Here is a 71,429-nt window from a genome sequence, read left to right on the forward strand (position 1 = left end):
GGGCAAGTGAGCAGCTGTCCCTTTGCTAAAACTCTGTATTCCCTAATGAACCCTGGCTCTTTAGTATGGAGGAATGTGTATTAAAACAAAGTTGTTTCTTACCAAAAAGCCTGTAAAAATGTTAAATATGCCCTTTAGGCTAAATTCAGCCACTGACTCCTGCAACTTTGCACAGAGTCAGTGAGGCAAAATAACACAGCTTACACCGCCAGCTCATATGGGTTTACAGCTATATTACATCACTGCAGTGGTACAGGACAGCAAAACCAGACAGTGAACTGGACCATATGCATTTAAAAGGCTTAACTTTTTTCCAAATATGTTCACCATGATCTTATAAAATACAAAAGATACAATATAAGAAAGAAAAGCAGAGAAAAGGGGGAAGGAAGTAGACTAAATTCACAAGGGGAATGTAGGTACTGTTACCCTCAGAATTGAAGAGCCATTTTTGACACCCTCCTCCCTAAGCAAAAGCTGCAGTCCTAAGCTAGATGTCCAGGCTCCACATACAGACACAGGGAGAACTGGGCACCTAAAACTGGACTCCACAACAGCCAGTATGCTGAGCAGGGAGCTGCCAAAATTAACCAATAAGAGGTGCATCTACACATGCAATTACAGTGCCTGAATAAACTGCGGAGCTTATTGCTCCAGAGTTAATTGCTCCTGAGTGTGCCATTTGAACATGCATCCAGGAACAAGCAACTCTAAAACAATAAGCTCTATAGCTTGGACACAGTGGAGTGGGGGGTGGAGAAGCCCTGGCTGGCAGAGGGTCCCAGGGATCAGCCTTCCAAGCCCAGATCGACCCAGTGCTGCTCCCCCAAGCTCATTGTGCTGGCTGGGGCATGAGGGAGCTTCAGTACAGGGCGAGTCAGCAGGCAATGTCTACACATGCACTACTGCAGAGTAAAATACTCCACAGCAGGATAGTGCTTGTGTTTACTATCCTGCTGTGAAGTAAATTAGTTTACTCCAGCCTGATAAGGGTACATGTGTAGACACTAAGACATTTACTGGACGTGTCTATACATTCACTAATGCACCTTTGCTACGGTGCATTAAGCTTCATGTTTAGTACCTCTAATATGAGGCACTAAAGGTGCAGTAGCTGTGCTAAAGCACAGTAACGATGGCATTTTTTTCTGTGACACTTAATGTGCAGTGAGTCACCCACCTCACTGCACCCGACCACCTTCCAGGCTCCGAGTGAAAGTTTCCTAGATTCTGGGTGAATATTCTAATACCTGACCTGCCCATTCCCTGCCCAAGTGACCAGCACAAGGTAAATCATAAGCCATAGAAAGCAATTGTTGTCTGAACTTAAGAGGTACTACAAGCTGGTGACAGGGCTACCAGGTCTCAGCATGGGTCTTCAGTACCCACAACCTATAGAAGAGTCCCTTATCCCAGACCACCTGTTCCCTCTTATCTGGGGTGAACTCTGGCTCCGGCTTCTGAGCCATCTGCCAGAGTCCCTCCAAGCTGTGGTCCTCTAGAACCTCCTGCTTGAATGCCTGCATGCACTTTCACTGATGTATAGGATTTAAATTAATTTAATAGAATCTTAGAATCATAGAAAATTAGGGTTGGAAGAGACTCAGGAGGTCATATATTCCAACACCTTGCTCAAAGCAGGATCACCCCCCAACTATTTCATCCCAGCCACAGTCATGCCTCAGCCACCAGGCTGTTGAAGATTCCCTCCTCTTGAAGCTGTTCTCATTTGAATAGAATAAATATTCAGTAAGTGAGAAAGATGAGATGTGGGGGCAGGGGCATGAGAAGGACTCCTTAGGATCATGGTTAAGACCTTCACTTTGAAGAGGGGAGGCCTGGGTAGAAGCTCCTACTCCAATTTAAGTTTAAGATAAATTATTTAAACTATAGAGTTAGATGGCAGTTGAATGATTATTTTAATAAATCAATTTTGAATTTATGGGCCCAAAATTAAACTTAAGCACCTAAGATGTTTTGTACATTGCACCTCTTCTAGCCGAATTCATGGTTTGACTTTTATTTCTTAAACTTAAAATGTACTGAACTGTGTCCTTACAATCTATGTGACTGTACTTCAAAGCATACAGACCTAAAATAAACATTTAGCATCTGTCACTTTTTTTATTTCTAGCATGTTGTGGCAGTTGGTTCAAATGGTGAGCTTGAGTTTCACTCTGAATTCTTGACAAATACATGCCACACTTAAGGTAGGTGTAAATGGGTACCAGGTCATTCAGGCTGAGAGGTCAAAGGCAACCAGATGTGGTAAACCAGATATCACTCCCTTGTGGGCTGTTGGCTACATGACTTAATCACACTAGTCCCATAGGACATCTAGGCTTGAATACATCTTTGACCTTTTAACTGTCCATGCTGCTTCTACTTTGATTGTATCTGGTGTATACTAGCAGAGCCTGAAATGAGAGTTTCTTCACTTGTGATTCTAGAAGGCATATTTTCAACAGTAGTTCACTTTTGTTTTGCTTAGTCCTTAGCTCTGCTTCTATCTTCTGGTCTCCATCTGTAAAGTGCAAGGTAAATGAACATGTATTGAAACTTAGCCATCTTCCATATCAGTCCTTCCAGACCAAAAGAAAAGGGAGACTTGCAGTAAAAGACTGGTCTCTAAGGCATGTGTACAGGCACAGACATGCACACGCAAGCTTATGCACACACCCCAAAAAATACTAAGAGAAAGCTTTCTGGGTATGTAATGGAAAAAAAACATTCAGGGGGGAAAAAGCACATTAAAAAAACTGATCAAGCCAAAAAAGTCAATCTTTCAATCTTTCTTGTACTAACCGACCTTTATGGGCACATCCACACATGCAGGCATGTGCACTCGCAACAGCTCAAATAGGAGTGGCACAAATTTGTTCCAGAGATTTTTGCCTCATCACACGTGCCTGGACATACACTTTGGTATGGGGCAAGTTGTGCTACTTGGGGCAAAAAGACCCTGCCCAGCTCCTCCCGGATCTGCAGCCAGGAGGAGCTAGAGCCTGGGGCCAACACCTGTGCTGGCTTCAGTAGTATAAAAAGCTGCCCTGCAGAGCAGCTCTGGGAGCTTCTGAAGCCCAGCCAGTCAGTATCTGGGAACACTAGCCCCTTGTCCCAGCTGAACTGCTGAAGCAGTCCTAATCTAGAGTGGCCCCTGTACCCTCTACCCATTGCAGCAGTCTGGCAGTGGGGGCTGCTGCCTGGCTGTGACCTGCTGCCACCTGTGACAGCATCCACCCCTTGGGACTGGCAGCCCCATGCCTGCCAGACTCAGATGGGGTGTCCCCGCTCTCCCATCTTGGCAGCTATCACCCAGAAGATGTACTTCTTGTGGTGGTCCACTTTGTCAAAGCATGTCCATTTGGCCCCAAATGGCCAAGAGGTCAGCCACCTCATCTGCCCTCCAGCTGTGTCCCCAGTGCTGGCCCTGGACAGGCTTCTATGCCCAGGTCTCACCACTTGTCTCACCAGCAGAGATCCAGGTATTCCCTATTTAAAAATTGCAAATTCTCTAATAAGAAACCCAAATTTTCTCATTAAAATACCCAAAATAGTGTTCTTCCGCTGTTAAAATGAAATGTCACTATATAGACAGGGATCAGTTGGGCAATGTTTTACTGATATATTTACAAGTTTAAAGCAATTTGGAAGCCTACCATCATCATAATAAAATACATTCTAAATATCTATACACTTTGGCATTTACTTTTGGGGTTTTTTTGTCCTAGGAAAATCAGAGCTGCCCTTACTCCCTTCACTCACAGACTGCCTCCCCCTGCTTCAGGGTCTACAGCCCCCCCCCCCCGCCCCAGGGCCACAGCTTCCCCCCACAAGACCCACAGCTCAGGGTCCACTCAGGGTGCTCAGGGTCCGCTGTAGCCAGAGCCCCCCACACTGTGGCATGGCCCTGGCCACCTCAAACCCAGCACAGCCTATGCTGCTTGTCACAGCTCCAGCCCAGCTCAGCACAGCACAGTGCGGGGCCATATACCTTCAGGCAGCCTCAGGCCATTCGGGCTGTCACCCAGGTGGCGGTGCCGCTTGCAGGGACTATGTGTCGCACCGGGTCAGGTCCTACCTCAATGGAACCGCCCACCCCCATACAACCCCCCCCTCCCCCATACACACACACACACAATCCCCGACACATCCAGAGCCCCCCCCACAATTTCCCCCACCCTCAGTCCCTACTTACCAGGGACAGCACCTGGGTCACAGCCTCATACCACTCCTATTTACCCCACATGCGTACACAGCATGCTGGAGCAGCAGGGGGCACCATAGAGACACTGGCCAGATGCCAGAACATCTCTGAAGCTCCGAGCCCCAGCTTGTCTCAGGGCACGGTGAGGAACTGTGCCCTGCACCACTTTTCTCCAGAGTGTTTTTATCTGATACCTGGACCTCCAGGTATCAGATTTTGAGCCCGCACTGCAAATACAGCACGGGGAACATTTTTTCATTCTCAGCGTGCCTCTTGCAGTCTCTCAAACTGGTTTGACACGCCACAAGAGGCAGGTGCATGCTCATCGGGATGTGTGCTATGAGGCACATAGACATCTATTAATGTGAAGGAAAACTGAATTCACCTTCACAATTCTAGTCACTATATAAAACTATTTTAAAAAGCAGTTCATCCAATGCATCCACTTAACTGTGCCAACTTATCCTTATTATTGCTGCATGAGGCAGGTAGTATAATGAAGTTTCCACTTTCTCATCATATCTGAATCTCCAAATTTGTCTCCCAAATACTAGCACTAGATTAACGTGGTAACATGTTTCATCTGCCTGGGGAGAGAGTGAGCAGTGCCTTAAATTTACTTTTAGAAGGATATCATTGCAATATTTTTTTCTAGGGAGCAAATAGCAAACTGTCAGCATTGTTCCTTCATCTCTATTTCAGATATTTTTGCCTGAGACCTAACTAAATATGGAAAAAAACACATTTTCCTAAATAATTACTATAATAATTACTAGATGAAATCTTGCCAGCATTCTCTATAAATATTATTGGCAAGAACCAGCTCTGGTGGTGACCCAGTATTCGGGCATCAGTCCTAACCCATTAGGCAAGGTAAGAAAATGCAGAAGTTGTAACAGCATCCTTCTAGTATGTAGATGTTTATAGACAACTGTCAACTTATTCTGCCTTTCACCTTTAAACTAGATTGAGAATAATAGGAGTTTTCGTACCATAAGGGCAAATCTCAGTATAGATGCCAAAATGAGATTCTCAGTAAAGTTCTTTTAATTTATTTTTATTACAGGTTGTTAAAATTTTTCCTTCACTTTTACTAAATTTGAAGAAACACTTGTAATTATTAATACAGACAAAGTGATTCGGTTACTTGTTTTATTAACTGTTCAAGCTAATTAAGAGAGCAGGACATTTCTTCCAGGAAGAAACAGGTACAAAAAGCTGAAAAAAATACATCTCCTTCTTGCTAAGGAATATGAAACGATTGTTATTTTTTTAGGATTTCAAAAAGAAGTGATGCATAACATATGATTTTTTAAAGCCAAACTCCTTATGTAACTATAGGAAGAACATGTAGAATTGAAAAGTGCTCGATAGAAAACATTTATTTATTCCTTAAATCCTTCAGAAAAACATAGGCTTTTTTCAAGATGTTTGCTTGAAAAAAAAATTGTGTATAAATGCGAGCCTCATATAGTAGCTGCATGATAGTGTTATATAAATAGCTAGATATTCTTTGCATAAATAGCAAGGTCACTTAGTACTACCACTCTTTACTAAGAAAAGAAGCCATGTAAGCATACTATAGTATTATTTATTATTATAATAATCAGTTATCTGACAAATTCAGAAAGACAAAAGTCAGATCTTCAAGGATTGTCCAAGAACAGACAATAATTCTTGGATGAACATTTAGGTTAAAAGGCTCTTTTTACAAATTATTCTATTTTAGAACTAATAATTAAGAATTAAGGATAAGAAAAAGGACAGAGCTGTGGGTGCCACAGTTCTGAGCACTACATTTGCCTAAGTTTTAGGCTTCTGGGACAGGAGTCAAAGTGCACATACTTAGAATTGACAATGTCTTCATATTAGAGTCCTTGCTCAGAAGGGCAAATTGGTCTGACTGGGGTAGACACCTTGGATCCCCATACAGTCAACGAAGAGATATCAAAGTTGTAAAAGCATTTCAGGTTTAAGTACTCTTCACAAGGATTATTGAGGGAACTGGAGCTGGCGAAGAGCGGGTAGGGGGGAGGGAAGAGGTAGGCACATCCAAAGAGAAGTGTCTGGAGGTACCAAATAACACCACTCAGTGAAGGGGCACAAAGCACCTCATTTTACTTGCAACTCAGTGGCAAGGAAGGTGTCTTGTCATCCGATGCCTCAGGTCCTTCTCTGGTCATTAGTTTTGGTCCAGAAGGAATGGTTTTCCTCTCCTAAATGCTATTACTTCTGGTTCTTTTTTCCACCTTCCTCTGAGGCACTGGAGTCAGTTAAGGATGAGGGTTTTTTGTTAGGATGCACAGATGCTTCTGTCACTCTTGCAAAGTAACCAAATTTGGGGCCAAAAAAATCCCCACGGTCCTTGCCATTCTTTGGCGCTTGAAGCATGGATCTTAGGATCATTTCCTAGGATCTTCTAAGCAAATAGTACTGTAATCAATTATTTTCCTGTGTTAGGACTGGGCCATAGGCAGTCAAGAGGAGTGTGAGGGTAGACAAGTACCTGAGCCAGAGTAAGATGTAGATAATGGACCAAGGCTGCACAAGAGGGGCAGAACCAGAATCCAAATTAAAGTCCTATAAAAAGCAAGATCCATAATCTAGACAGTGCCAGAAATCAGTAGTTAGGGAATCTAGGATACCTTAATAGAGCAAGCAGGAGCTGAGAACCAAGCAGAAGCAAAACTAAAGTGGAAAGCTGCAACTTGTGAAGCACTGGGCTCATCTACACATGTAATTAATGTGAAATGAACTCTGGAGTTGATTGCTCTGGAGTCTATTGCTGCCAGGCATGAATGGTGTGACCCCCGGTGGCTGGTGGGGCATGGCTGTGCTGGCAGCAGTGGGACGGTGGCAACAGCGGGAGCTCGGTGGCGGTAAGCTGGGAGCTTCTGCAGACACCACTGGCACTGTCAGCGGCGGGGGAAGAGGGGTGGTGAGCGCCGTCCAGGGATCGGTGACTAACCACAGGCACCAGCGGCAACGGTGGCCAGTGGCGATCGTAGACCACCTGCAATGCCGCCAGGGTTGGCAGTGGTGGGGTGGTGAGTGGAAACCACCTGCAGGCACCACTGACAGTGTCGGTGGCGCATTTTTGCAGGGGGTGCACTGCCACACTCAGGGAATGTACCTGCACCCGTATGCACCCCCTATGCATTGCCCCTGCTCCCAGGCATGCCATTTGACTGTGCACCCAGGACTGCAGCACACTGAGCTGGGCTGGACCAACCCTGGCTGGCAGGAGTTCCCAGGGTTTCAGTCTGCCAACCAGGGCTGCTCCCATCCAGCTGAATGTGCTGCAGAGGGGCTGGCTGGGGCACAAGGGAGCTTCAGCACAGGCCTAGGCAGCAGGCAGAGTTCCTTCAGCAAGAACAAATGCAATTAAATCCCTTTTCATAATCATTAACAATTTATGCAATCATGAGATAAAAACCCTACAATGAACAATATATGTAATTATGCGTTAAAAACCCTACAATGACTGCCCATCCAAATGTTGAGCCAACTAAAGGCTGGAACCAGTTAATATTTAAAAACAACCAATGAAATTATCAGAGAAGAATATGCATCCCTCTGCATTGAGTAAACAGCAAACACTCTGCTCTCTCAGCTTCAGCAGCACTTTTGTCAAGACTCTCATCTTATTTCTTTCAAGCAACAGGCAACAGCAAGAAGACAAAAAAAAGCCACCATGAGGAGAAAAAAAGAAGCAGCAAACTTCCAGTAAGTACCATTTCAGCAGCATAATGGAATAACCAAGATTTCAGCTATAACAATGAGAGAAATGTTGCCAAATTCTACCAAGGAATTGCAGTTCAGTTATTCTTGTAATGATTTTTATTAGATAAGAAAATGCTACTGGAGGTTTAGAGTTATATTTTCTTCTGGCAAGCACCAAAATGCATAGGCCAGGCCATCAGGGAAGGGCAAAATAGTGCATCCAGCCAGCAGCCAGACTCCATTTCCCAGCAGCCCCTGCCCACATGGGTGGGGTGGTTTCCATGGAGACCCCAGCAGCAGCCAAGATGTGATAGTGTGAGGTAGGAGTTTCCATGAAGACTGGCCTCAGCAGCACTGGCAGGGCACGTGGCAGGGTGCAGAGCTGCTCCAGACCTCAGCCTGAATTTTGCAGTGGTGACAGTGTGATCCAGGGCCAAGGCAGAGCCACAATCTGCAGCAGCCTGCATGCTCTGGGCAGCAGCAGCAGATCACTGCTCTGCCCCAGATCTTTGCAGCAGTGACAGCATGGTCAAGAGCCGAGACAAAGTCACAATCCACTGCCTGCATGCCCCTGCCTGGAGCCTGCAGGCTACAGATTGCGGCTTTGCCTTGGCTCTGGATTATGCTGTCACCGCTTCAAGATCCCAGCTGGGCTCTGGAGCAACTCTATGCCTTGCTGCATGCCCCGCCAGCAGGGGTGGTGCTGGAGGGGCTTGGGAGGGGTGCTATAGGCCCCCTAAAATTCCCCATAGAACCTGTAGCCGCCCCTCTCCGCAGCACCACCACTGCCTGCCCTGCACAGGCAGCAGCACTGAGCCCACCCCACTCCTTCCCTCAGCACAGCCCCCATTCAGCGCCCCCACCCAAAAGAGGCTGTTGTTTGCCAGCACTGTTGGGGCCGGTCTCCACAGAAACCCTGGCCCTGGACTATCACAGTGTGGCTGATGCTGAAGTCTCCGTGGAAATCTGCCGCAGCCGTGCAGGCAGGGGCTGCTGGGAAATGGAGCCTACTGCAGCCAGATCCAGCACACGGACCAGACTTTGCCCAGCCCTGGCATAGGCACTTCTCATCTCCTGAAGAGAAGACATGCCAACCTTGATAAATAGAGGGAGAAACAGATTTAATTTGAATGTAAAATTCCTTATCAATTCATTAATTTGCCTGTCTTAAGACAGCTTCTTTAATAGCTTAAGTAACTGAATTAATTTCAGTTAATTTTCAGTTAATAAGTTAAGATTACTTATATTTTTCCTACATATGAACTATTTAAATTCATATGAATTCATGCAATATTACTTTTCTTTGCTGTGATGCTTTACTACACAGTCAATTAGTCAAATGTGTGGTAAAGCATCTTGTGTAGATGCACCCACTGTGGAGCTAATTAGTCTATAATAAAGATCTTGTAGACACACCCACTGTTTCTTGTTTGGGGACTAAAATTACCTGGCAATACATATTAGTCATTCCTAAAATGCACTTTTTTAGTATCTGACATGACTGAAAATGATAGTGTGTACAGCTTAAACCAGACAAGTACACGCTTCTCTATTCCAGTCTTGTACAGAAAGAGTGTGCACTGCACTTTATGGAGTACATGATATTTAGTCAAAAGAATTGAATTAAAATAATACCAAAGTCATTACTTGGATTACTTTTTGCTATTTATGCCTTGGTAATAACTAATATGGTAGCTAATTAACATAGTGAAATGTGCCAAAGTAATAACTAGGATCAAAATTGTCCAGGTCATCTACCAACCCATATGGGCTTGTCAGAGTATAAATCATAACATAATTCACCCATCACTTATTTTCTAAATTTAAGACAAAAAATGTGAATGAACACAAAAGCTCAAATCCTCAAAGGTATAAAGGACATGACTACTGCCTCTTCATGGTCTTCTTGGGATTGCTGCTATGAAACATGCCATGCTCAGCCATCCCCCATTCCATGCACCCCAACTCCTGAAAATGAAGCAATGTAACCACCCTTCATTCTTAGGCTATTTGCCTCAGGTGCACTTATCAAAAAATTACCAGAACCACTCTAAGGTAGCGTTCTTGCCTCATTTCTGGGATTTGGAACACATGGGGTGCAGCTAAGCATGCACTTTAATGAGCAGCAGCCTATTTTACTGTGCATTAAAGCATCATGTAAAGAACCATGCTATTACGCTAATGCGCAGTAAAATAGGCTACTGCACATTAAGCATCACTGAAAAACCTTGCACATTCATTACTATGCATTAAGGCAGCCAATGCACATTTCTTTAGTACCTCACACTGAAGATACTAAACTTAATGCACATTAGGAAAAGTGTTTTAATGTATATGTCAGTGCAGCCGTAGAGTGGGAATGAGTAGGTGTGGTGTCTTTCACGGAAGTTCTTCAAAAAACAGCACAGGGATGGTACAGGCATAGCTATAAGCAGTTTGTTTTCCATTAAAATAAATCAATACCTTTGAGGATCTGGGCCTAAGAGTCTGAAGACATCATAGAAAAATGTATTTTGTGTACATCAAATATAGAGAATTTGATGGATAAAATATTGGTATCTGATTGAAAGATCTCAAATTCCAACACATTGCTTTGTTTGATTGCCGTTATATTAGTCTGGGCTTATAATTGAAAGGGATAAAGAAAATGGCAATATCAATAGATGCATCTTATGGATCCATCTTAAATGTTTTCTGCTCTCTTCCAGTATGATCCATGACAAAAGTTTCAAAGAGATAAAGCACCATTATAGTCATAGAAAATTAGGGTTGGAAGGGACCTCAGGACGTCATCTAGTCCAACCGCCTGCTCAGAAAAGGACCATCTCCCACTATATCATCCCAGCCAAGATTTTGTTTACACGGGTCTTAAAAATCTCAAAGGATAGAGATTCCTCAGCCTCTCCGGGTAACCTGTTCCAGTGCTTCACCACCATCCTAGTGAGAAAGTTGTTCTTAATATCTAACCTAAACTTTCCTTTCTGTAACTTGAGAACATTGCTCCTTGTTCTGTTACTTGCCACCAATGAGAACAGCCTGGCTCCATCCTCATTGTAACCACCCTTCAAATAGTTGAAAGGTGTTATTAAATTCCTCCTCTATCTTCTCTTTTCCAGATTAAGACCAATTCTTTCAGTAATTTATTTGGACTCTCATTAAAATTAACATATAATTACATTTTAAGATACAGAGCAAAAGTTTAGTAAGCAGAACTGTTCTGTTCAAGAAAGTTCTTAGATGGTTCTCATGTGAAAGATCCTGTTTCTCTGGTATTTCATATGTCCATGGCATGTTCTGGGCAGTAAGACATAAGGAAGACTCAGAATACCATTAAATGTTAATGTAAAGTATATATAATGGATGCTGTGAAGAGGATATATGAAAATGTAGTAAAGGAGTAGATAAGCAAAAAATCCACTCCCTTAAAAAGAAACTCTGGGAGAACAATAGGCATAACAGAGCTGAGCTGAAAGAAGAATGTATCATTGTGTGGTGATGGAGTTCATTCCAAAAAAAAAAAAAGCATCTTAGGAAGTCCTACCTAACACTTAAATATTAATCTAGACTAACCCATTAAAACTGCTGAAATTAACTTTTCCTATATGAAGTTCCTATATCCAAGCACAAAAATTATTCCTAACAATATATCTTTTGTTTACAAATGTATATTTTTTTTTTTATTTTAAACCAGAAAATATGTTGGGGACAAAAGGCAGAACAACATGTGTTTGGCCATTTTTAGAGGGGGGGGGCGGGAAATATATGTTAAAATTTATTTTTGTACTCCCACAAGGATGAATGGCTGTTGTTCTAAACTGAAAACTGCCATTATGCAATATTTACTGACAACTTGGAAAAGTTTTATCTAGAAAAAATAATGCAATTAATTGTGATTCTTGAGTTCCTTGTTGTCTTTAATTCTCAAGAGTATTGCTGCAGTCTTTCAGATGACTACATCTGGAAGACTATATGTACTTTTGTATCACTGCACATTTCTCTCCAAGCATCTACATTTGCTTAAATGCTTGATCTTTCTCATCAAATCAAACAACATGTTTGAATATAAACCCTGAGCTTGGTAAATATAGTGTGCAAATGTCCAGTCTTCAGGAATGGGGTTTCAAATGCCAGATGATCAGAAATACCACAAGAGTGATATTTTGGACACTGGCACCATCCGGAGCATTTGAACAGGTACTGAGATAGAAAGTACCTTATTCCTTATAACACCCTTCATGCTCTCCCTTGGAGGGCTGATGGAGAGTGTAGATGATAAGTAGGGCCTGATTTAAATTGTAATTTCACATTTTTTTTGTGAAAACAATCACAAAATTAGGTGATTTTCATGAAAAATGTGATTTGCAATGAAATGCCATGATATGGTCACTTTCTGGGGAGTTGGCTTCTACCAAGTGCCAGGAACATCTGTCAAGGCAGCCCCCCGGCACCCCCAACCCCCTGCACCCCAGTTTTCCCTCCCAGAAGAGCAAACTACCCCTCCATTTTTCAGCACCAGGGCTTTCTGCCTAAGGCAGCCAACTGCTTCCAAGCCCAGAAAAAAGCTTCTTACCTTCAGTGGATACCAGCAGCAGCCCAACCACATGGAGAGAGTGAGCATGGGAAGCCAGAACAAATAGTGTGTGTGGGCTTTTCAGCAGCAATCAGAGGCCTTGGGTGCATCGCCTCTGCTGCTGCAATTAAACCTGGCCCTAGACCCCAGCCCCTCCCCCAGCCAATCAAGAGTTCGGGGGGGGGGGGGGGGGGAGTACCACAATCTGGCATGAAATTTAGGCCATGATCAGGCCACAATATTAGTGATCTGGGCCTGAAATTGAAACCAGGCCCTAATGTTAAGGATAAACATGTATATGGTGACCATAACAGAACAGGAGTTTAATTCAAGTCCATTATAACAAAATAGTCCAATTGCAACTGGTAAGAGGGTTCTAACACTGTGGAAAACCGAGTAGTACTGGTCTGCTGCTCTTCCCACAGTTCTGCTTAACAAGAGAAGGAATTAGCTTAGATTTTTTTTAAACATTTGAGAGCTTGTCTACACAGAGAAATTTACTGGTATAATTATGTCAGTAAAATTATACTATTATAGTTATACTAGAATAAGTTCCCATTATTTTGAAATAAGAGTGTCCACATGGAAAATTGTACTATTAAAGTTATACCAGTATAATTATTTAAGTATAGTTATGCTAATAAATTTCCCCATCAATACAAAACTTTAATTTGTTAACTGTTTCATGCACACAACACAAGAAATATAGGAGCTAGTTGAACCAGAATAGACAATGCAATATATACAAGGGATGATAAGAAAAGTACTGAGAGGTGAGAGTAGGTATAGAGAATGTGTCACTAAGACTGGCATAATTGGTATTCCAGAAATATGAGGAAATATCTAAGAGCTGGGCTTTGTAGGAGAGGATAGGAAGCTTACAAAAAGCAAAATCCATTTTTTATCTGGTTTTTAATTTGGGAATTTAAATGTTGAGGTTTTGAAATGTAATAGATTTATGGTATCTCTTTAGTCAGTTAAAATACAGAGAAGGAAAATTTGCTAAACTGAAATATTTTTTCTTCTATCATTACTAAAATCTCTCTTTCATTTTCAGTTCCTGCTGCCCAAACACAGACCCAAGCCTCAATTATCTTTTTTCATCTTTACTGCAGCCACCTGCTCTCTGACTTCTCCCAACATTGTCACTATTTCATGTCTTTACCAATACTACCAACAACATCATCTTTGTTGCCTACCATTCCAGTTGGATCTGTCTCCTCTTCAATGGTTTTCACTTATGTCCTTTCACTTACTGAATCAAATTAATGTTCCATGTCCTGTAATTTTATGTTTTTTTTCTTTAATTTGCTGAGGAGGTGAGTAAATATTGTATAAACTGTATTTTGAATGCCATTAAAATAGTATTAAGCTGCAACTTAGATACCATATCTGTTATACAATCACTTAGGATGGCCCTCAAGTCCTTGTGTTATTTCAAAAAGTTTAGTAACAAATGCAAGACCCTAGCAGGTATTCATAAAGACTTCTGAGAAAGTCATAACTGAATGTCTTACTTAGCTGTAACTCATTCTTATAGCAAAATCATTTGTACCATCTTTGACAACTTTTGTATCCAATTTTTGTGTTTCCCATATGCCATCTGAAATACCAATCTCTTTTTAAAGTCCAGTACCATTTTTCTGATAGACATAAGGCTTGCCTTGTTGTCATATAAAAAACCTGATATTTGTATTGATATTATATGCAAGAACTAGGTGCATTAAGGTTGCACAAACACACAAAAGCTAGAAAATACCAGAATTAATATTGTCTGTGTGACATCAATTTATCCCTGATACTATCTTTAATTATGTAATGGATGCTACTTTTTCCATTGGACTCTTGATTTATTCAGTGTTTGGTTAGTTTTTCAACTGTTTTTTTTTTTCTTCTCCTCATTCAATATGTAGTCTCAAATCTTTTTTAACACATACCAACCAAACCCTGCACTGAATACAAAATTATTAATTTCCTCCAAGGGTTCCACCATAGAATCAGAGTATTTCATGAACAATAATGAATTCATCTTCACAACACTCTTCTGAGATCAGGCAGCATTGTCCCTAGTTTACAGCTGCAAAATTAAGGTGCAACTTTAGGCCCAAAATTGAAAAAATATCCACTAATGTGAATGTCCAAATTGTAACATTTAATAAGGCCTGTTTTTTTTTCAAAATACTTTGCATTATTATGTTACTTATGTTCAAAGCACAGCTCCAATCTATTTTATTTGCAATAGTTAAACTTCAGCAAATCCGTCCCCAGTGTCTTCTGTTGGGCAAACACAAAATACACATATGGCTGTGGACCACTGTAAAATGTTTTACTTAATAGATCTGTCCAGCAACTTAGCATTGATTTGGCAGAGATTGAATAGTGTTATTGTTCTTTTTAGTCTTCCAACCCTCTGCGCATTCACTATGACTGCAACAAATAAAGCAAGGGTCTTACAGACCACACTTTCCTTCATTTCACAGCTTTTCCTTATCCTCAGGGTAGGGTCTGCCTTAACTCTGAATGAAAGAGGGTGCTGGAAAGGGAGGGGCAGAAAATATTATATAAGGTGAAAGATGAAGACAATATATATATAAGGGAAGTTTTCCATTTCTTATGTTTTCAGTGTTTAATTTTTCATCCAAAGTATAAAGTTTTGGAGGTAAATTAAAAAACAACAACAACAACAAAACAGTAGTAGCAACAGAAATTATATTGTGTAGAAACATATTAGCAAGTCATCATCAGGATGATCCACAGCATGAAATTAATCTCATGATCAAAAGAAGTCTGTGGTAGCAGTATTGGGAGTATTCTGTGGCCGCATCTACATGAGTTGCTGACTGCGCAGTAGCCCATGACTACAACACAGTAGTGTCATGTGGCTGGAAGGATGATGTGACACTACTACGCGGTAGTAATGAGCTACTGTATGGTCAGTGTCACAAAAAGGTAATTCGGTGACGCTACAATGCAGTAACTGTTGTTACAGCGCAATCATTTAGTACTTGTTTATTCAAATAAATAATAACTCCCTATTTGCAAGTCCTAAATGCCTGCGCAGTAACAACTGTGCAGTGATCGTCTTGTGTGCACTAGCTACTGGTGGGGGATAAGATGCACACCTTGGCAAACAACAGAGAAATTCACAGTCTGGATTCCTGGTTCACCTCAAAGTTCTGTAGGATGGTGTTTGTAGGTCCTTCTGCCACTATCCCCCAACCTTGTCTCTTTCCCTTCTTGTTCCTTTCTATACATAAACCTCCTCTACCACTGACTACAAACCCTTTTCTCTTAGCACATTATCGTTTTTGTCCCCATCCCCATTTACTCTTATCCATCCCTGCCATGGTCTAGTTCCATTTCCTTTCTCCACCTGTTCCCAGGCATCCAACACCATTGCCTACCTGACCCATTCGTACACTAACTATTGAATGCCTTCTCTTCTACTCCTATTGATTTTCAAACACCAAGTCTTACTGTACTCCCCCTCTTCTATACAACCCCAATTCTTCTCTCCAAACTCTGCAGTTATTTTCACTATCATCTAAAAATTAAGAGTGAGCTTTTGAATGCTGCTAAATTTGGTAGGAATTATTAAGAAGGCAATTGTAAAGAAAATGGGAAATATCATTATGTCCCTTTATAAATCCATGATGCATCCAGACCTTTAATATTGTGTACAGTTCTCACCTCCACACCTCAAAAAAGATATAAAAGAACTAGAGAAAGTACAGAGAAGGGCAACAAGGATGATTAGTGGTATGGAGCAGCTTCATTATGAGGAGAGACTAAAAGGACTAGTGGTCACAAAATACAACTAATAGGTAGTACGTTTAAAACTAACAAAATGAAGTTATTTTTCACACAGAAGGCACGTCTACATGAGGCTTTTACTGCTCAGTTAACTAATTATCTGTACTGTAAACATCCCACATCTACACTTGCACCCCTATTAGGCCAGAGTAAACTAATTTACTCCACAGCAGGATAGTCCTTGTAAATACAAGTAAAAATACAGTATAAAATTCCATAGCAGCACACATGTAGATGCTGATAGAGCTGGCTGGAGCATCAGGGTGCTTCAGTGTGGGAGCTGCTTTCCAGAAAGCCCCACACTGCTTGCTGACTAGCCCCTTCATGCCCCAGCCAGCCCCTCCACAACAGGCTAGCCCCCCTGGGGCCCCATGGTAACCATAGCTGCTCCGACCCAGCTCAACATGCTGTGCATGAATAAACTCCTGAGTTTATTACTCCAGAGTTTTTTGCTCCTAGGTGCATGTTCAAAAGGCAATAAGCTCCAGAGTTTATTCATGCACAGTAATAGCATGTGTAGATGTGCCCAGTGTGTAATTAAAGTATTGAATTCATTTTCCCCCAATGTTGTGAAAGCTGACAGTTTAGCCAGATTCAAAAAGGGGTTGGACAAATTCTTGAAGGAAAGGGGCATCAGTACCTATTGATCATGGAAGTTAGGTATACAGCCTTTGAATTAGAATGTCCTAGACCTTAAATGCTGGAAGCTGCAAGTGAAAGTGGAACACTGGGGAAAAAAACCTTGGTCATACCCAGCTCACTTTCCCTTTCAGCACCTACTCTCTGCCCTGTGTATTGCAGGAGAGTGGAAAAACTAGACCTATAGTCTGATGCTGTAAATTGTAATTCTTGCATTGATTACATTGGGAAGAGGTTAGGCTAGTTCTGAGTGCTTCGAAAAATCTCACCCTTAAATATAGAAAATACATCAAAACCTGTGGTTTTAGATTATGTGCTTTTGTCATCAGCCCTATTGTTGAACCCTTGTGTGCAATGTAAACTAAATAGTGCATCCAGGCCTCTGGATTATGTACAAGCCTTGTGCAACAGACTGAAAAACCTACCATACTTTGATGTAATGTTAACTGGAAAATGGAGGGTTTAATTAAGTAAGTATGAGAGGAAAGATGCTGTCTTGGGCAAGACACTAAACTGAAATGCAAGTGATCTAGTTTCAGTTCCTAGATTACTCACAGACTTGCTGTGTGACCTTAGGAAATGATTAGGGAACGTGTCTACATTCACAAGCCATAAGGGCTACCTCCTAAATGTTAAGCAGTATAACAATGTGACAGTGTGTGCAAATCCAGGATCAAGACAATGGGGCTGCAGCCATTCCCCTTTCAGCAGTGTAATGCATACAGAGTGAAGAGACTTCATTGCACATGTGCCACTGAGCCAAAGCAAGTGTGCCCACAGCCCCTTTCTGTGATCCTGAATGCCAGTGAGCTCTCTGCCTTGCCCCTGATGGAGCTGTACATGTGATAGGAGCTCTTTGACCTTACTAGTACAGGATCTGCCCAGTCACTGTTTCAGGAAGGTCCAGAACCTGCTTCTGCTTGCACTTCCACTCCCTCTTCCCCTTCCCCCTCTTCCTGAATTCAGCAGCAGGGGAAAGGAGGAGACAAGTTGCAGTACGTAGCCTCTGGGCTCTGTGAAGACAGGGGTTCTGCATTGCTGTTGTTATTGTTTGCCCCTTCCTTTCCCCTGCTGCTGAAGAGTAGGGAGAGGAAGAGCATCAGGCTTTGGAGCTGCTTGAAATCAGATGCCACACTAACCATATAGCTCACATCACACATGGAGCTCCTAGGGTGAACTTTGTTGACATGCAAGTGAGCTTCAAGAGCTCACTGTGCATTGCAATACACATCCAGAGTGGGGTGTGAGTGTGCTGCACAGCCACTCTGGATCCACCACTGAGAGACAAACTATGGCTTTATTGCAATATTTCTGGTTTAAATGGGTTTGTGCTATAATAATTTACATGCTTCAGTTTCCCTGACAGCTTCTACACTGGGAAAGAGGGTGTTGATTGTGTTGGAAATGTGGAGATTGGCCTAAATGCCCTATGAGCCATCAAGCAACAAGGTGGACTTCAGACAGGGATCTGAAGAGATCCCCTAATGTTTCAGTTGTCAAGGAGGCTTATGAGAAAACAGCTGTATAATTGAGAGAGAGACCTGAAAATGGAAATGCTAAGAGACAAGAAAGAAAAAAAGGCAGCTTGAGAGAAGCCTAGGAGGCTTGAGAGAAAACAGCTGGGGCTCTGTTTCCTAACAGGCTGTTTGGGGTTTGGAGTCCAAGTACTCTGCTTCTGTACTGCTGTTGTCCAATGCACGTCATTTTTGCTTTAAAAGAGTTAACTGCTTTACTTCATATGGGTCTACTTTGTCCCCTGAAGTGGTAGGTCATAGACAAAAGAACCAAGTCTTGAAGACCATGCAGCTAAAGGTTTACCCTTTCTAGAAGCTATGCTTTGGCTGGCTTCAGGGAGACTGTGTGAGATTGGAGGTTCCAAGCAGGTGCTCCTTTTGGGGATCAAAGGCAAACCACCTTAGTGAGAGGTAGCACATTCAAAGGCAGTGTGTCATGCCTCAGTAGTGCTGCCCAGCACCATAGTTAAGTGGTATAGATATACCCTCTTCACTTCAGTTCTTCATTCCATGGGCTACATTATCCAGAAGATCAAGCTACAGGTTCTTAAGTTTTCCTTATGGCCTTACCATATAATCCATTAAAGTAATTAATAGAGATTTACATACAAGTTCTCTTAAAATTAATTCTTCCTCTATTTTCTGTACATTTAAGTTGAAAAAAATCCATTACTAGTACATAATAAGGACCTATAGGACCTAATCTTACACTTCTTGGACTTGATGTCTATTCTGATCTGGTAGTATTTGCAATCATCTTGTACAGGTGTCAACTGCAATGTGCAAAGAAATGGAGAATCAGACACATTGAGTGAAATCGTGATCTCACTAAAAGTCTATCTGTACTGATGCCACTATTGTGAGTGCTGCTCATGTAGACACTCCCAATCAGCCTTAATAGAGTTAGATCAGAAACAGAGATAGCAGTATAGTGGTGGCAGCTTGTTGTTCAGAACAGAATAGATGCCCAAATATTTACACAGCTTCTTAGGCAGGTTTGTAGCCCTTGCAGAGTTTTCTGATGCTATGGCTGCACTGTTATCAATGCCCAAACTAGATAATATACAGCTAACATATCTACAGAAGCTGTGGTCCCAGGTGTGGCTTCTGTGTAGATATATCCTAAATCAATGGCTTTTATTTGGCTTTGGTGGGACCAAGAGTTCACAAAAACCCCTATTCTAAGTGAAAGTTGCTGACTATAAATAAAGATGTTGCCTTAATTACCCCTCTGTGAGGTTGTGAATGACATCCTCCATGATGCTATAGGTATATGCAATCTCAAAGTCATGCCCTTACCCCTTATGTATGCTATCTATCATTTCTTACCTGAAGAGACTATGACTCAGCAGCTTTGCAAGTGCATACTCAGCACAGTCTTGCTTATCTGGACCACAATTACCCTAAATGCCTTGTTATCCATTACAAGAGGCCTATGTGCATTAATTTTATAAAAACATCCTTTGGTTATCTAATGCTTTAATGCTTATTAAGTATGCCCTTGAAGTCTCTACTGCATTTGCAAAATGCCATGTTTACCCAGCTTTCTTTCACATAGTTTCAAAATGCTGCTTAATGAGCCCTGTCCTTAATAGGCCTAGGTTCTGAGCATTCTCACCAGTGCTTATTGCAGCTAAGGTTTTCATTTGCACCTGTCAAGAGGTCAGTTTAATTTGACATGTTAATTTCCATCCCTCCTATAACAAAGATATACTACCAAAGCTATTTAGGCATCTATAGCTCATTTTTAAGATGCCAACGTTCTTTTAATGAGATATGATGAATCATTCAGTTTCAGTATAATCCAAGACAAAAACAGGTTGTCACTGATAATTAAAAGATAAGAATGAAGATGCACTGAATCTCTTAGCATCATTAGCTTCTGCCCTGCACTGTCCACCTTTCAGAAGGCAGCACTGAGCATAGGCACATCAAAGGGACTAATTACTGAATGGCACCACTGCTAAAGAAAGCCATCAGATGTTTTGGTGAGTTTAAGGGGAGCAAAAGAGAGAGATGCTGCATCACACATGTTCCAGGACCTATGGCAATAGGAGTGACTTGATCTTAAAGCCTTTTCACCTCCCTTGAATGAGGTACCCTTCAAGGGGAGAGTGAAGCGAGAACTCTTAGAGAACTATTGATGTATTCTTTTTTGTATCTACTACTGTAGATTGTCTCACCAAAGGGAGATGATGTGGCTTCTGTTTTGAAAATATGTTTTCAAATGGTTATGCCCTATCAACAAAGGCCATAGGTTTTTGAAAACAGAATCCTCTCAGTATAGGAAATTGCATGCTGATAAGCACAATTTTTTACATAGAACAGGTTCTTTGATCTTTCTTCTCCATTCCCAGTACATCTCCAGTAATCTCTAATGACAAGGAAACACATTCCCCAGTGTCCATATAATTATTTTCACCCATAAAGTCTTATGGCATCTTTTCCCTTATTTTCCCCACCCTACTGCTAGTGAACCGAGATACTTCAGCAGGATTTCCTATTTCACTTCCCTGTGGTTAATGGCTTTAACCACTGCTAACACTGAAAGTGTTGCAACTGTGTAAGATGAATTACTCCTGGCGTGGCAGCAGAATAACTCTCAAATCCCTGAATGGCTAATATTGAGTTTTTTTTAAATCTCCTAGATGTAAACTAACTAGAATTTGGAGACTCATGCACATCTATGCACTTCTAACATACCTATTGGGCCTTTCAACATGCCACAAAAAATGGCCTTTAAAGCAGCTTAAATGCCCTTTTGTACCACTTTAATGGTGTTGCTGTTTACACTGTTGGTGCCATATTGCACTTTAAATGGCTTTGAGATGTAACACCTTTGAGATGTTTTAATTTGCTACCTAACAAAGTGCAACAGCCGCTGAGGGAAGCACCAGGCCCTGTGCAGCTCAGGAGCTGTGCAAGCAGCCCATGCAGGCAGACTCCACTGAAGGAAAAAACAAAACAAAACAGAAAGCCTGATCTTTTTTTTCCTCCCCAGAGCCTGTCTCCCAGAGCAGGAGCCCAGTGCTTCCCTCCATGGCTGTGGTGGGGCTGGTGCTTCCCTCTGTGGCTGCAGTGCCTCCCCAGGACTGCCAAGGCTGGATGCCTGTACGTGCGTGGTGCCTGGGGGATGCCACTGTGGAGGAAAGCACTACTTCCCCCACCCCACAACAGTTCAGGGACCACTCAGCTCCCTCCTGTTGCTGCCTCTCTACCTGCCACCAGAGAGGCAGGTAAGGATTGGGCCAGACCCTCATGTACACAGTTTACTTCAGTTTAATTCTCCCTAAATTGAAGCAGTGTTTTTAAAAACCCACCACTTCAATTTAGGGAGAATTAAACCAAAGTAAACCCCTGTGGTGTGTACAAGCAGCCAGTCTATCCTGTTCTTCAGGCAATAGCCAGCAGAAGATGCACTGGGACTGAAGTAGGCCTGGGCAATGCAGTGAAGCATCTGGAGTAGTTCATGCCACATTCTGTATTTCATTACCTCATAAGCAGGATTTTTCCTCCCCCTACACTCTCCTCTCCCATTCTCCCCCATGAAGGAGCCCTTTTGAGTTAAGCAGTGTGACAGCAGAAGAATTTGGTCCAAGAAATTACCAGCCAGGATGCTGTTCTGGGAGATGCTCAGGGGTGTCCCTATGCACATTTGGAATGATTTGCCCTTTGAAAAGTGCCAGCCTTTCTTTACGAGAAAAATGCTAACAAAATGCATGCCAACAGTATGAAATGGTCCTCCCTTTGCAGTGGTACCAAAGCCTGCAAAACAGCAGCCAAGTCTGGATGGAAAGATTACACAAAACAAACAAGAGGTTTCTTATCTCCTTCAGATTCTTAGGCTCCAGGCAAAGCAAAACCTTTTCAGAACACTAGCCCATGGCAATCCTCTCACAACCTAGGGACACACACTTCACCACAGCATATTACTAGCAGCAACAGTCACTGCAGCACAAGGAGCAAAGAGCAACATTTCCTCAAGATCCCCTGGCTCATTGCGGTAATCAGCTATGTTTTAAACCGCCCCTCTAACCTCAGCTTGTTGAATCATTCCTTTCAGCTCACGCTCCTCCAGCCCTGCTGCAGCGTGGTTCTTCTGGGAGACCTGGCACTGGCACAAACCAGCTTTCTGGGGCAGGGAGGATTTTAACTGGCTTTCTTCTGAATGCCCGGGCTGCCAGTCGCTGGATCCCAGTCCTTACTCTCGGTGGGGGAGTCCCAACCTCCCTCCCCCACCCTGGGTGATGCCCCTTTGCCCTCAGTGTTGAGGCAGGAGATGGGTAGAGCAGCACGTTGCTGGAGATAATGACCAGGGCCTGAAGCAGTTGCCAGAGGTTTCCCCCGACCCTGCAGTGGTTGCACCTGTGGGAAGGAAGGAGAGATGCGGGGATGAGCTCGCAGTACTTGCACTAATGAGCAAACGCGGGGAAAGTGAGCACACAGCCTGCCGCCCTCCCCTTGTCCTCTCTCTCCCCCCTCCCCTCCCACCCCAGGCTCCTCCCCTGCCCGCTTTCCCAGCCGGCACACACATGTGCCGCCAGCCAGCTGCGGGAGCGCACGTGTGTGGGAGAGCCCGGTGGAGCGGGGCAGGCGCCTCGGCGTGTCCCTGCCTCTGCCCAGCCTGCGCCCGTGCGCTGGGCGCGGGGAGGAGGCTGGGCCAGGCGCTGCCCGCACCGCACCGCACCGCACCGCACCGCACCGGCCCGTCGGAGGCTGAAGGCGCGGGGCGCAGGTGTCGCTGCCTCTCCCCCGCCCGCCGCGCGCCTCGCCAGCACCCCGGACAGCGCCTCGGCCGCCGGCCCCAGCACCATGGACAGCGCCTTCCCCGCCAACTCCAGCGCCTGCGGCCCCTTCCCGCCGCCCTGCCCCGCGGGCGCAGGGGGTAACCTGTCGGCCCGCCTCGAGGAGCACGGCTGGAATCAGTCCGACCTGTGCCGGGGCGGCAACGGCAGCAGGGTAGCCGGCGGCGGCAGCCTGTGCCCGGCCCCGGGGGTCAGCCCCTCCATGATCACAGCCATCACCATCATGGCCCTCTACTCTGTCGTGTGTGTGGTGGGGCTCTTCGGCAACTTCTTGGTTATGTATGTCATCATCAGGTAGGTGAAAGGGCTGCGGGGAGGCGGGGGGATAGGGGCAGGGGATTGCCCCGGGGCGGGGAGGAGAAGGAGTCATGCCGGGACGGGGCTGGGAGGCTAAACCCCAAGGACCAGGCACCGTCCTGGAGGGTAAGCGCAAAGGGAGCAACTCAGTCCGGCTAGAAAGCGAGATTTCCTTGGCCCTGGGAGGGAGAGAGCTGCTTTCCTTGGCTCGGCCCCCGCGGGGAAGCTGAAGGACTCTCACTAAAATGTGGCTTCTTTTAGGATCACATGTGAAGAGGCTCCGGTTGAAGCCCCAGGCCCCTTGGGACACCCCCCCCCCCACACACACACACCTCCACACCCACACACACCCGGGGCTCTGCCTGCTGCCCACTTGGATCGGGCTTGGATTTGGGGGTTGCAGGGCAGGCACAGCACAGTGTTGGCCGGGGGAAAGGAGGCTCCTTAAACCGATGCCTCTTGCTGCTTTGCGACCGAGCGCAGATGCCAGAGTGTTGCTGAACTGCCCCGTGGAGACAGAGGACTGGGAAAGAACTGGAGAGGCGGGAAGGAGGGAGGGTGAAATTGCCACTTTGGGCTGCTGGGGGAGGGAATGGCTCACCAAGATCAGAGCGGGGGAGGCAAGAACAGGAGGCAGCGCTCAGGGGCAGGCAGCGACGCTTCCACCGGGGCAGAGAGAAGGGGGCATCGCTGCTAATCCCTGGCTGGAGCGATTTCCCACCTGTTCAGAAGCTAAGCGGGCTCCCAAAGAAATGCTGCAGACCAGCTGGAGAGGGGCGCACCCGGACAGAGCCTTGCCAGGCTGTGCTGTCCCTTGCGGAGACGTTATGCCTAGTTTAGGAGACAGAAGGATTCCAACAAGGACTGTATACACACACACACACACACACACACACATTTTCCCCGTGCCCCCAGAGCCTTGTCTCCCACACACACACACACACACACACACTCCTTCCTCAATCCCAGGCACCTCCCCTTCTCCCCACCCAGCCCTCCATTTGCGCACACATATCTTTCTCCCCTCCGTCCTAGACGCCACACAACCTCCCCTCCAGAAACACATCTAAAAGCATGTACCTTTCTCCCCTCCTCTGCAGGCACACACTCAAACCTGTCTTTCCCTCACCTCTTCCGGAGGATGCACACCTTTCTCCCATCCCGTCTACACACACACGCTTCTTCTCCTTCTCCTTCTCCCTCCCAGACACAGGCCACCATTTTTCTCCCATCCTGTCTACACACACACACACACACACACACACACACTTACTTCTTCTCCTTCCCTCCCATACGCCCCCCACACCTTTCTCCAATCCTATCTACAACATACACACGCACACAGATCTCCTTCCCTCCCACACACTCTCACTTTTCTCCCATCCTCTCTACACACACACACAAGTTGCTTCTCCTTCCCTTTCAGACACTGTCCCATCCCTCCCTCTCATTCACGCACCTCCCCCACCTCCCCTGAGAAATTAGGCACACATACCCACAGAATACCATGTGATCATGAGAATAGCCAGTTTGGCCCTTCCTTTCCTGGACCTATGAGATCCTATACTTTGCCAGAGACATCTATCGAAGAGAAGATCAGGCCCATTACAACTAATTACTGCCTTGGAGATGTGTGGCAGTATTTCCAAGCTTCCTGGCAGACAAACCCAACTCCAGATAAAAGTATCTAATAGTGGGGGAGTAATTATATAAAACTGCTATTTAATTTTCATAGGAGGGGGATTTTTTAATGAATTGTAATTGTTTCTTGCCTGGGTGAGCCTTTAATATCTGTAAATCTGATTTCCCTAAAGAGAGGCAGGTAAGAACAGAATTAAATTGAATCCTTCCATTTGTATAACATTTGTGAAACAGAGCTCAGAGTAGTGTCAATTTCTATAAGAAAACAGCACCACCTACTGAGAGTAGGGAACACAACAGTGGAAATGCTGTGAGGTATGGGAAATTTGTTTCCAATGTACGTTTGACTGAGAAAGAGCAACGTTATTTCATGCATTACTGTTTCATTTAATTTTTACAAATGTTTAGGATAGGAGGGAAGGATGAGAGAAAAAGCTATTTGGAATTTAAAAGCAAGGTTATACTGGTATCCCAGTGGTCACATTTAACTTTATAAAATGTTACTGATTTAAATTAATAAATGATAATATGATCTCTTGGCAAAGAAAAACAAATCAGCAATGCTTCTATAAAGCAATCTGCATTTACATGAATTTAAATTACTTTTTTAAAGCATCTCCATACTTTTCAGAGAACAGAGGTAGCAAGTAACTTTTTTAATATATGATTCAACTTGGCCTATTTGTACAAATAGGGGACAATTAGCAGGAATAGTATGACAATTAACATCTGGTGATTACAGTCTTAAGGTAACTGAGAAGAAGTGTTAAAGTTATTGCAGCAGCAAAAGGAACTGCACAGCAGATATATTTTTCCAATACTGAAAATGTCAGCTACACAAATTTAGCATTTAAGAAACTTCTCAGAGTAGAAATTTGTGTCACTGGCAGCATCTGTGTAAGATTAGTGAATGTATTGCATCTTAGTAATAAAAAACTTGGCAGATAGAGTTAAGGGAAATGGAAGTTGCAGTTCAGACTGAAGTAGTCCTAAGCAGAAAACTATGGTTTCTAATTACACTTTAGGGGCTGAATTTCAAATGGAAATTGCTGGAAAGATTATATAGTGTTCTGTGGTTTGGTTCAGTCTGCCAGGCATGCCATTTCCTGGCAGCATTCCACTTGTGTAAGTGCTTCTGAATGGCAGGGTGGCCACAATTGTTTGGTCCATGTATCAAATGCATTCCTTTGGGAAAAATCAAATGTATAATATAATTCAGTAAGGATGCTTATAAGCAAATTCCACAAGCAGTCTTTGGGACTGTTTATGTCAAGTAAAACCTGATCTATATCCAGTATACCACAGTGTCATTCAAACAGTCTTTACATTTAATATTTGTATTTCAGTAGCGCAGTAAGTCTAATTTTGCCAGAACCATACAGATGCAGTTTAAGGGGCAGCCTTTGCCTTAGTGAGCTCACAACATCAACAGATGCAGTAGGAGAAAGGGAGTATTATTATGTCTGAACACAGACCTGAAGCCAGATCTCCTATGCCTTAACCACAAGATGACCCTTCCCCCAAATATTGCACAACTTATTAAAATAATATGTTACAGCAATGGCAGTTTTGACAACTTGAGTTGAAAAGAAATGTGTAGATTCTATATAAACTAGCAGGATAGAGCACAAAAACAAATATGCATTTGGTTTTAAAACTTTAAAATCAAAGTGAAATTCAAAACATTCATGCCCCTACCTCCACCAAACAAGAAACAGATCATTCTGAACTGATGTATACCTCCTTGCCTCCCTTCTTATCCCTTGGTACAGAAATGTTTCCATCCTTCTGCTTCTCCCCCTAAGTCCTTTAGTCTTTCATAGTGCAACTCCAGATAACTTATACAGATACCCCCTTACTCTTGGGAGCAAGGGCAAAAAAAGGACACACCAGAAAATAAGACTTAAATGTGCTTCTCAACATACAAAATGGATGCTTAACTGCTAGCTCTTTTTCTTGACCAAATGCTTGCCATTTGGGAGTGGTAACTTGGTGGCCTCACCACCAGTCTCACTGTACCTAATGTGGGATCCGGATTCCCTGTTCTGTCCATCACTTTTTAACTTGAATTCATATGTACAATATTTTGAACCTGACGTGTGTGAGACAAAGCCTGGGTAACCAAAACTACTATTTCCATCAGCAATTATCAAGCAGGACCTCTTCTGTCTAAGGTAGGGGTGCCAAAGATCTAGCTCACAGGTTGCATCTGGCCCACAAAGCTGCATTAGTCAACTAACCAGGCTCAAGGAGGGGCTGGGAATTCAGGGGTGAAACAAGTGGGGGCAGGGCCCATGCCACATTCCAGGGAACAGAGCTCCAGTAGGGATGCATTTCAGCAGCAGTGAGGCAAGTGATAACTACATTAACCTCTGTGACTTCCTGATGCCTCTCACCTCACCACTGCCATAGCCCATCCCACAGCCAGAGGTGGGTCTGGAACTGGCCCACCAAGTTTAATGCCCATGGTCTACCCTAAGGGATACTAACAGAAGTCAGGTTTTATCCCTTTTCATTGATTTCTTGCCCGTTTAAGTGTTGTATTAGCTATTTCCTTCATGAACTCTATATATGTATTAGTTACAAATGTGAATAAAGCACTGTAATTCTTTAAATACACATGAAGGAGATTTATATGCTTCTTCTTTATTGACCTTTTAGTAGACAAATATTATTAGGGCAACAGCAAACTTGACTTCTAGCCACCACTGCATGTATAGATACAGTGTACAATTAGTCCGATACAATATGGCTTAAGATACACAGCAGTCATGGCCATATTCTGCTCCTATAAGTCAATGACAGCTTTGGTACACTCTCAAATGGGAGAAGGATTGTATTCTGATGATTGAAGGAATTTAGAATGTGCAGTGTTAGAAAGATCTACTTTTAACCAACCATCATTTATATTCCAGTGAAATCTGGATCCTGGATGTGGCATCCCTTAGTTTACATAGACTAACAAATACATATCATGGTATATACAAAGACAAAAACAAAATGGACAATAAACTGAGAGTGAAGTTAAATGGAAAGAAGCTGTGCAGGTTAGAGACATGGAAGGAATTAAGCAAGAAAACAACCAGCAGAAGACATTACCCTATGCTGAAGACAAAAATGAGAAAGCTGGATGCCAACACAGAACCAAGCAGCAGCACATAAGATTAATGAGGAAGTTGCATAGAATTACAATTAGGAAGCAGTTTCTTGGTGAGCCTTTGTCTTGCAGTTTCTTTCCAGGGTTAACTCTGCCCCATCCACTGTCTGCCTGAAGCAGCTCTACCATGTAGGGAGGAAAAATGTCCAACAAACCTACAGCCTAGGGAATGACCTGCTGGGTGGCACAGAAGTGGAAAGGGATCTTGGAGTCCTAGTGGACTCCAAGATGAACATGTCTCGGCAGTGTGACAAAGCCATCAGAAAAGCCAATGGCACTTTATCGTGCATCAGCAGATGCATGACAAATAGGTCCAAGGAGGTGATACTTCCCCTCTATCGGGCGCTGGTCAGACCGCAGTTGGAGTACTGTGTGCAATTCTGGGCTCCACAATTCAAGAGGGATGCGGATAACCTGGAGAGGGTCCAGAGAAGGGCCACGTGTATGGTTAAGGGCCTGCAGACCAAGCCCTACGAAGAGAGACTAGAGAAACTGGACCTTTTCAGCCTCCGCAAGAGAAGGTTGAGAGGCGACCTTGTGGCTGCCTATAAGTTCATCACTGGGGCACAGAAGGGAATTGGTGAGTATTTATTCACCAAGGCACCCCAGGGGGTTACAAAAAATAATGGCCACAAGCTAGCAGAGAGCAGATTTAGATTGGACATTAGGAGGAACTTCTTCACAGTTCGAGTGGCCAGGGTCTGGAACGGGCTCCCAAGGGAGGTGGTGCTCTCCCCTACCCTGGGGGTCTTCAAGAGGAGGTTAGATAAGCATCTAGCTGGGGTCATCTAGACCCAGCACTCTTTCCTGCCTATGCAGGGGGTCGGACTCGATGATCTATTGAGGTCCCTTCCGATCCTAACATCTATGAATCTATGTAGGCTAGATGCTGTCTGAAAACTACAGAAATGCAGAAGAGGAGGCAGCACTTTCCCTTCTCCTTTCTAACCAGTCCCGAACCTCTCAATTATACTAGATGATCTAGCCTGGGAATGGTGGCAATATCTCAACCCACTTTTTAGGTTGTAGTTGAGAATCAATTCTTGTCATGATCAAGTGACATGATGCCAGCAATGACCATCCTGCAGTCACTCATGTGCAGGGATCCTGGTTTTCCATTTTCCATGAAATAACAGAGAAAACACAGATTTTCCCTTTTAGAAGAGAAACCCATTGATTTCCCCCTTTTGCAAAGAGCTCTGGAGGCTGGCTGAGTTCCAGCCTACAAGAGCTGTTTGCAAAAGGGGCAGGGAAGCCCTCAACCCTGCCCCAAGGAGAAGGAAAGGGGGAAGGGTAGGGCCCAACACTCACACTTATCTCCAGCAAGAAGAGTGAGCCTGAAACAGGTTCCAGTAAGTGGGGCTTGGGGATTGTGGAGCAGGGCTGAGGGGGAAGCTGGCTAGGGGCTGAGGGAGTGGGGAGGTTTGCAGCCAGACAGGCATTCCGTCCAGGAGGGGGTTTGCAGCCTCCCTACTCCTGGCCGGAGTGCTCGGCTGGCTGGAAACCACCGCTGCTCTTCCCCACTCATTCAGCCCCCAGCCAGCTTGGGCACTCCTCAGCTCTGCGCTCTGGCCAGGAGTGGGGGTTTGCAGCTGACCAGGACTGGCAGGGGTTTGCAGGCAGCCAAGCACTCTGGCTGGGAGCAGGCAGGCTGTAAACCCCTCCCGGCTGGAGTGCCTGGCCAGCTGCAAACTCTGGGTTGCAAACACTGTGCTCCCCACCCTGCTGCCCTCCCCCAGGCTCTCCAGATCACAGCGTGCGTGACAGACACCAGCAGGGCTGTGGGGGGCATTTAATTTTAACCATGGATTTTGGGATTTTTATCAGAGAATTTGTGATTTTTTTATCACGGAAAACCAAGATCCCTGCTGCTGTGTCAGATGTCAGTAACAATCAAAATGGAGGAAAAATTGAAAAAGCGTTCTTATGGAAAAATGACCTCTTTTAAACAAAAAGTATCACTCCCATTTTTCTCCAAAATGTTGCTTTATATATGGTTTTCCTTTTAAAAAACTGTGTTTAATTCAAACAGTTAAAGTTTTACATTTGAAAGCTGGGAATAATCATTTAATAGTGGGCTGACATTGAAGTCATGCAATCAGTCCTGACCCCCTACTAGATTATCCTTTGTTAGCAGAAAGGCAGTTCAAGAGGAGCCCTCAGTATTTGAAAGGGGAAGAAAATCCAGAAAGAATCAGAAACAGGAGTGAGAAAAATAAGAGGATTTGGATAAGGGGCAGCAGAGGAAGCATAAGGAAAGGGGATTCAAGGATCATATCAGGCAGTGGAGGAAGAGAATGATCTTTAGGGTTCATGGTAGTCGACTATGAGAAGAAAAAACATTTTGGTCTAATAATAGGTAAGTCAGTCCAATATGTGAAGCGTACCAAATCATTCTCTTTCACCTCTCCACGCAGCTCCACCCTGCTGATGTGGCCACCGTTGTCCCCTTCCTCCTCATAAGGTGACACAGCAATAGAGGGGTACCTACATTCTTACCTTGGGTGCTGAAGAGTATATGAGTGGGTGAGATGTCTGGGTGCACTGCATTTTTCTGCTCCTACTAAACAAAGACCTTAGTTGGAGTGGTGTTAGGAGGTCCCCCAGAACCGTGGGTCTTGAAGTTAATGCCCTTGAGAGATGTGTTATAAACTTAACTCCTCTTAGAGCATTGTTTCAGTTACTCTGAAATCCCAGGCAGCATTCTCTTCATCAGTTAACTTGGGGCAAATATGGACACTTTTCTTCACAATCTGGGGGGTGGGGGGGAGGTTAGAAATTCAAATACAAGATTCCCATATAATCGCATGACACCAAGATCTGGGGCGTGAACCTATAATGCCTATGCCTCTATCCACATCCGCTAACATTTTAAGGCAGAGACAGAAGGGATGAAAAATACTGACACATATCAAAAGTATTTTGTCTGACAATCTTTAAATGAACTAGAATCAGTATCTGTTTTCCATTTCTTGTGCATGGATTTCTTGGGGGAGGATCATTGCTTGTTTGCATACACTATGTGGTGTCTATTAATGCTGATTTCCACACAGGGCACATATTTTCTATGCTTTTGGTTTGCAGTATGTGGGGTTTGAGGTAGGTTGTTTTTGTTTTTATTTTGGTTAGGGTTTTTTGCTAAGTTGTACTTCTAGGCTTGCTGAATTTGTTTTACTTGTTTATTCTTGAAAAATTTAAAGCCCTAGTGAGGAGGGCTTTAAACTAGGCTTTCTGGGAGATGCAGACCAAAGACCTGAGGTAAGTGGGGAATCAGGTAACTTGGAGGAAGCAGAAGCAGGAGTAGGCAACAAGGGAAGTGTTCTCATTCTTCCTGAGAAAGTAGGGCAATCAGCTAATTCCCTCAGGTGTCTGTACATGAATGCACGGAGCCTGGGAAACAAGCAGGAGGAATTGGAAGTTCTTCCACAGTCACAGAACTATGACAGGATTGGAATACCAGAGACTTGGTGGGATAGCTCACATGATTCATAGAGTCATAGATTGCAAGGCTGGAAGGGAGCTCAGAAGATCATTGGGTCCAGCCCCCTGCACCAGGCAGGAAAGACAACTGGGGTTAAGTGACCCCAGCAAGGTGACCATCCAACCTCCTCTTCAAGATCTCCAGGGTAGGTGATTGCACCACCTCTGGAGGGAACTTATTCCAGCTTATGACTGGAGCACTGTCATGGATGGGTACAAACTGTTCAGGAAGGACAGGCAGGGAGGAGAGGAGAAGTTGCACTTTATGTAAAAGAGCTGTATGACTGCCTAGAGCTCCAGTATGAAATTAGAGACAGGCCTGCTGAAAGTCTCAGAGTTAGGGCCAAGGGAAGAGCAACAAGGATGATGCTATAGATCACCAAACTAGGAGGGTGAGGTGAATGAGGTTTTCTTCAAACAGCTAGCAGAAGTTTCTCAGTCATAAGCCCTGGTTGTCATGGGGGGTGTCAATCAGCCTAACATCTGCTGGGAAGGCAATGCAACAGTGCACAAGCAATCCAGGAAGTTTTTGGAGAGTGTTGGGGACAGCTTATTGGTGCAAGTGTTGGAGAAGCCAAACAGAGGCCACACTTTCCTTGATCTGCTGCTTACAAATGGGGAAGAATTGGTGGGGAATGTAGAAGTGGCTAGCAACTTGGACAGCAGCAGCAACCAGGAGATAATTGAGTTCAGGATCCTGAGGAAAGGACAAAAGAAGATCATCAGAGTAAGGACCTTGGATTTCAGAAAAGTGGACTTCAACTCAGGAAACTGATGGGCAGGATCCCCTGGGAGGCCAATCTGAGGGGAAGAGAGTCCAGGAGAGCTGGTTGTACTTTAAAGAAACTTTACTAAAGGCACAGGAAAAAAACATCCCAATGCACAATAAGACTAGCAAGTATGGCAGAAGACCAGTTTGGCTTAGCAGGGAAGTCTTGAGTGAACTAACACACAAAAAAGAAGGGAAAAGGGAAAATATAGTGCCCATCTTTAAGAAAGGGAAGAAGAAGGATCCAGAAAACTACAGATCCATCAGCCTCACCTCAGTCCCTGAAAAGATCATGAAGCAGGTCTTCAAGGAATCAATTTCTAAGCACTTTTAAGAGAAGAAGATAATTAGGTTGAGTCAACATAGATTCACCAAAGGCAAGTCCTGCCTAACCAACCTGATTGCCTTCTATGACAAGATGACTGGCTCTGTGGATATGGGAAGAGCAGTAGACATGAGATACCTTGACTTTAGCAATGCTTTTGATTTGGTCTCCCACAATATTCTCACCAGCAAGCTAAGGGAGTACAGGTTGGACACTAAGGTGGACAGAAAACTGGCTAGCTCAAAGGGTAGTAATCAATGGCTTGATGTCTAGCTGGCAGCAGGTATCAAGTGGAATGCCCCATGGGTCATTCCTGTGGCCAGTTTTGTTCATTATCTTCATCAATGACCTGGAAGATGGGATGGAGTGTAACCTCGGCAAGTTTATAGATAACACTGGAGGGAGTAGTAGATATGCTGGAAGATAGGGCTAGGATTCAGAGAGACCTACACAGCTTAGAGGATTGAATCAAAAGCAATCTCTTGAGGTTCAATAAGGAGAGGTGCAAAGTCCTGCACTTAGGACACAACAATCCCATGCACCAGTACAGGCTGGGGACCAAATGGCTAAGCAGAGCTCTTCAGAAAAAGGATCTGATGGTTATAGTGGACAGTAAGCTGAATATGAACCAATAATGTGCCGTTGTTGGGTAGAAGGCTAACATCAAACTGAGCTGCCTTGTAAGAGTGATGCCAGTATATTGAGGGAAGTGGTTCTTCCCATCTGTTCAGCACTGGTGGGGCCAAATCTGGAGTACTGTGTCCAGTTTTGGGCTTCCTCCTACAGAAAGGATAAAGACAATTTGGAGACAGTCCAGCAGAGGGCAACAAACATGGTTAGGGGACTGGAAAACATGACTTGTATGGAGAGGCTGTGGGACCTGGGCTTATTTAGTCTGCAGAAGAGAGAACTGAGGAGAGATTTAATAGCAGCCTTCAACTCCCTGAAGGGTGGTTCCAAAGAGGATAGAGCTAGACTGTTCTCAGTGGTGACAGATGACAGAACAGGAGTAGTGGTGTCAAGTTACAGCAAAGGAAGTTTAGGTTAGCTATTAGGAAAAACTCTCACTAGGAGGGTAATAAAACACTGAAATGGGTACCCTGAGAGGCTGGGATGGTGACTGGGATGGTGCAGCTGGAGATGGTCCTGTTCTGAGCAGGGGGTTGAACTAAATGACCTCCTGAGGTCCCTTCCAACCCTAATTTTCTATGATTCTGTTACTTCTTTTTTTAAGTGGTGAGCCTGTGTTTTTGTATCTTTGTAAGAGAGTCTTTTTAAATGTTCTAGGATTGTTTGGGGATTTTGTGTGCATAAATTAGAGTGGTTTACATTACAAGTTCATTTCTCATTAGAAACTGACATTAATATCTGAGACATCCATTTCTGAATTATTGAAACTGATAGAGATTTAAAGATGGGCTTATTAAGCTAGTTAAAAATATGTATACAAACAAGATACAATAAGATTAGTTGTTGCTCTTGTTGTTGTTCAGTTTTTGTCTTATTTTGGTTTGGTTTGAAGTCTACATATTTGTTTAAGAATAAGGGGTGGTCATAATATATATAACTACATATCCTTTCTTATCTCACATATCCGGTTTCCCATCTTTTATCTGCCATTACTTCCTTTTGTATCTCTTCTTTATTTAGGTCCAGAGTCTGCCATTCTTGTTCACAGTGGGGGCATCTACATGTGCACTTTATTGCAGACTTCACTAATTAGCTCCACAGTAAACATCATCTATACATGCAGCGCTATTAGGCTGGGGTAAACTAATTAAGTCCACCATAGGATAGTACTGCCAGATACAAGTACTATCCTATGGTGGAGTTATTTACTCCTGCTGGCTAGCCCCTCACTGTAGCACCCTCGTGTCCCAGCCAGTCCCTCCACAGCACATTAAGCCAGGGCAGAGCAGCTCCAGGCTGGCAGCCTGACCCTCTGGGCCCCCTGTCAGCTCGGGCTGAGCCCCTCTGGCTCAAGGTGCTACAGTCCTGGACTGTACCAGAGTTTATTGTATCACATTAATTGCACATGTAGATGTGCCCAGTGTCCTCCACGTATTCAAAATAAAAAAGGGTAGTAGAATCTTAAGTCATTAATCTATATGTTCTTCCAGGCAGAAATCATGGTATTTGTGTGTTCTTAGAGAAAATGACCACATTTTTAGAAACACAATTAATGTGCAATAAATAGCAATTAGGAATGCATTATATGTATTTAGTTCATGATAATTTTCTTGCGTTTTCACCTTATACTTCTTTAAAAAGCAATAAGCTGGGAAGAAAATATGGCATTTTTTTTCCAGCTCATACTATCAGAATTGTTGTTTACTGATTAGCTCAGTGGCAATTTGATGTCTATGCCTCATACGTAGTATCAACATCTATGTGGCTAGCATTGTTACTGTAAAGTTATTAAATAGTGGGCGCATCTACATATGCATTGAACTGCGCAGTTGTTACTTTGCGGTCATTTAGTACTTGCAGCCCTGACACCACAAGGGTGATTTCCAATACTACTATGCAATAGGGCTGTGCAAAGCTTCCAGTGCTGAATTGATTCAGAGGAGATTCAACCTGATTCAGCTGCCGAATCTCCAAATCTGAATCAAATCAGGAGACTCATTAATCTCTCCGAATCCAATTGGAAGCCTACAAATCGATTCGGAGAGATTCAACAGTTTGGCCATAGACACAGCTTTATATGTTTTTTCTGTTATATAGCTCAAGGTCCCAGGTGCAACTTGTGAATGCTGGTATGTTGGGGCAGATGGAGCATCCCACAGGAGTGCAGGTGGGTCGTCCCCATACACTGGGTGGCAGACCTGGAACTGGACCAAAAGTACTTCTGGTTCACTTCTGGATCTGCTGTCGAGCACACGGGGGGGGGGGAGGGGCCACATTTATGTGGGACATTCCATCCACCCCACCATCTCAGCACTCATGAGCCACAACTGATACCCTGAGGTATGTAGAAAAAACATATAAAGCTGTGTCTATGGCCGAATTGCTGATTTTCCAAATCAGAATCGAATCTTCAGACCCAGATGCAGCTGAATCAGCGAATCGAATCACTGTCCCCCAAATCGGGCCAAATCGAATATTGCCCACTTCACACACCCCTACTGTGCAGTATCATCAGCATCACGGTTCATGCCTACCAACACTACGTTGCTGTAACAATGAGCTACAGGCAACACAGCTTGGTGCTACGGTGACATAGTGTCTCATGTAGACACACCCAGGTATGAGAAAATACCACCTGGTACTTCACATTAAATAACTTTTAACACCACTGCAGATATCAATGTACCAATTCATGTCTTGTACAATTACATAAAGACAGGTGTATATGTTTGCATACCATTTGTGATAGAAACTTACCCTGCGTAATCTCTGCTGCTTGGTAAATGTTTGACTATTAAGTCATTTCCCTCCCCCTCTTACCTTGTATCAGAGAGTTGATACAGGAGCAGAAAAGAAGCATTTATACTGTTGTATTTATTTTGTATTCAGTTTACACTGGTATGACTAAGGACAGAATTTGGCCTAGCAGTCGATTAAGTGATTAGTTGGTATTTGTAGAATAATTCTATTTTAGTGAACTGTGATAACGGAAAAATTGCCCTGTGAGCTCAGACCAGTGTGCTGATTGTGAATAAAGCCAGATGCTGCAGAATAGAGTTGGTCAGAAATATGCTGTTGTAACAATTTTCCACTGCAAAAAAACCTGTTTTGACAAAACAGATTTTTTCATGAAATCATACCAATTTTAATAAAACCCCCAAGGCAAACATTACAAAATGATTTGGGGGAAAATTTAATTTAAACATTGCATTTGTGTTCTTATTAGATTTTTTTTCATGACATGTCAGTAGTAGCATTGCATACTAATATAAATGCAAATTATAATATATAAAAACTCTACTAGTAGCATAATATACCTGCTGCTAGGAACATATCATATGATATAATAGCTGATATGTGCTAACCTATTGTATTTTTAATTTATGACAGCTTTTAAAAAAAATCATTAGGGTAGTTGCTACTGAGAAGTTATTGGAAAATGTACTAGTTTGGCATTTTGGAAGACTGTCATGAAATGAGATAATGAAGTAAAAACATATAGAAATGTAAAACACATAATATAATTCCTAAAAAAAATAAATTCCAAAACAAGGTTACACAATTCTTAAGCATTTTTTTCCCAAAACTAACTTTTATTTCTTAAATGAAATCTCAAAATTCTAAAACAACTTCAAACTTCATAAACTAAACTTTTTAAAGGAAATTTTCCAAAATATATATATTTTAATTCCATCGAATGGAAAGGGTAAAAGTGTTCATTTTCATCCTATTTCAGAACTGAAACAAATTTTGAAATTTACCATGAAATTAATATCATGAGTCTTGACCAGCTCTACTTCAGATAAAGATACAAGAAACTATGCAGGGAATCCTTTTTGGAATAAACAGATCACAAGGGAAGATTCTTGTGATCAGTTTCTGTCTAACTTATGGTATATCCGGAATCTCAAGGGTATGTATCTTTTATTCAACATAATTGAGGATGCTCTCGTTATTCTTATAAATATTTAATCCTTTTTTGAAAGCAGGCTTCAATGATACCTTGTGGTAGTGAGGTATATTGGTTAATTGTACATTGTATTAAAATACGGGTTCTCTTATATTAAAGTTATTTATTTTTAAGTTTCATCAAATGGCCTCCTGTCTTTGAGCTCTGAGAGATGGTAATGAAGACTACCTAATAGGCCAGGCAAGTGCATGTGGAAAGACTGAAATGGCACTAAGTTATCTTCATATAGAAAAACTTTGAAATACCGTGGATAAGATCCTTACCACGTCCACTGTGATGTTGAGAGAATGGAAAAAGACAGAGAAATGGGCCTTCTTTATGCAGATATGCCTGTGAAGTCTATCCTGCTTCCCTCTTGTCCAGCAATGCTAACAGCTACTTATGGGTCACATAACTCCTTATGTGTAAGGGGGTATTTTGCAGACGTAGTCAGAAAAGCCAATTCATCTTTATAAAATAAAATAAAAATCCCAATCTTCCCCTCCCCACCACACCCCACCCCCTGAGATTAAAATCCAATCCCATTTTTGGAACCTAGATGCTGTCAATTATTTCCCCATGTTTTTCGCATTCCCGGGGTGCCTCTTTACTCAACTGCTTCTTTACATGACTGTCATGTTAAAACATGCCATGATCCATTTTTACACTTCAAGCTCCGACATCAGTACTCACTGTCCTCTTTATTTCTCTGTTTCCTTTCTCCCCATCTTCCACCACTAATTATTTCCCATCTAGCTCACAGGCCATCTCCTCACATCTCGTGATCTTCTAGTTTCAAAAGCACAACCTTATCTACCTTATTTCTCCAGCTTTAAGAGTGCATGCTGATCTCTCTCTCTTTACCCACTTACTATACCCTTTATTTCTGTATATTCCCTGTCATTTCCCATGAACACAGTGTTTAATGCTTTCTTGAAGGCAAACTTTGATGATATCTTGTGGTAGTGAGATATATTGGTTAATTATACATTGTATTAAAATATAGGTTTTCTTATATTAAAGATGACACCTTTTGTTGCTCTCTTACATTACACTGTGACTCCTTCAGGGGAAGGACTTACTGGGCATGGTCCTTCACAGGATTCCTGCACTTCCCACAACAGCAACAGCAGCAAGGCCCTCATGGAGCTGCATGACCCAAAGAGCTCCCCATGCAGGTCTGCATGAACAAAGCACATCTGAGAAGTCACCTGTAGCAACCAATCTAATACCCCAAAAGAGAGAACAGAAAAAGGACCCCCCTACATAGGCCATAAAAGTAGACTGTGGACTCATTGTCTTAGAAATCATTAACTTCTGACTGTGTGCAAGCAGGTCCTGCAGAGGATTCGCTGAAATGTTACATGGGTTGTCATAGATGCAATCAATGATTTTCTTTTCCCTCAAATGAATTTCAGTGAAGGTATCAGGGGGAAAGATGAGCACTGAGAGATGCTGACAATTTTCTGTTCAATGGCTTCTGTCAAAACAAAAATTATAACAACATTCAAAGACCCACTGCTGGTTAATGACAATGTACTGTAGTCAGCTTATATTAGTGATATTGATCTTTCCTCAGCAGTGTGTTACACAACACTTACGGAAACAACAGCTACTGCTGGAGGCCTGCGTGTGTCACAATAACTAGGCATAACTGGACAGAGTCAAAGGTGGTTTGACAAACTAAATTCAGAAGGCTAAATTCAGCCCTAGTGAAGATTGGACTAACTCAATTCACTATAGAAGGGGTGCACTATTTGCATGAGAGCTGAATTCGGTCTTAAGGTGGTTGTGGTTTATAGTGGGAGTTGGCAGCCTTCAAGGAGCAGTGGACAGCAATAAGGCCACTAAATTGTAAAGCATGCCAGCACTTGACATCTGGCTGGCCCCACTACCACTCCAAGTTGGCTGCTGCTGCTCCAGCCCTCCATGCTCTGTGCCAGAGGATGCTCTCTGAGTCTTATGCCACACAGCTTCACCCAGGACTGCCACCCTTCCTGACCCTTCAGTAATATAACTGGCGGGGGGAGGGGGGAGAGAGGCGGGATGGGAGATAGGGGCAACCCCCCAGTCACTGACTGAGGGGGGGGTGAAAAAGGGTCTCTGCTGCTAGCAGTCACATGTTTGTGCTCATGATCAAATTCAGCAGGTTACCCAGAGAGCAAGCAGGTTACCAGAGAGCAAGCGGAACAGAACAGCAAAGGAGATGCACAAGCGGAGGGGTCCTGGGGGCTCCTCCTCTAGGTCATCACTTGTACCCCCATCACCCACACCTTCTTACATACCTGTACATACTTGTGCCTCTATTACCCGCACCCACTCACATACCTGTGCTATGGGCTAAATGGATGCAATTGCTCGGTGGGCCAGATCTGGCCCATGGGCCATAGGTTACCAAACCCTGGTTCATAGATTTGTGTTTAAGATTGTTCACATTATTATACTTTCCTTTTTGTATGAAGCTGTTCTTCACAGCAGGTCTGGACAAAAAGGAGAATAAACTTTATAAAATTATTTTTCATTGACATATTTGAAGCATTTATATTTGTTAAATTACACACACACACACACACACACACACACACACACACACACACTTAGATATTTCCTAGCTGACTATTTTCCTTCAAAGATGTATTGTAACAGGAAATAATGCATCAAGTTACTTTTATTTGGTGCCAATTCCTCCCAGGGCTTTTTCCATATACAGGGAATAAAAAGAGGAAACAAAATCATAAGGGAGAAAGACAGGGTAAAATAATTAGATGATATAAACTCTACAGCAGCTCCATATTCTATCAAGAATAAACACCTTTGCTAATCTTTGCAGTCAAAATAAAAATGTTAGCTCTAATAGCAGAACTAGCCTTCCTTTTTAAATAAGCAATATGACATTCTTAAAGAAGAAAGATATTATGTTTTTCTATATGGGAGGGGACTAGTACTACTAACTAACTCATCATAAGTAATGGAAACAGGGTAAAATATAAAATGCCTCTCTTTATACAGAGAAATAAATAAATAAAGGAAAAGGTGCACTAATGAATAAGCAAACCTGAAGCCCAGCATGTTAAAATAACTAAGTAAAAACAGAATGGGTCATACATCCTGAGCAACATGTGTGTGGTTGTGCCACATTGTGACACAAAAGAAGAGACAAAAGAATAAGACTATAAAATTAACTCTGCCTGACAGGTACTTCAGCTTTAGTTCTCCCCCTTCCAGAAGCTTTTCCCAGCTGAAGTTACTAATTGGCCCTGACTGCAGAAGAAAGCACAAAACCAATACATCTCTAAAGGAGTTTTTAGTCTTTTGATGCTGCTTCCTTTACCTGCCCTGCAGGTCTTCTTTGAGAAAGAAGCCAGTTGGAGAGGGGCTGGATACATCTCCTCCTTACTGCAATCACTGATAAAGGAAGAGAGCAAAGAACTTAGGGGTGAAAGAGGCCATAGGGAGAGAGAGAAAGAATTGATGGAAAAGACAGAAATCCATAGGCAGGGGAACTGGGAAAGCAAAGGACAAGAGACAAGGGAGAGAGGAGATGAGTGGACAAAAACTAACCAAAACAACTGACCTACATCTATGCGATTAGTAAGATTCAATTGCTTGGATGTAGGTCAGTTGATGTAGGCCAGCAGATGGAGGGAAGTGATTGTTCCTCTCTATTCAGCATTGGTGAGGCTACATCTGGGGTATTATGCTCAGTTTTGGGTCCCCACTATAGAAAGAATGTAGACAAATTGGAGAGAGTCTAGCAGAGGGCAACAAAAATGGTTAGGGGACTGGGAGAAGAGAGGCTGATGAAACTGGGCTTATTTAATCTGAAGAAGAGAAGACTGAGGGGAGATTTAAAAACAGCCTTCAGCTACCTGAAGGGTGGATCCAAAGAGGATGTAGCTAAACTGTTCTCAGTGGTGGCGGATGACAGAAAAAAAGAAGCAATAGTCTCACATTGCAGCAAGAGAAGTTTAGGTTACATATTAGGAATATCTTTCTCACTAGGAGGGTAGTAAAACACTGAAACAGGTTACCCAGAGAGGTTATGAAATTTTCATCCTTGGAGATTCTTAAGATCCAGTTAGACAAAGACTTGGCTGGGATGATCTGGTTGGGGATGGTCCTGTTTTGAGAGGGTTGGGGTAGATGACCTCCTGAGGTCCCTTCCAATCCTAATTTTCTATGATTCTATGAATAGCTATGAATACAATGAGCATTCTACAATGAGATCCACTAAATCCTGTGAATTCTCCAGCAGTTATATGAGGAAGGTGGGGCATCCTTCGGGCATTAGTGCATTCTGTGCTGAGAATATCAAGTAACTGTTCCTTGTGGTCTCCCTTCCAAAACTTCCCCGCCAGTTTTCTGCACGATGTGTTTTGGCACCTCTCTACTTTCTGAGACAAGCTTTAATGCTCTTGATCACTTTCTGACCCAAGGCTGAATAAGGCAGAAGCATCTGCTGGCAAGAAAATAAGATCCATAAATCCCAGACGACTTTCCAGTTGCATTGTATGTACTGTCCAGTTATCTAGAATTATGGAGATTTCCTAACTTACTTGCAACAGTGATCATTAATCCAACAGAAGTGCTTTCTGGAAATTGAAACTGTCATCCATGCATTCAAATGTGCTTCTGAGACTACAGCTGACAAATTTAAAATCAATAAGACAAAAAACTGATGTCCTGTCATCTTGGCTTGGATCATAAAACTTGCCAGGCACATTTTATTAGAATAGGATTTGATCCAGCAATGCACTTGAAATGCAGTTTTCTGAGTTGCTGCAGTCCAGCTCTGCACCTCCTTGCATCTCAGAAGTAGCTGCATGTTTGCCATTTTGCGCAAGATACAAGGTTTTAAATGTCTCTCTTTTTATTTCTGCCCTGCTTTCATCATATTTTCTTTGGATTCCTCTAGCTAAACAATCACAGTCCTCACAAAACAAGGGGTTCACTGCCTTTCTCTCTCTTTTTTTCTCTCTCTCACACACATGCATGCACACACTAATATCTGAATCAAAGACCATTTTTGAATACATACATACATCATCTTCCATCATAACCTACCTGGGCTTCAGCAACTCACCAAGCCATACTTCTATGTTTAGTTTTGTCCAAATATTTTTTAACTGCTTTTTTTTAACACCTTCCATCCTTGGCTTGCCAACTATGCTCTACATACAAACCAAGTAAGTTAAAGAGCTAGGCTGGGCCTCAGAAGGTTTGGCCTGGGTTTAAAAGGGATATGGTGAACCAAAATGAGTGAAAGGCACAGGTAAAAAACATGAAGGGTTGAGTGAGGTTTCAAGAAGAGATTTATCTCTTCACAAAGGTATTAGTAAAGGAAGGGGCTCCCTGATGATTCTGTTTTACTTCTTCAGAGCCCAAAGGCAACTAAGTCTAGGAAGTCCTAATGCAAAGGTGCTGGACTTCTCCTGTGATGTTGAATCAGCATGCCTGTTCACTAGAGTGGCAGGGACCAGGACAGTCCTCCAAAGGCCTCTCTCTGAGCACAAAGATTCTATATTCCTTCACATGTGTGACCCCTCCCAGAGCCAAAACCAACTTTCTCATTACTCCTTCCTGACACATTCCCCAGGAACCTCGCATCTCCCACCTAACCCAATCATCCTTAGCTCTTTCAAAATCCTTCTCATGCTCTTCTAGGCACATTAATAGCTGTACTACAAATGGTCTCCCCTCCTCTTCCTGCCTCCTTCTCCCCACTAGTGGTCATTCCTAACAGAAGCCCCACCTGCCTCATAGAATCCCCCAATGACGCCTTACAAGTTTCTTCCATCTGCCCCAAGGAACCCTGCTCTCCCAGGCAGTTGCTTATTTACTCAGCCTCATTACTCAATAGGCACTTCACCATCCACATCTGACTCCCAAGCATGCCTCCCTTTCACTTTCAGTTATTTAACATAGATATTTAACATAGATAGAAATCATAGACAATTAAGTTTGAAAGAGGTCTCCTCCAGAGGGCATCTTGATCAGTTGATGTGGATATTTAGAAACCTTTAGGGCACATCTTACATGCCGTTAATGTGACTGAATATACTCTAGTTCAATTTGAGCTCAATTTGAGCTGGAGTAAACTATTCCCGACATCACCATCCACATGTGCATTTATGCACAGTAATTTACTGCACTGCCAGATACTACTTGTATCTGACAGGACTATACAGCAGTGAAATAAATTAGTCTATTGTGCCCTAATTGCCATAAACTGAGGTCAGGAGCCAGGGGTCAGAGAACTAGTGCTGAGTTCTATAGGAAATCTGAGATTAGGGTCAAAGAGGACAAGCCAAGTCATGATGCCAGGGAAACTAGAGAGAGCAGAGCCAGTGCCGAGATCAGGGTCAGGAAAAGCCAAAGGCACATCAGAAATCAGGAAAATGAAAGAGAGCAGTGAATATGAGGCTTGCTGGGACAGACTGAGGCTGTCAAGGTATACCTGCTGCCTGAGGCAGTAGGTGCTTTTAAAAGAGGTGAGTGGCACTTCCAGCAGCCAATCTGGTTGCATAGAACTGGGTCAGTCACATTAGCCAGGGATCAGGGGCACGTATGATAACTCACATACATGCACTGTAACAGAAAGCACTGGGGCTGCAGTGCCATTGTGCTGCAAGATCTGCTGTACGCATCAAGCAGCCATATTTCAAAACAAATAAGTAAAACATATTTGTTCTAGGTCTCATCTGTTATCATAGAATGGAAGTGATTTCTTGATAGTTCTTTCAGTAAGAAAGAAAGGATTGCACCACTTGTCCCTAAAGCATCATGAATGAGTGATGAAGTAGACCTCAAGAAAAAACAAGTCCTTGCTACTCACTTATTTTTAACGGGGGGGGGGGGGGGGGGGGGGGGGCATTAATCTGAGCACCTACACAAGATTAATCAGAGCATTAATTTATTCATGGGAATAAACCCTAATTTAAATTTGTTCATTTTAGTGCATTTCATATTTTAATGTCTGAAAGCCCACGCAGGGAGACCTCAACTATATAAACGAATTTAATCCATATATGCAATGAATATTATAGACATCTTTACACATGCTCTGGGAATAGCGGGGGCACTTTCATTAGAGCGGCTCCAAGAGCCGCTCTAATGACAGTACCCACAGCGTCTCGTGTATTCAGCACCCCATGCTTCAAAATGGTGGCAGTGTCAATGAGCTTTAGTTAAAGCGCCCCCGCCACCATTTTGAAACAGAGGGATGCTAAATGCACAATACGCAGTGGTTGCTGGAGCTCACTAATTAGCACACTCCAACAGACTCAAGTAATCAAATCTGCTCCAATGCAAGTGCACTACTGGAGCAGTGTCCCTGCACATCTACAGGCACCCAATAATTCTTCATTTATTTTAATAAATAATTTGTTTATGTAGGGTGTTAGTTTGAGAAACTAATTTAATCTCTTTGAATGCAGCAGAGAGCAATTTGTAGGGCATATGTCAGAATTATATGCATACAAGTCTTTTCTGTACATATTTTAATTGCTGGTTTGTCTGGGCTGTTGTTTCAGTGAGTACTGCAACAGTCTAACTACACTCATAAATGAGGTTTTTACCTCTGCCTGTGGGAAAAAAAAGTTCTGTAATTACTGAAATGCCATTTTTTTGTTTATCTTGCATGGAAATTAAATGCATCATTATGGATTAGATGAAACAGCATTTGAAGTTCCAAATTAGCAGATTAGGACAAAAATCAGCATGCTTTTATGTAACCACAAGTGGATAATATCATTCTGTCATAGACTAGCCCACCTGTCCCTTGAAGCAGCAGTAGCATCTTAACAAAATGGGTGACTGCAACAGCCTGATTCTCCTCTGCCCTGCAAATAGTAGAAATCTACCTGTGCAATGTTCAGACAGATTTAGTGATGTATTACGTTCACTGGGATTTTGGTCCTCTTTCTTGCATCAGTCTGTGGATGCATAGGGCATGTTGACATAACCTCTCTTCTGATCTTGAAATCATTGCTCAGGGGCAGATTAATGCATGAGTCCATGCGGCCTGGGCCCAAAGGCCTCTACCAATCAGGACCCTCCTCAGGTGCCAGGGGCAGCATAGCCCAGGGGAGCATCCTAGACACGGGCATCTGGGGTGGGCAGTGTGCACCTCTTCCCCTCCGACTGGGCCAGGGCCAGAGGCTAGGGACAGGAGTGGGGTGCCCTGCAGGTGGCGGTGGCTTCCTGGGACTATCTGTAGCCAGGAGGCCCCTCTCTAGCTCCCAACTACCTGCAGGCAGCTGCCAGCACCAACACTGATGGGACAGGTGAGGATGGGACAGCCCCACCCTGCTGGGGCCTGCAGGTGGGCAGCCAGGGGTGGCACGGAGCCTGTGCGCACCCCCCTAGGATCTCCCTGCAGAGCAGCTCATTCTGCACCTCTGGGGGACTGCAGGCCTGGTTGTACAATGCCCACCAGGCAGAGGGGTCAGGCCAAGCTGGGGCCATCTTCACTTCAGCAGTGCTCACGCCCCCTTGCTCACTTCAGATGTGCCAAGGAGGCCAGGCGGGCCCAGCCATAGCCCCCTAGCAGGCTCAGAGGGAACTTGCCCTTGCCTAGTGCGGGGCCCCCAATTTTCTGTTTGCCAAGGGCCCCAATAAATCTTAATCCACCACTGCCATTGCCAACAAAAATAAATCCTGCCATGCTCAGGTGCATCAGAAAACTTTAATGAGGAAGAGCAGGCAACTCAGGACTAGCTCCAAGCACCTCTGAGCATCCTTAAGTGTAAGTCCCAGGGCTGTGTTCAGGCCCTTGTTCTGTCTGGCTTGGGAGAACCTAAGAACATGAAGGGGCAAGGAAACAGGTGCTCAAGCATGCATCAAGCCAATGAGGGCTCTCTCTAGGGAATCTGTTGTGCTTAATTTCCTGTTTCTAGTGAAACTACCATATTTATCCAAGATGAATTTGAATTGAATATGACCCCCACAATAATTCTATTCTATACATAGAAAATTATAAAATTTATTGTGGTGGGGAAAGCAGCAGTACAGGCTGGTGGGTCAAACCTCTACCCCTTACTCCCCTGCCCCTTGTCCCCTTGTGTTTGCCCCCCCCTTGCTACCTGCCCCTCCGTGCTTATGCCTCCCCCACTGCTTGCCCCTTTCCCCCTGTGCCTGTGCCTGCCCCCCACTCCCTGCCTCTCCATCCCTGTGTTACCCCCTGCAGACTGCCCGCACCTCTTGCACCCCATCCCCATGCCTGTACCTACCCCCCTCCACCCCCACTACTTGCCTCCTCCACCCTTACCTTCTGCTGCAACTCTGCTCCTCCTAGGCAGTCATCAGCAGCGTGGCCTCAGCCCAGCCTTAGCTCAGCCCCAGCCCAGTCAGGGAGAGATGACACTAGCTTCTAGATGGGCAGTGTCAGGGCTGGAGGGACTGGAGCCAGAGCAAAAGGTAAATGGGAAGGGAGAAGCTCATGAGAAAGGGTCATAGGGTTAGGGGGAAGGCACAGGCATGGGAGAACAAGGGTGGAAGTGTAGGCTACAGGTTCCCATCTCAGTTCCCCTATGCTCCCTCCAGCCATATGCTCCCTCCCCCTCCAAAAAAGCTATTAGAGCCCACAGCAGCCAGCAGTTCAGTTCTACCACCTGCCTTGAACTGATCAAATCCAAGATGAGGCTTTTTTTTTTTTTTTGCTTGTCTTGGTTTCAAGTAAATACGGTAAGTACCAAAAGGTGGGCAGGCATTATTTTATTTATCAGTGTTGATTCCAGCATCAAGAGGGAGGCCATGTAGACATGGCCAAAGAGGCCATGAAACTGCTCTGACAGGGCATGTCCATAAGCAATTGATTCTTTTGGCTTGGAGATGTAATACCTTCTACTGTATCCATTGATATGACAGGCACATCCAGGGAGGGTTTGGAACAAAGTTAGCATTCAGCCTTCACAACTCATGACTTGGCCAAAAAAATCATGAGGCTGCCTTAAAAAATCATGTAATCATAAATTTGGGACTCTGTTTTATGTACTCCTCCCTTAAAATTTTGAGCCATTGGGGTTTACAAATCAAACATTTTAAATTTCATGCAATCCTGAAGACTAAAAATTGAATTATCCTTTCAGTGAATGCTGACACTTTCCCCTTTTGTCTCCAACACTGCTAATGAGGTAACTGGGTGACTGCAAATTTGGCCCATTTTGCACAGATATTATCATACGAGGTATAAGGAAGTAATGAATCCAAGGCATTTTAGAATCATAGAAAAGTAGGGCTGGAAGGAACTTCCAGAGGTCATCCAACCCACCCACTCCTTAAGGCAGGACTGCCTCCATCCAAAGCATCCCAGGTAAGTCTTTGTCTAACCCAGGGACTGGCAACATTTTTGGACAGAATGCCAAAATCATCCACAACCTCAACTTGTAAGATCTGCCAGGGGCAGATGGTGGGAGAGCTGCAAGGGATCCTTGCTGTGGGAGCACAGCCCCGGCCCCTTCCCTAAGCCGCAAGTTCTAGACAAAATGCCTTTGCGTGTCACGCTCTGGCATGCATGCCAGGGGTTGCCTTCCCCTACTCTAACCTATTCATAAAATGACGTAATCAATCCTGTTGCAGAACTGGAATATATATTGCCAAAGACACTGAAAGTAGCCTAATCTGACAGATAAAGAAGGCAAATGAGAGCTGTCAGCATCCGATGCTGCAAGGTTGTTAAAACATATTTGAGAGATCCAAGGAACAGGGCAATGCCCCCTACTACAAGGGAAGGCAAAATTGCATATAGAAAACCATAACACCTACAGCCAGTCTTTTTCAACTGAACCTGAATGCATTTCACCTGCAGACATTTAAATGCATTTGCAATGGACACCAGGAAGGATTGCATTTTTCTCCATTTTCATTAAAAATTATAATACTGATTATATGTATATATATATATATATCAGCAGTAAATATAGTTCTATGCAGAAGAAAGATAGTCAGTTAAAACAATGACCACTTACATAGAGTTAAGGGCTCAAACTAAATATAATAAAATAATGCCAGCTAAAATAATAGCCATTCAGGTAATAGAAAAGTCTGTATGTAATTATTAGCCAAAGCAAAAGTCTTTTAAACAAATTATTTAACTAACCTATTTATTTGTACAAATATATGAATCCTGGATACACTGATAATCTACTTGCTTAAGCAAATGCTTGTGTTCAGTAATATTTATCTTTTAGAAATAAACCATGTATATCATCTTTAAAAATGCAAAAATTGCACTTTTAGCACTTCATCCAAAACCCCTGGAAAAAATTAAACTCATCAAATTAATTTCAATCAACTTTGGATCAAGCCATTGTTATGAGACAAATATTGTGCATAAGTGTGAAGGCACAGGTTCCTTTATATTTTAGACAGATAAGTTAGAAATCTGAAGGTTATATAGCTCATCAAGCAAAATACTCAATTACTAGTTTAAATTGTCCATGAAATGAAATAATTCACAGCCCAAAAATTTTTAGGGTTGGCAATGAACAAAGTAGCAGCAGCAAAAATGAAACTGCCTGACACTTACGTGGGCTCAGGTTTATGGCAGTCTCACTGTATAGTATGTATTTGTATTTGTTTTTGTTTTTTATTTTGCTTTTTAGAGTTTCAGCCTTCCCATTCTCTACTAATATAGTGAATGAAAACTTCTGGATAATATTTTTTTAGAATATGATATGCATTCTCTCCTCTGCCTTACCATGTATTTGTAGCTTTGAAAAAAAATCATTGTAATTTATATAGGGGTTTTTTTAAGACACTGTTGAAGCATCTTGCTTTGCAGTACAAAGGTATGCAAGAAGCTAGCTTGTATAATAATAGCAGTTGAAATATAGTAGCGTGGAAGCCAGCACAAGTTAGCTACCCAAATAAGTACCCAGTGGAAATGTCTACATGTGCTAGCACAGAGCAATAAACTCTGAGGCAATATCACAACAAAGTTTATTGCTGCCAGGCTCCACATTTACACATGCACCCAGAACCGCAGCATACTGAGCTGGTTTAGAGCAGCTCTGGCTGGCAGGGTCCTCCAAAGTCCAGCTTGCTAGCCCAGGGCTGCTCCAACACACATCAACGTGCTGTGGAGAGTCTGCCTGGGGCACGAGGGTACTCCAGTATGAGGCTAGCTAACAAGCAGCCCCTGCACCAAAGTACCCTCATGCCCCAGTGAGCCACATCAGCATCTATATGTGCAGTGGTGCAGAGTAAAAAACTCCACAGCAGGATATTACAAGTATTATCCTGCTGCAGAGTTAATTAGTTTCCTATGGCCTAACAGGGCCACACCTGTAGACGTGAGATTACTGTGGAGCTAATTAGTCTAGTCTTCAGTAAACATCTTGTGTAAACGTGCTAGTGTCTTTGCTGGGACTGAACAGTCCTACTACTTTGTCACTGCTATTGTAACCCAAACTAGTTAGATAAAAGTAAGCATTTCTGGACCTATCTGTGCTCAGTCACACTTCTAGCTGCAGTGCAGACATATCCTTAGAGGAAATCCAGGACTGGACTCCACATCTATGGAGAATCAGTTTATTTCTCCTATATTTTTGTTGTTTTATTCAGGATTCAAGAATTTCATTGTGGATATTCCTAAAGTCCTATTAAAAGTATATTTCCTCTTTTATTTTATTTATCAGCAAATTTCTCTAACAAACTTCCCAAAAGTTTCTCTTCCCCATAATCCATTGTTTGGACAACTGCATCTTCTTATGAATCTCTCACACTGTATAAAGTTCCCAACAACTGCAATAGCCCTCTTCTCAATAATTTTAATTGGGAAGAACTCTGTGTCCTTGTGGAGTCTACATCTGTTTCTGAAAGCATTTATATTTGCTGAGTAAAAGAAGTGTTCACCTCCCTATGGAAGCTGGAATAGAAGCTGCCACTAAAAGAAGTATCCTGAGTACTTTTTGTCTCAGAATGTATTCTTGCTTAGATTTACAATTTAGTGCCACAATTCTGAACTATAATTTCCCAAAAGAGCAATAGCTTAGATCTATCAGAAAACTATTTTAAAATATTAAATTAAAGTTAAAGCTGATTAGAGCTACATCCACAGTGTTATAAAATGAAGAACTTTCAACTGCTTCAGATATCTATCGCAAATCTATTTACATAGTCTCAATAAGGAAGCTAAGTTTCTTCAGACTATATTTATATTCCTAAAATATGTTTTCACTAAATAATTCTGCTATCTATTCTTTACAACCCAGCTGCTGTGGTGAAGAGATCAAGGCCAGAGATCTCCAATATTTCAACCTAGGAAGCTATTTTCTTTTACACCCTTTCTTTCTTTCTTTCTTAGTCCTTCAGAAGAACTTTTAAAATAGATTGCTCAGTTTACAAAGCAGTCCTTGTTTCTAAGGACATTGTTATTTGGTCAGATATTTTACTACTTTGCAGAAGCACAAGGGAATTTAATCAAAAAAGCAAGTCATCTGACCCACCAAGAGGTAGATGAGACCTGTCCCTAGCAACCTAAGTAGGAATCAGGACCCCAGAACAGAAAAGTGAGAAACTTATTACTTTGTTTGAAAGATTCATTTTATTCCTACAAACAGGCTGAATGCCCCTATAAACTTATGAATCTCAATAGTACTACTAAACTGAAAAAGGATGTTCACTAAGGTTGATGAAACTAAGGGAAAATCACCGAACCACTCAGAGTGGCAATAACTTGAATTAAGAGACAAGCAGTACTACCTGATCAGCTGTAACTGAGAGAAAATTGGCATTTTTAAAAGTTAGTCCAGATATTATGAACATCATCTATCTATCTCCTAGGTCAATTGAAAGGATATTTGCTCAAGATGCATGTCACCCAATTCAACATACTGGTTCAGAATATGAGATCTTCATACATTTTCCTGCAGTTATAACATCTATTATTTAATGATAAATTGCTTATATTTTAAATATAATTTTTCTACAATTATTATGCTTGAAACAAATATTGATTTGTAAACATTTTGGATTGAGAATAAATAATATCTTTTTAAGCATTTATTCCCAGGAAACTACATTGTTGCAACTCTATAACACATGAATTAGGTTTTTGTTTTTATCTACCACAAATCCATACTTGTCTCCCCAAAACTAGATATGACTGGTTGCTTCACGGAATACGTTTTTTTTTAATAGTCCTATAGGAACCATAATAATGTTTATGCACATTTTTTCCTATTTTTTTAGAAATATCTTTAGATGGGCATGTCTACATGTGCAATTAATGTGCAGGTATAAACTCCAGAGCTTACTGGCCAGAGTTTTTTGCTCCCAGGTGTGCCATTTGAGCATGAACCCAGGAGCAAAAAACTCTGGAGCAATTTGCTCCAGAGTTTATTCATGAGTAGCACGTGGAGTCCTGTCAGAGTAGCCATGGCTGGCAGGGGAACCAGGGGGTCAACCTTCCCAGGGCTACTGCAGTTGGGCTCCACGTGCTGTGGAGGGGCTGGCTGAGGCACAAGGGAGCTTCAGCATGGGAGCTGCCTGCCTGTGTCCCAGCCAGCCAGGACAGCATCTACACCTGTGCTGATACACATGAGAAAACTCTGCAGCAGAGTAGTACTTGTTTTCATAAGTTCTACCCTGCTGCAGAGTTTATTAGTTTTGTGAGCCCTAATAGAGGCACACATATAGACACCAAGATGTTTACTATGCAGCTAATTGCTAAACAGCACAATAAACATCCCATGTAGACATGCCCAAGGAGACCAAGACAATGGCTAACTTCTATATATATACGTATCTTCTCTCATGTGAACATGACTTGCATTAATTTACCCAAAAAAGTTCCCCCATGATCTCGATGCTAAAACCAAAGACTGTATAACTTTCATGAGTTATTTCAGTGCTTTATTTTATCTTAAGATCCTTTAATTAAGATCCTTAATTAATTAAGGATCTGTTTCATAGAGTTGTGTAAAAGGTATTACAGTAGAAGTCTGTGTATTTGCCAGCAGTTAGACTTTAAATTAAAAACAAGAAGAAACCATAAAAACTGCTTACTAAGATTGGAAACAAAACTCATGAAAGAGGTGACATCTTTTATTAGACCAACAAGATATTTGCAAACAAATTATTTTATTTATTTGCAAGATTTCAGGTGAGCACCCCCTTCATCAGGCATAGGAGAGAGCAGAGATTATAAAAGTTCTCCTAGGTGGAAATGAGAATTTCCATTTCCACCTAGAAGAACTTTTACACTCTCTGCTCTCTCCTATGCCTGGTGAAGGGGGTGCCTTGAAAAAAATATTTCATTTATTTGCAAGCTTATGCCTGAAAGCTTGCAAATAAATGAAATAATCTGTTTGCAGATATCTTATTGATCTAATAAAAGACTTCACCTCTTCCACGAATTTTGATTCCTTTTGCCTCTAGGCTAATATGGCTACAACCTGGATACCAATACTAAGATTGTTGTTTTATGGAAGCTTCTTATATGTAAGTTACTGATGTGATTTTATTTAATATTGTGGTCACTCACCCACTTTGCTGATTTTTCTAGATACACCAAAATGAAGACTGCCACCAATATCTATATTTTCAACCTTGCCCTGGCAGATGCCCTAGCAACAAGCACTCTGCCATTTCAGAGTGTGAATTATTTGATGGGAACATGGCCTTTTGGTACAATTCTTTGTAAGATCGTTATATCTATAGACTACTACAATATGTTCACAAGTATCTTTACACTTTGCACCATGAGTGTGGATCGCTACATAGCTGTTTGCCACCCAGTCAAGGCTCTTGATTTTCGCACTCCCAGAAATGCCAAAATTGTCAATGTGTGCAACTGGATTGTTTCTTCTGCCATAGGCTTACCGGTTATGTTCATGGCTACTACTAAATACAGGCAAGGTGAGTCTGGCTTTCATTATTTAAATTGACGGCATAAATATTCACTCACTTCTCTTTAAAGCATTGTTACACCTTACTTAGGTTTGCTTCTAACCTCACACTTCTTTTAGGAGGAATCATTGAAACTAATATAGAAGAAAAGGATGGTCTTTCAATGAATTTCAAATAATCCCCTTCACAAGTTAAAAATGTTAAATAAGAACTTTCTATTTGAAGGACAGGTAGGAGCTAAAACTCATGAGATATATCATAATATCAGAGAAGAAGAAAAGGGAGATTTGTGCTGTTTGATATATGAAAATGTATAGTCAGGCAGGTATACCTATCGTTTTCTTAGAAGCTGTTCAACAAATTGGTTGTGGGAATTGTGAGGAGAGATTTTTTTTTTCTAATTTTTTAAATTTCAAACTGAAGTGCTGACCAGTTTCATAGTTGGCCCCAAAACAGTGGGGGAGAAATGTCACAAGTATTTTCTCTATTTTTCCTATTTATTTTTGAATCTCAAATTTCTGAATTTTTGTCAATTAAAAAAAAAAACAGTTTTAATACTTTCCGTAACAGGAACAGTTATGGACTCCATCAAGGAAAGCTTTTTGGAGTCAACTGGATCTCATGAGGACAGTACTGATTCTGCATTTTACTCTTGCCTTTCAAAACTCTGCATATTCATAATATACAAGTACTGCAGAATTCATGAAAGTAAATTAAGCCTGTCATGTCATGAGATGTCCATAGACAATACATTACACTATTGAAATGTAACTTTTTTCAAAGGTTTTTATGCCTTCAATTCCATTTGGATTAAGAAGAATTATTACCATTGATCTATTAAGGGCATTATGAAATCAAGGAAAAGACTCCTATTCAAATAGGACCTGATCTTGCATCAACTGAAGCCAAGGACAAAGCTCTCACTGATTGTAGTGGTTCTGGGTAGGGGTTTAACAGGTGTTGTGACCCCGAAGTGTGCTAGGCACCAAAAATATAAATGAAAGATGTGGTCACCACTCCAAAGCACTTACATTGAACTCCTGCAATTAAATCTGCTGACACTGACTTCATGGGAATCCTCATAAACTCAAAAGCGCAGAATGGCCATAGCAATTCAAGAAGAGGTTCTAAACCAGGGGTGTCAAACATATGGTCTCTGGACTGGATCCAGCCCATGAAACCCTGCTGTCTGAGCAGATAAGCACAGGATACGATGCCATTCTCCTTCCCTTTCTCCTCCCCCAACATACCTGATCTAGCAGCTGCTTCTGCCAGCATGGGACCCGTGCTGCATGCAGCATAATCCCAGAGCTGCCAGGGCATGTGCCATGTGCAGTTCAGTCTGGCCAGGGTACCATGTGAAGTGTAGCTGCTGCTCTGATCCAACTGCACCACACGTGGCAGCCAATGTCAGCCACTCCAGGATGCCCGCCACATGCAGCACAGGTCCCAGACTGGCTGGAGTGGCTGCTGAACCAGGCATGCTAGACAAGGGGAAAGGGAAACGAAATCATGGGCATGATCCAGACCACGAACCAGCTCCATGGCACTCATATGGCCCATGACACACCTGTTCTAAGCAAAAACGCAACTTTACAAGGGAAGTAAAAAACAGAGGTAAAAGATAAAGAGAATGGAAAATAAGACTGGCAAAAGCAAGCCAGTTTATTAGTACTTCACACAATTTGATTACACAATGTTAGATTAAATTATCCAATGCTTGCTATGTGCCCAACTTCCTGTACACTACACACACACACACTTTGCAGGTGATAGAAATGTGTGTTGCTTTGTATTTTTTACTTAAGATATGTGACTGATTTCTAGACAGCTTTGTTCTGTATAGGTGAATACAAATGTATTATATTCAAAGAACTGTCAAATTATTATGTTTTGATAAGTTTTATTTATATTCTCTCTGTTAACACATAAGCACCTACAATACAACCCAGTTTTGCCTACTATTTCTTTGTGAAAATATTCTATTTTTATGACAGAGTTTATTTCCCCAATCATTGCACATGCATCCACTGATTTACAGTCACTGTATAAGCATTACATATCACATCTATGCCAAACTCTGAGAACTCATTAGCACTTCAGAATTTCTTTCTTATGAGTACACTATCAGGAAACATTATCCAACACTGCACAAGAGCTATGGAGAATACCTATCTGCATCATAATCTTTGCGATCTTAGAAGTAGCTCCAAGGCTAAAGGAGCCAAAATCCAGAGGTCTGATGCTTGTGCTGATGTAGAATTATCTTCTCTGGCTTCATTATCTTCATTTATATCTCTTTGTGACCTGAAAATAAAGATTAAACAAACAAATATATATATAATCTCAAGAACTGTTTACAACACAAGTCTAAAAGGTGAATATATGTTCCCAGAGAATACATGCATTATCAATTTGAGTTGATATAGTTAAGATAATTTAAACATGCAATAATTTAAACACACATGTTAACCATGCAGATAAAGACAGAGAAAACAACAAACAAAAAACTATGACTACTGATAGAGAACAATATGGAAAATTTTATATTACCACTATTAAACTTATATTGATAAGCAGAATACTTTAATTTGGAGACTAACCTGTCCATTATATGCCGTGTGTTTTAAATTCATTAAGGCTTAAAGAAAATATTTCTAAAAATTAAATTAAATGACTTCCGCTGCTTTAGAGCACATGCTCATACCATTCCCCCTTCATTCCCAACATTCAAAGAAATACATGTCTCAGAGGTAATCTAATTGATAGCATCCCTTCAAATCATTTCAATCAATGGGATTTCAGACGTGTATTATTAATTATCCCTTTTTCAATCAGATCACTGTAACTATCTTATCTGCAGCTTCCCTAACACTTATCTTGTCTCCACTTCAAAGAAATGATCAGCAGCTAAATTAATCTTCCTTTGCCATTTTCTAATATGTCATGCACCTCTCTTCAAGGGTTCAGTCCTTCAAGTCCTATTTCAGGAGACCACACAGGAACAAACAAGTGCTGTCCTGAATAGAGATGCACTTGAACATATGGATGGTCAAATTGATTCCAATGTACTTAAAAGTAAGCACATGGGAAAGCATGCAAGTCATCACCTTGCAGGACAGGGCAACTAACCTTTGACATCTTTTCACATAAAATTTAAACTTTGCCTGACTATGAAGGCACTCTTCCTACTACTCACCCCCTAGTATTCCTTGTCTCCTTTTCTCAACTTTATCTGCAGGTCTTTGTATACCTGGAAAATCATCTGTTGACAAACAGGCTGGTTGGACCCTCATTAGTAGAAATTTCCTCATTCATCATTGGGTCCCAGTTGACTGGTCACTTATGCTCTAAGGTTATCTTGGTCAAAGTTGACTACAGCACTATTCCTTTCCAAGGTCTTTCTTGAACATTTACTGGGCACAGACCATTAATCCCTAATGGAAATCAACCCCAGAGAATGGTGTTATTCATCCAGATTCTCCATTACACTGAGCAGAGTCCTTTCTCAAAATTCCACCCAGGTTTGCAGTTTAGCTCTTCAGCCTAAGCATAGCAAGTAACACAAAAAAACATTGCATAGGACTCTAAAACAAATCCTACATTTCTTAAATAGCACAAGAAATACACAGGTACAAATGAATAAATTCTATATGCATTTCCCTACCTCCATCCCTGAGCTAAGGTCAGAATCTTCTAAAGAATCTTCTTTACTGCTCATGTATTTTCCTTCAAATGATGGAGACTTTAGCTAATCACACCACTGAAGAAGACACTTTCTGCTATGAAAATGAGACTCTCTCATTCCCTCTTTTGTCATAGGATGCTTCCACCTAAAGAGACAACCTTTAAGGTTTTGCCCTTAGTCTGGAAAATTATGCTCTCACTGCACGTAGTAAGAGTCTACATCCACTGTGGCCTCCTATCACAAACACAAATTTAGAAGTTGCACAGAGACAGATTCCCTAACTTATCATATCATCTCTCTTTTTCATTTCCCTTTAACTCCCAAACTTTCAAAATAGTGGTTAAACTTCCTCATTTCCTGGGTTTTATGCTGAAACTAAAAATTGATCCAACCTCAATTTATTGCCTTTTGTCAAACATGAGCTGAGTGCCAAGTAATAAAATGCAAACTAGTACAGGGCTTGTTTTATTTTGGTTTGTAAATCTTAAGGCTAAACAAAATTCTTGAAATAGCATTACATGCCTCTTATGTGTGTGCTTGTGATAAAATACATTCTGCTTCCTTTTAGTTACTCATTTTATAGAATTGCATCAAATTGCTGTACAGTGTTGAAGAAAATAAAGACAAAAAGAAAAGCAATTGAAAAACTGAACTGCTCACTCTTCTCTGTCATTTTGTTTTTACTTTAGGCTCCATTGACTGCACGCTTACGTTCTCTCATCCATCTTGGTACTGGGAGAACCTGCTGAAAATCTGTGTTTTCATCTTTGCCTTCATCATGCCAGTCCTGATCATTACAGTGTGCTACGGCCTGATGATTTTACGCCTGAAGAGTGTCCGTATGCTATCTGGCTCCAAAGAAAAGGACAGGAACCTGAGGAGAATCACAAGAATGGTCCTTGTAGTGGTGGCGGTGTTCATAGTCTGCTGGACTCCCATCCATATTTATGTCATCATTAAAGCCTTGATCAATATTCCAGAAACTACTTTTCAAACTGTCTCCTGGCACTTTTGTATTGCTTTAGGGTATACAAATAGCTGCCTTAATCCAGTCCTTTATGCATTTCTAGATGAGAACTTCAAAAGATGTTTCAGAGAGTTCTGCATTCCCACTTCCTCAACAATTGAGCAACAAAACTCCACCAGAATCCGACAAAATACTCGTGAACATGCCTCCACTGCCAATACTGTGGATAGGACTAACCACCAGGTATGACTAGCAGTGGAGATGTCATCTCTGGATTCAGGCCTTCCTCTTGGAGATGACATGTATTCTGAAGTTACAGTCTCTACTGCTGTATAGGTATCAGAAGGTCAACATGCCTTCCGAATTATCTTTAGAGCTGGTGTACACATGCACAGAGAGCCTAATCCCGTGAGATGCCAAGCACTCTCAATTCTCTTTGAAGTCTCTGAACAAAGGGGTTCTCAGAAGTACTTTGTGGGATCAGGCCCAATGTGTGTGCATACAGACAGCATGTCAGAGAAAGAGAGACATAGTATGATTCTTACTGACGCAATGTTTGCAATTGCTGAACTTTCTAGAACTGACTGATGAATGATAGACTGTTATGGACTCCATTAGTACACAGCAGGAGACAAGGGTGGGCTCAGAAATATACCCCATCTTCCTCCTATTTTAAAAGTGACAGGCAGGTGGGTTGTGGGGGAAGGAGGGAGGGATTGAGTTTGCACCCTTTTCTGCTTCTTTATGTTATACAAAGAAGGCTTGAAGGGCATGTTTGTCCTAAAAGATCCTGTAGAAAACCAGGGCTTGTTCACATGCACTTTTTGCTATTTTGGCACTTTTTTACCAATATAGTTATGTAAGAACCCCTATCATATGCCTATAAATGCACCATAAATTGGCATTGTTTCCTTTCTTAATCCATACCAGTATAAAGTCCTTCATGACAACATGATTGTATCCATATTAGGGAGGGCTTTAAATTGCAAATATATTTAGAGAACAGCTTTTCTTTGCAGTCAATGCCCTAAAAGGTCCAAAGATTTATGACATTGCAGGCACCCTAAGGAAGAGACTTTTATTCAAGCTGTTTATTATCAGGTGCTCTGTAAAAGAAAGTTCACTAAGCCTCACCAACTCTTACAAGGGTTCTCTTTACAGAAAGCTCCATGAGTTAGACCAACCCTCCCAACCCAACAAACATTCACTGTTGGATGGACCATCAGGCTTCACTTTGAAGCTGATCCAGCAAGAGAGGTTGTGTGTCTGCGGCCTGTTCCCGTAGCCCTGCCTTGCCCTCTCCCAGCTGTGGTGTGGTCTCAGGATGGGAGGGGGAGAAAGTAGGGAAGAGAGGTCCATTTTGGTGTTTGTCCAGCCTTTGGTGGAGTGGGGGGGCAGGTGGATTGGAGCCTCCCCCCCCCCACCCACATCAGGATTGGAGGCCCAGTCTCGATGTGGGAGGCTCCAGTCCACCTGCCCCCACCCTCCAGCACAGGCTGGGCAAACCCCAGACAGAACTCCTTCTCCTCCCTTCCCCCACTTCCATCCCAAAGACAGTACTAGGGATGGGACTGAGTTGCATCAGCCCTGCCCTACTCCCTGGCACACACTAACAGAAGTTAATGAAGGTGCTCTGCTTTGGAGCACCTTCATATGAACCCTCATGTAATAAGGGTTCATTTGTCATGAGATTAGGCACTTATTAAAGCTCTCTGCTGCTGTACAGTTCTGTCAGTGCATGGCTGTAGAGTGCTTTCAGTGGGTGATTGCATGAAAAACCATCACTTCTGTCAGCACCCCAAGTGAGCCTTGTATAAATCTCTCTCAGATGCCATTTCAACCACAAAATTAGTTATCCTGTGGAGATACTGAATTAAATTGGCTGGCTGAAAGAAGCAGTTCCACTTACATTCAGTGTGTGTATGCAATTAATCCAAAGCAATATACTCTGGTGCATATCACACTGGAGTTTATTGCTCTCAGGCACTGCATTTACACATGCTCCCAGGACTGCAGCATTGGAGCAGACTCAGTAGGCAGGGTGCCCAGGGATCAGCTTGCCAGGCATAAAAAATGGTAGTGATATCAGAAGAAAGGAAAAAGAAAGAAGGAACAGTGCTAAAGAAGATGAGGAAGGGATTATTGTATATCTATCCTCAGCATTTTCCTTCACCAGACACTGACACCTACCTACTAAATTCTGGCCTGTGAAATGGAACAGAATGTGAGCAATTCTGATATACACCTCTCCAATAGAACTGCCAAGAGCATCCTCTCTTTATCTATGTATTTATTTTGTGTAGTTAATGTGTATTGGACAGGTTCTGCCTTGACTTATGTTTTTATAACTCTCAGTGAAATCAGTAGTAGTTCTTTGCATATATCTGAAGGCATGATTGTCCTTCAGGTCTGGTATCCAGTGCAATGCCAGCTGTCACAGTGCAGGATGCATAAGCAGCTTCTCTACTTGGAGACGCTCAAACTTATTTTTAACCAAAAAAAAAATCTTTCTAAATGCCTGTGTCATGCCCATCTTTAGATACCATTTTTACTGTTAGGTATACTTATTACAACAGGACCTATAGCCAAGCAAGAATAGAGGTACACTGGATTAAGCCAAGGGTGCTCAACCCTCAGTCCATGGGCCAAATTCAGCTCCCAGCACCATGTCATCCAACCCATGGGGCTTCCCAGGGGTCCATGGAGAGCAGCATGGGCCATGGCCCTGCACACTAAATTGGGTGCATGGGGTCCAATCCCAGTGCATGGGGCCAAATGGGCCCTGATTCCAACTTTTGGGGGTCAACCAAGGATGCCTGGAACCAATCTAGGCATGCAGGCCCAGAACGCAGGGTTAAATTAGGCCCACAGACTGGGCTAATCAGTTTACAGAGTAGCAAATGGTTCCTGCCCTAAAGAGCTAAAAAATGTAACAGATGAGAATGAGGGAGTGGTGGAAGAAAGAAGCGGAGTGAACTACATGATGGCAGAAAACATTGTGTTAGTTCCATCCATTTCAGGATGGGGGGAGATGGGATTCTAGATCTAGTTATGAGAAGATAAGCTAAAGGGAAACAGAAGTGAATAGAGAGAGGAAATAGAAAGGAAGGGAACTGGGGACAGGAAAGTCAGATGTGGAATGGAAGTTGAGATGGTGAAGTAGTGTAGGGAAAGGGTTGTAGCAAACAGCCAGTCACCATGAGCATAGAAGGTCCAGTCAGAACTGGAGACAGTTCTTTGAACATCTAGAGGTTTGCTTTGTCTGCTTCTGCAGCTGTTTTTACTAGCTGGACTTTCTGGTTGGTTCCTCTATGTGGTCGTCTACAAGGACATATGCTAACCTTAAGAAGGCACCATCTTGGTCGAATGCTGGCAGGATCTCACCTGAACAATTCTAAGTCTGGGAGGTGCTGGAGGAAGAAGTAACCTTGAATGGTCTCCATTTTATCAATTCCCCACTGTGCCGCAGTTTCTGAATTGGCTGCTTCCGCTATTGTACATTGTGCTTTTTTCCAGCCATTCATTTTGACTGTTGACCCAACTGCAATCTGAAAAGAAAACAATATCACTAGCTTATGTTCAAGAGTACCAATATATATAGGCCATTAAGCCAAATACATTTTCACAATTTAGAGAAAGTCCTTGGAAAATATTGACCAAGTCTTCTCATTGCCCACTAATATCAATGAAAATCAAAACTACTCAGCACCTCAACAGGCCTGGGCCTATCCAAAGTAGCTGAAACATTTTACACAACCATACAGTGCATGCAATGGCAATTATATTTCCTGTTAATGTGAAAGCAAAAAAGAAAACAACACCTTACACAAGATGAGTATTATAGTTTATAATATGCTAGGTGGGCACTTTGGGTTTTTGATATTACCATTAATGCTCATATATATAAGGGTTATGGTTTATTTGATGATTATGGGATTTTAGAATTGAGTTCCCCAGGCCAAAATTAGCATTGATTTCAATTTAAAGTTTGAATAGCGCTTTCCTAGTATTTATAAAACCTGAAAAAGAAAGAAGAAATGCTTTTAGCCAAAAATAAGTACAGAATTACAAGGCTTATGCAATCAAGGGAAATAGCAGGGTCACTGTGGGCCTGATCACTAAATGACAGTGTCATTACATGAAGTGGGAGTTTTTGCCAAGAACACACGATAGAAGAAATATATTTGTTCTTCACTGTCATAACCAGTCATGGTCATAGTCTGTTACTTTTATTTTGAACTATTCTTATTTCCAGTCTTCTTTCCATCTCTAGTAAACTGTTTAGAATTATCATTTTGACCAAATCTGATTTTGTCTAGCAATTGAACTACTCAAATGTAGACATCATAGATTTTCTTTTATATATGTTTTATATATCATGCCATTTATTGTGCATAAGATTTGCAGCATCCTTGATGTACATATTCAATATATCACACAATATCAAGGAAGCTAAAGTGCAAGAAAATAGATCCTTTCAGCAGTTTCATCCAGTTGGAGCTAGCTATTTTCAGAGTTCACCCATTTTGACTTGCAACAAAGATCATGTTCTTCTGTCTTCTTTAAGTGCATTTTACAGTTGGAACATTTGGCTAACAATAAAGCTTTAAAGGTTTAAAGTTTGAAAGTTTCAATCATAACACCCAAAATTTTGGATACCACATTTTTGGGTGCTGCTCTTGAGATACCATAGGTTTGAATTTCAGAGTGTCATAAGGGCCTACGGCTTCCACTGTGGACATTTAGAACTTCTGATAATCAAATACAAGGCAATTAAAGCCAAAAGCATAAAAATGAAAACTGAGCAAAGTCTTCTGAAAAGGTTCCTGTCTATCACTTAAGACCAATAACTTAGCTGTTCTGATATCAGAGTGATAAGGATGGTTTACAAACTTCCATGATTTAAGTCAAAATTAATTTATCAAAATGAATTGTAGTTTGCTGGATCCTGAAATCACTATTATTAAAACATTGTTCATTAACAGCTTTTTTATATTAAGATATATAGCAATAGCAAAAAAAAAAAAACAAAAAGACCAGTAATTCTTTTTTTTCTGTAACAGTGAAAATATATTCAATCAGGTTTTAACCTAGAAAACAGGCTTATGCAGATAGTGTCCACACACCTGGAGAAAAAGCTGTTGTAAAATATTTAAGTTATAATTTTATCTGAAAATAGGCCTGTCTCTATTGGCTTCAAGAAAAGGTTTGTCATTTAGACCAGTCGAGTGCCTAGTTCTCTGTTTGTAATCCATACCTGCACTAGATCGGAAAATTCCAGGGTGCAATCAACGTGATGCAATGAACTCCAGTGCATATTGTGCCAGGGTTTATTTCTCCCCAGCACCGCATTTATACATGTGTCTGGGACTGCAGCATGTCGAGCCAGGTCAGAACAGCCCCAGTTGCCAGGGGGCCCAGGGGACCTAAGGGGTCAGTCTCGAGCTGCTCCGACCCATCTCAGCTTTCTGCAGAGAGGCTGGCTAGAGCACAAGGGTGCTCCAGTGCCAGGCTAGCTAGCAGGCAGCACCCACACTGAAGCACCCTCGTGCCCCAGCCAGTCCTGTCAGCATCTACATGTGTGTTGCTACACCCTAAAGAATGCCACTATAGGATAGTACTTGTGTCTATAAGCACCAACCTAAAGCAGAATTAATTAGTTTACTGTAGCCAAATACAGTTGAGACTTTACTGTGGAGCTAATTAATCAATACCACAGCAAACATCTCAGGTAGATGTGCCTCCAGAGTATTTTAAAGGTGAGCAGTCTCATTTTACAAATGGAGTTTTCTAGGATTTCACCATTCTCCTTTTATTTTAATTCCCTCATTACCTACACATAACTGTGAAAGTGCACTTGTTCTATTCCATGCATTGTTACTCTCAAGGAAACTAATATATAGCAAGCTTCATTTTACACCAAAGAGATTTTAATAAGGTTACCTCAAAGCCTATAATTCCATACTTCAGTCACTAAAACATGGAGTATGATGCTTCCACTCCCAGGGCATATCTACATGAGACATTTACTACATAGTTGACTAATTAACTGTTCAGTAAACATCTCAGCATCTACACATGTGCCCCTATTAGGGTACATAAAACTAATAATCTCCATAGCAGGGGAGTACTTGTATTGCACAGAGTGCGGTTTTTTTGTGCATAGCAATGCATGTGTAGATGCTGATCATTTTGCTGGGGCAGGAGGATGCTTGCAGTAGCGGCTTTAGGGAAGGGCAAACTGGGCAACTGCCCAGACCCCCACACTTTATGGGGCCAAATCTTTTGGGGGGTAAAATTTTTGCAAGGAAGTGGCTCTATTTGCATTTTAATACTTGACTATTTATTTAATTCTCCCAAAGAATATTAAAAAGATCCACAATACAACTGTGGTGGGTTAATATTTACCTGAGTACATACCTCTAAGGGGCCCCAAGTGACTCTCTTGCCCAGGGCCCCAACAACCATAAAGCCACCACTGGTGCTTGAGTGCCAGGGCTGCATACTGGCTATCCCCATGCTGAAGCACCCTCATGCCCCAGCCATCCCTTCTGCAGCACATGGAGCTGGGCTGGCAGGCTGACCTACAAGGACCCCTGCCCACTGGGGCTGCTCTGACCAGGCTCCACAACTATGCATGAATAAACTCTGGAACTAATTGCTCTGAAGTTATTTGTTCCCAGGTACACATTCAAACAGCACACCCAGGAGCAAAAACCTCCAGAACAATAAACTCCGGAGTTTATTCATGTGCACTAATTGCACATGTAGAGGCACCCCAAGAGTCTGCATGCCATTGCATCATTTCCAGCTTTTATAAGCCAGACAAGCCTCTATCATTTCTCTCCTCCTATATTACTTTGTACCATTGTGAAACAACTGCTTAATATTACATTTATAAATGTAGTATTATAAATCAGGATAGGGGAATGAAATGCATCTAGAGGGATAACTTGGCCCTACTGTAAAGGCAAATGGACATGTTTACACTATAAACAGAAATGTACTTCAAGAACAATGGAGCATTGCTTATCTAACAGAATAGATGCTTAAAAACCGTTTTTGTCAGACCAGTGACATTTTTGTGACTATTTCTTTAATGCTAAATTCAACAGCTCCTTGAAACTGAGATATATTCCATAGCTATTATATATAGGAGTGTTGTACACATCAGAATCCTTTATAAATTAGGGGAAAATGAAATCAATATTAAATTAAACAAGGAGGACTGGACCTGAGTAGCTGTTTTACAGAAATGCACAAAACTGCTACAGCTGGTTTTCTTAATTATGACACAAGATAAACATGAAGCAGGACACATACAGTACTTGTTCACTGGTGTATGAAAAAGTGGAAACCTCTCCTGTTCATCTAATCCATGAAAATTAGGGATGAGCCTGAACCAGAAAAATTATTTTGGATCTATTTTTCCCTAAAGCAAAAGGATGTTTAAATCTGAGGATTATGGTTCAGACTAATTTTGAACAGAAATACATTTCCCCCATAGATTGCAAAAACGTACTAAATACAACCTGCAAAATTATGATGCAGCTGAACATGATTTTGAGTTCTGCTTTTACCTCAGATGAAATCTTTTTCTAAACCAGAGTTTATAGTAAAATCTTCCCTGTTAGCAGGAAAGCAATGCTTTGCCTTCTGTCTTCAATTTACGTAAGTAGCATTGCCCCAAGGCTGCCCATGTTTCATGGTTGATGCAGAGGGAATTTTTCTGCTCATTTCAATCTAGTTTAACGAGTAGTTTTAACCTAATCTGGCTCCCTACTTTCTGAGTCACAAAACTTTCCATTTCAAGCATTTCTTCTTGATTCCAACTTACTATAACAATGAATAATACAGCCTATTGTCAGGGGGCAGGAAAAGTTCAGTGGTTTTCAAGTGGGGAAAAAAGCTGCCATGATTTACTGTTTAAAATGTATGTACAGTACTTCTACTCGGGGGGGATTTAATAAGAAGAAAATATATGTGTCATGTGCATGCAGCATAGGAAGTTTAATTGGCTGTAATTTAATTCCTGTCTTCAATTTCAAGCTGAATTGTCAGACAATTAAATAGGAATTTGAAAAGTTTCAAGTCCTGCTGTGGACACACACTTTTCTGATACAATAAGAAGCAAAAAGTCTTAGGAACAGATACCCCTACATCATATGTAATAGTAATGTTTCAGTGATGGCTGCATAAAAGGTAGAGGAGGACTGAAATCATTCTGTACTGGAATCATTCTGTAATAAAATGTACCTAGGATTTGCACCATGAACACAAAGCAACCATTGTGTGTGTGGTATGTTACGTATTCTAGTGTAGATGTGGTAGCATAGCTATGACATGCAGAAAATATATTATCTTCTGTTTTAAACAATATATTGGGCCAAATATTTAGCTTATGTAAAAGGGTAAAGAACAACTGAATTCAATGGCTCTAGATCAGTTCATACCAAGTGAAGCTCTGACCCACTTGAGTAGAAATGGAATTGAATTCAAATGGAAGAACTCCTCTTCTTTTGAAATCAGAATCAGATCAATTAGGAATGCATGCCTTTTACTTTTAAAATGTTGTCATATATTCCTAAAGCTGCGAGTACCTTTTCCATGCCAATTTTTTCTGCCTTATGATGTTTTATGATGTAAAAGTAAACGTGCTTGCTTTCTCACAAAAGCTATCTGTTCAGCTTTGTGCAGTGGAATAATTGCAGCAAATGCTAGGTAAAATCACCCCAAAAGATTTTCAGAAACACATGGAAGGGGAAATCAGTGTATTGCTCATTGTATCTGCAATTTCTTTCCTTTCAGTTGGAACTTCTGGAAGCTGAAACTACACCACAGCCGTGACAGGGTCTCCTGCTGCATGGCCTTCAAGGCAGTTACAAACCAGTGCCAGAATATGTCTGTACAGTTTGCTCTAGGACTGTGTAGGAGACACTTTTTCCCCCCACAAGGAAAGTGCCTGCTTTTAAGATCCATCAAAATGATTTGCCTTTTTGGCAACTCTGCATTCTGTGTTATAGAAGCATGAAAACTAATAGCAAGCAGAGTCAGAAAACATGAGGGTTACAGTGCTTCATTGTATAAAACATATTTGCTTATGAGAAAAAAAAATATATATATACACATATGTCTAAAATACCAGTGTTGTATACTAGTGAGGTCAGACAGCCATAATTTTTGCTCTGGCTAGTTTTAGTAGCATAAGACAGGTTGGAAGCAAAAGCTCAAATAGAAAGACAGGTATAGCTTGCTAAATGGAGGTGATCTTCTAATATAGGATATCTAATATGCTTGAGGAGACTTTGTAATACTGTTAAGCTAAAAAAATGTTTCAAAGGGTAGTGTCCTGTACAGGTTATATTACAACTGTTCTTCATGCATCAGTTTACATCATGGCCTTCTCAGCAGAAAATTACCATTTATGGGGTCAGCTGGAGACTAGCAGTTAAATGGAAAAGAATTCTTTCAGTGCTCACTTAAATAACCCAAGCTTTCACCTTCTCACATACAAGATTTTACCAGAAAAACAGGTGGAAAGCAAAGACTGTAAACAGTTGGAAAAGTTTGATGTGTCTTCATGTTGTTATTGCTAGTGAAGTAGATCCAAAAAGGACTGCAATTCTTTCTGTAAATTCCCTTTGAATATCCATGTGTGTGTTTCAATCCTGTCAGAACTAGCATAGAGTGTATTTACATCCACATTTAACAGGTATTTCTAGTTTCAATTTTGGAATTAGCAACACTTCAGACTTAAACGACAAGTCATGTTTTTGTAAAGCACTTTGGAATCCTTCAGGATGAAAAGAGCTATAGAAAATGTAAGTCATCATTATTTCATCTGTGAAGTGCTTTTAAGCAAATAGAGAAAACTCTTGAAGTCTTTTTTTAAGGAAAATAACATTTTTCAATGAAACTATTTTTTTTAATCGAGTCCATAACATGTTGCTTTTCTAATTAATGTAAGAAAATTCTAACCTGTATCTCCATTTTGTATAGGCTGATAAAGCACTTTAAAGATTACAAAAGAAACACTGTATAGAAGCAATTACCACATTAAGCGTTCCTCTGATATAAAAGATAGAAAAATCCATGTAGATAACTTCTGGTAATATATGGTATTTTCTAGCCTCTGTTTGGTATTTGCTGTGTAATTAAATCGTCAACAGTTCACCCAGAAGGCAAAAAGTGCTTAGATGAGTTTCTGTACATTCTAAAATAAAATCTTACGAAATATTTATGTTTATTCCTGTTACTGTATTTCTTTCTCTCTCTCTCTCAAAATTAAAGCTCACTTAAACATGTTTACATCAAAGAATAGTCCTTTATTTCTTCAGTGAATAGTATTATAAAGACTGTGGGGCAAATCCTCTGCTACTGGAAATAAGCATAACATCCTTGAAATCACTGCAACTAGTTCAGTTTGTTCCAGCTGAGCACCTGGCCCTATAGATCAATAGACTATGAAAAAGGGAACTGATAAAGTGTATCATTTTCCCCTTCCTGCTGAGGGCTGCATCACAGTGTCACAGAAGTTAATCCAAAGAAGCATCCCCTTAATTTTATGCTATTGTAGCTATGTTTCCCACTGATTTTCAGAAGAGTGTGAATACCACTTTATTTTAAAGAGCAACTCCTTCAGCAGGTAGTAGTAATAGACTGGAGATGGGGGGGGGGGTTAGTGCACCAGCACCAGGAGAAATGTGACACACTTTCTAATATGTCTCCTTGGGCCAGATTCTAGTCAACTTACTAGGTTTTGTGGCAACCATCAATCCTCCTGTATCATGGTGTATGCATGAGGGCCACCCAGATCGTCAATGCATATGCCTGGGCAGGAATTTTTGGAGGAGTGGAGGCTGCCCAGACCTTCCATCCTCCTTTTAGGCCGCAGAGACAGAATCCAAAGACCAGACTGAGTCCAGATGTTTGGTGCCTCCATGACTGTAGTTGTATAAGTGTCTGGGAATCAAACACCAGATCTCATGTGTGGTAGATGAGGCTTCTACCACTGAACCACAGGGGACTTCGACTTACTAGGTACATTAAGTGAATTTACATGCCGAGAGTCTCATTCTGTTCTATGCTATCTGAGTTCCTGAAATCAGTTAATGTAAAAGACAAGTGGTTTCTCCTTTTCATCACTGTTTTGGTTTTTTTTTTGGTTGGGTTTTTTTGTGACTTGGTCTTAAAGGTAAATTGACAGTGTATTAAAAAAGTAGATGTCTGAATGTATTTTTGGGACTTAACAAGGAGGAATAGAAACATACTTAGGTTTAGGTCAATCTAAGTGCTGATCCATACAGATGTTTGGGGAGGTAAAATAAGGCAAAAAAGGGCTGGCCTGATCTACCTTAGCTCACCTGAAGTGGTGCACTAAGTTAGGTGCATTGGGATCTCCTGGTGTCAAAAAAACCCAGAGTGCTGCAAATTAGCAGCGCGGTAAATGCCTGCATGTGTGGCACATGTGGTTTGCTGTGCTGCAGGAAGGTCTGGATACTCATCTAGATACACCCATAGAGTTCAAGAAGGAAAGGAAGCAAGGAAAGCAGCACAGTAAGGACAATGGGCAGAATAAGGAAAAACTAACTTTAACAAATTCAAGAATCTCTAGGGCCCAATCCCATGGGAGGTACATTTAAGAAGGAAAGATGTCCAGAAAAGCTGGTTGTCCTATGGGAAACCATGTTACGAGCACAGGAGAAGACTACCCCAAGGCTAAGGAAGGACTGAAGTGCAACAAAACAGTAGTCTGACTAAAAAACAACCTCTTCAATGAGTTGAAACTCAAAAAAGCAATCCTACTAAAAGGGGAAATTGGCCATGTTACCAGGGACAAATATAGGAATACAGCAAGGGCAACTGACACAAAAATGAGGAAATTAGCTTAAAATAAATTAAATGGAGCAGTCAAAAACTGTAAAAGGTCTGCAGGCAGCCTAGAATCTATTTTAAAAATGTTCTTATGTCCAATCCACTGAAGTTCTTGAGGTTGTTTAAAAGCACGTGAACAAGGGGGATCCAGCTGATATAATATATTTGGACTTTAAGAAAGCTTTTGACAAAATCCCTCACCAAAGGCTTTTAGAAAACCTGCATTGCCATGGGATTGGAAAGAGGAAGCTCTTTTGTGGAATGAGCACTGGTTAAAGATAGGAAGCAAAAGGTAAGGCTAAATGGCCATTATTCAAGATGGAGGGAGGTCAAAAATAGTGTGCCACAGGGATCTATTCTGGGCCCAATTTTGTTCAATATTATCATCAATGATCTGAAAATAAGAGTGCATGGTGAAATCTCCTAGTTTGGAGGTGCTACTAAATTATTCCAGGTAGGTGTAGCAGGAGGCTTGGTGCTCCTACTACTGTAATAGAAGTCAAATTGCAGATGGAGCAATCCGCAGGTTCTGCAGGAGGCAGTCAGAAGTTACATGACCCAAAAGGGAGCTGGACTTACAGGATATAAGCCCAAAACCCATAGGTGACACATAGGAGGGGCACAAGGGGGTGCATGCCTCCCCTGAGATTGGCCCTTGCCAGCCAGGGAGTGGGGGTGCTGAGTGAAGCACTGGCCAGTGCCCCACCTGTGATTGGAATCAGTCAGCACTGAGAAGCACCACCGGCACTTCCGGTTTTGCACCGGCACTGTGATCAACTGCTGGGGACTTCCCTCCCCCCCCTGTTGCTAGGGGACCCTCCCAGTCGACAATTGGCTGCTGGTGGCCCCCGAGACTCTGGAGGCACCAGTCACCTATTCCAGAGCCTGAACTGGGATGGTAGTCTGGTCCTGGCAGCTGGGATGCATAGAACCCCTGAACAGCAGGGCTGCAGACAGGCTCCTAGCAAACACCTAAACTGGGATAAACAGTCTAGTGGTCTGTGGACTAAGACAAAGGGTATCCATGGTCTCAGTGGGCCCAGGACTGGGGCCAAGGCCCAAAAGATAGAGGCCAAGACCAAAGAGCAAGGCCACAGTTGAATGGTTGTGAGGGCTAGGAGGGTTATGGATCTGTAGCCTATAAGGGGTGAGAAGCAGAGTCAGCAACTCATAGCCCAGAAGGGGCAAGCAGTGCCAGGGAACCTGGAGCTCTCAACTGGCCTAGGAGCAGAGCCAAGGCCAAGAAGGGGCCAAAGATCAAGGAGGGGCCACAGCTGGAGAACTGCAATCTGCTACCTGCACAACCCTACCCAGGACATGCAAGCCATAGATCATGGCTCTACCCTGGCTCTGGACCATGCTGTCACTATTGCAAGATCCAAGCCCGGCTCCAAAGCAGCTCTGCACCCTACCATGTGCCCTGTAAGTGCTGCTGGGACCATTCTCCATGAAAACCCCAGCCTTGTGCTATCATTGTACAGCTGCTGCTGGGGTTTCCATGGAAACCAGCCCCAGCCACCTAGGCAGGG

The 71,429-nt window shown here is 42.3% G+C and overlaps 1 protein-coding gene across 1 annotated transcript; it reads left to right on the plus strand.

The window, feature by feature from the left end:
- The first annotated feature begins 23,399 nt into the window (after positions 1-23,399).
- Positions 23,400-59,356, plus strand: OPRM1 (opioid receptor mu 1). The gene is made up of 3 exons (XM_014596730.3): positions 23,400-23,565; positions 53,028-53,380; positions 57,749-59,356. The coding sequence occupies exons 1-3, from the start codon at positions 23,474-23,476 to the stop codon at positions 58,273-58,275; spliced, it is 972 nt and encodes a 323-aa protein (XP_014452216.3). The 5' UTR covers positions 23,400-23,473; the 3' UTR covers positions 58,276-59,356.
- The last annotated feature ends 12,073 nt before the right edge of the window (positions 59,357-71,429 follow it).

This window comes from Alligator mississippiensis, chromosome 1 (genome assembly GCF_030867095.1).
Source record: "Alligator mississippiensis isolate rAllMis1 chromosome 1, rAllMis1, whole genome shotgun sequence".
Lineage (NCBI taxonomy): Eukaryota > Metazoa > Chordata > Crocodylia > Alligatoridae > Alligator > Alligator mississippiensis.

What these genes read in the sequence shown, in the direction of transcription:
- OPRM1 (XM_014596730.3), top strand. Translation starts at nt 23,474, where the DNA reads ATGATCACAGCCATCACCATCATGGCCCTCTACTCTGTCGTGTGTGTG. An exon ending in GTTATGTATGTCATCATCAG is followed by an intron (nt 23,566 to 53,027) that starts GTAGGTGAAAGG and finishes TGATTTTTCTAG; the next exon opens with ATACACCAAAATGAAGACTG. An exon ending in TACTACTAAATACAGGCAAG is followed by an intron (nt 53,381 to 57,748) that starts GTGAGTCTGGCT and finishes TTTTTACTTTAG; the next exon opens with GCTCCATTGACTGCACGCTT.